The sequence below is a fragment of the Opisthocomus hoazin genome, chromosome 1, assembly GCF_030867145.1.
Source record: "Opisthocomus hoazin isolate bOpiHoa1 chromosome 1, bOpiHoa1.hap1, whole genome shotgun sequence".
Taxonomy (NCBI): Eukaryota; Metazoa; Chordata; class Aves; order Opisthocomiformes; family Opisthocomidae; genus Opisthocomus; species Opisthocomus hoazin.
Window position 1 is genome coordinate 83213608 of NC_134414.1, and position 72089 is coordinate 83285696.

Consider the following 72089-nt stretch of genomic DNA (forward strand, 5'->3'; position numbering starts at 1 on the left):
AATAATAAATCCTATTAAATAAAATACAAAATGGTAACATTTTAAATATATCATTGTCTTGGGTTCAGCTAAGATAGAGTTAATTTTCACAAGAAGTTGATTGAGCTGACCCAAACAGCCAATCAATGAGGTATTCTATACCATGTGATGTCATGCTCAGTACTTACCTGAGGAACTGGCTGAAGGAGGGGCTTTTGCTACTCAGAAGCAAGCTGAGCATCGGGTGGTGAGAACATTGCATGTTGTATATGCTTTTTATGAGTATTACTGATTGTTGTTTTCTTCTCTCTTTGCCATTCTGTGAAACTATTCTCATCCCAGCCCACGAGTTTCTGCCTTTTTCCTTCTGATGCTCCTCCCCATCCCACAGGGGAGGGGGAAGGAGTGCGAGAGTAACCGCATGGTTCCTTTTGTTGCAAATTGAGGCAAAACCACAACATTCATATATAAATTAGGTTGGAATTCCTACTTGAAAGATACATTTTTGTTCGATCCATGTACTCATTATTATTGGAAAAATTGTAAAAACAATATTTATAATGCATATTCGACTATTGCTTAAAAGTCTTCTGATGTTAATTGCAAATTACAATAAAGTTGTTTGCTTAGAGTGTTTTTTCCAAACTCTCTTTCTAGGGTAAGCTTCTTTTGAGCTGATATCTAAAGAACACAGAAATCATGAAAGGTAATGAAATAAAGTCCATGACCAGATCCTTATATGGCAACATAGAAAACATCAGTTTTCTGATTACAAACCATAACAACAGCAACAACAAAACCGAAGACCATCAGTGATTGCCTTATATAGAGATGCCTATCTCATTTGACATCTCACTGTTTCACATGAACATTTTCTGACCATCAGCAATTACTGATTATACCTGTCAACAGTTGTATTAAACCAAATTTAAAATAGCCCATTTTGGATATGTAGTAAGTAGCAACAATTAGTCAGGGCAGGGATTTAGAAGCTAACAGACAATGGTAGATAATTTCTGCTTTAACATCTGGAGAGACAATAGAGATTGAAAGAGAGGAATAATACAGAATTAAGATAGAGAAGTCTGGAGAGGGAAGATAAAATAAATAATTGGCTACAGAATTTTTCTAGCAAAGCTTTTGTAACTGAGATGAGTTTCAAAGCTAGTGTACTCAAATCAGACCTTGCTGCTTCCAGCACAGCTTTCACGCAAGCTGAATAAGGATCGAAAAAATCAAAAGATATATTGTATATGTAAAATCTTTTTAAAGTTCCAGCAAAAAGCATAGAATCTTAAAATTGTGGAATGGTTTGGGTTGGAACGGACCTTAAAGATCATCTAGTTCCAACTCCTCTGCCAGGGGAAGGGACACCTTCCACTAGATCAGGTTGCTCAAAGCATCATCCAGCCTGGCCTTGAAAAATTCCAGGGATGGAGCATCCACAACTTCTCTGGTAAACTGTTTCCTGTGCCTTACCACCCTCATAGTAAAGAACTTCTTTCTTATGTCTAATCCAAATTTACTCTCTTTTAGTTTAAAGCCATTACCCCTTGTCCTGTCGCTACATGCACTTGTAAAAAGTCCCTCGCCAGCTTTCTTGTAGGCACGCTTCAGGTACTGGAAGGCTGCTATAAGCCTTCTCTTCTGCAGGCTGAACAACCCCAGCTCAGTCTCTCTTTCCTCATAGGAGAGGTGTTCCAGCCCTCTGACTATTTTTGTGGACCTCCTCTGGACCCACTCCAACACATCCATGTCTTTCCTGTGTTGAGGGCTCCAGAGTGGGTTGCAGGACTCCAGGTGGGGTCTCAACAGAAAATAGTACAGGAGCTGAATCCCCTCCCTCAGTGTGCTGGCCACAGTTTTCTTGATGCAGCCCAGGATACAGCTGGTCTTCCGGGCCGCAAGTGCATATTGCCAGCTCATGTTGAGCTTCTTGGCAGCTAGCACTCCCAAGTCCTTCTCCTCTAGGCTACTCTCAATCCATTCTCTGCCTAGCCTGTATTTGTGCTTGGGATTGTCCTGACCTATGTGCACAACCCTGCACTTGGCCTTGTTGAACTTCTTGAGGTTCACACAGGCCCATATCTCCAGCCTGTCAAGGTCCCTCTGGATGGCATCCCTTCCCTTCAGTGTATTGACTGCACCACACAGCTTGGTGTTGTCAGCAAACTTTCTGAGGGTGCACTCAATCCCACTGTCCTTGTTGAAAACAAAGATGTTAAACAGTGCCAGTCCCAGTACTGACCCCTGAGGAATGCCACCAGTCTCCAGTTGGACATCCAGCTGTTGACTGCAACCATCCAGCCAGTTCCTTATCAACCGAGTTGTCCATCTGTCAAATCCATCTCTCGCAAATCTAGAGACAAGGCTGTCATGTGGGACAGTGTCAAATGCTTTGCACAAGTGCAGGTAGATGATGTCAGTTGCTCTTCCCTTGTGCTCTAACACAGTAAACCCATCACAGAAGGCTACCAAGCTGGTCAACACAATTTGCCCTTAGTGAAGCCATGTTAGCTGTCACCAATCACCTCTTTTTTTCCAAGTGCCTTAACATAGTTGCCAGGAGGATCTGCTCAAGGATCTTGCCAGGCACAGAGGTGAGACTAACTGGCCTGTAGTTCCCTGGCTCTTCCTTTTTACTTCTTTTAAAAATGGGGTTACGTTTCCGCTTTTCTAATCAGTGAGAAGTTCACTGGACTGTCACGACTTCTGAAATATGATGGATAGTGGCCTAGCAACTTCCTCTGCCAGCTACCTCAGGACCCATGGATGTACCTCATCAGGTCCCATGAACTTGTGCACCTTTAGGTTCCTTACATGGTCTCAAACCTGATCTCCTTGTACAGTGGGCATTTCTTCATTCTCCCAGTCCCTACTTGGGTACCTCAGCCTTCTGCACATCCTGAGTAACCCGGTCTCTTGTTTCCTTCCAGAGGCGGCCCACCTTTTCCCCAGCCTTTCTTTTATCCCTTACGTACCTGTAGAATCTTGTGCCCAGCAAGAAAGAAATATTCCCAGTGACTGAGCATCAATAGTAGTTTCGGATTCTTTTGCTTTGCTTTTTTTTAATTTTTAATTTTTAATTTTTAATTTTTAGTTTTATATTTTTTATTTTTTATTTTTTATTCTTTTTTTTTTTTTATTTTTTATTTTTTGTTTTATTTCTGGAGGAGATAGTAACCGTCCTTCATGGAAATACACAGTGGTGAAAAAACAGCTAGGGGTTTTGTGACCAGGGTGCTCTCAGCCTGAAGGCACTTAAAACAATAGTTAACACTTTCCAAGAGAGGTTTTTATCCCAAACCTCTGGGCTATTTATGGAGGAAGATAGAAGACGTAGAAGATACATTTCTGTGGAAAGAACTACTAGTAGGTAAAAGGTATGATTACTTCGCTAAAGGAACAGAACACAGTAAAGATTTTAAGACCTGATGGGTTAGATGAGAAATGGACAACCTAATCTTCTGATGTATATCTCGTTTTCACATTAAAAAAACAATTAGAACTAATCATGACCTTCAGTTTCGAAAACCAAAAAGTTGTGCTGTATAGTGAAATTCAAACAATAAAGCATTAAAATAATTTACACAATGTAGAACCAACAAGTTGTAGTTTATGAGCTGAAAGGTAAAGAGAGAAGAACAAAACTCTAGGAGAACTGGGACTTCAAAATTTTCAAAATTAGTCGAATATAAAATATTTAGTCTGAACTTTTTAGATAAATAAATAATGTTTACATGTACTTTTTTCTTTTTTTTTTTTCTCTGAATAATGGGAATTGAGTCAAGATGATGATATCATCAGCTTAGCATTATGTTTAAGGCATGCCCAAACATGATGAGTATATAATACTCTGAACACGAAAAAACCCACAACTTTGTATCTCTAGCAGAAAAAGTGAGTTTAAGGGGGACAGCAGGCTTCATAGCTCTAAGTATATGAAGTGATTAATATTTTCAAAGTCAGCAAGGTAAATAAGAGGTAAATTCTGATAATACAGAAGGCCTGGCTTAGAGGTTAAGTACTCCAGAAATCTTCAAGATTAACAACACTCAGTGGTGCAAAAGCCTATTCTATTTGAAGCCCTTACTAAAATGACTTCCTATTACACCTGCTTCCACTTCATCATTGCATTTAGTCAATGCAGCCTCTACAGTTCCTCTCAAGTGTTCATCCTATTTCTGAGAATATCTTTCACTGCACTAGAGAATCTGTTGAGAAATATTTGATTGCAGGGAATCATTACAGTAGGCGGAGTCGCCAAAATACAGGAATGTCAAGGAGAGCCCTGAGGTTTCCTGAGGATTTCTTTATAAATTAGACTTGTCTCTTTAAAATACGGCTTCTGACAATCCTTTGAAAAGCTGCTGGCCAGTTCACAGTTTCCTATCTATATTGATAAAGAAATCTGGAAAAGATATTACTCAACTCAATCCTTTTCCAACATATCCCTGAGGTTTAAAAAAACCTGGCAATAGCCTTTTTGCCCTGTAATCACTCATTTGTCAGACTACATTCTAGACAGAGAACACAATGCCAGCTTAATTTTGTGGGCAAAAGAGGTTCTGATCATTAAAATATTGTCACTAATATAAAAAGTAGACACTGTACTGGGAAATTACAAAGGAGCAGTGGAATTATGAAATTCAGAATGTAAGTAAAGCTAGATGAATTTAATATTGTTATTTTGGAAAATACCATGTTCCCATAAATTAGATCAGAGGTCAAGCATTTTTTTGTGTGTGATATTTTTAAAATTAAATATGGAACAAAGTGAAACCAAAAAGAAAATCAAAAGATTTATTCATATATCTGAAGAATAAAATAATTTGCTCTCTCTATTTAAAATACTTTTTGGAAAATAAATTCAGTTACCTAATTTTGTTTATCTCCAATAAAAGAATGTAACCACAAATTGTTTCAGTTCAGTTTGAATGAAAATTTCCACAACCTGAAATTAAATTTTGGTACTCATTTACATATATAAAAATATATTAAGTTCTTTATGTAATTTTGGATATACCTTTACAAAATTTGCTGGAACTATTTGAAAAAATATATAAACAATGTGTGTAAGTATTTTGAATATAGTTGGATTCATCTAGTAAAATTTAAAATATATGTATTTGCAATGTTATAATATTAGAAACAGAGGACAAACTATCACACATACAGGACATGGTATTAATGGTGGAAGAGGTTGCAACCATGACATATCCTCAGCCAAAGTTCTGGAGACTTTTTGTAACTGATGCTTCTACATTCAAAGAATGTGTACATACAAGCTGAAATATTCTCATCATAGCATTCTCGTTGATTCAGGAATTTATTTGGCAATCAAGGAAAATTTTCAATGACTACCATAAACACTAGGCTGAACCGATTGAAAAAGAAAAAAAGGAACACAAAAATAAAAAGTTGGAAATACAATGTATAGGAGAAAAAATATTGGATCCATTGGTGAGTTTGGATGTATTGACACAGATCTTCCTTAATGTTTCTTTTGATAAGTTTACTTTATAATTGCATACATAACCACAGAACAGGATAGGACTGAAGAAATATATTTGTTGTGAATTTTTTTTTAGCAAAAGCTCAGTGAAATAAAATTGTAAAGGACTTTGTGAAAGATACTTGTTCCTTCCTTTCTGCATGTCATACTGGTAAAATGCAGACTATAAGTATGTATAGAATACATATATGAGAGTATAAATCAACATATACACATGTATCTACATATTTATAAAATTCTGTCAGATATTAAAAAAATGAACTGCATTAAGGACTGTGGTTAGTTGCAATATGTTGTTATTAAAGGGTAATTTTACTGTGCACTTTATAAGCCAGATCTCATTTTCACCTGACACCTTTGGATAAAGACATTATCAGAAACGACTGCAATATCCAATAAGTGCACTCTAGACATTTCATCCAACAGTCTCTAAGGTCTCTACAGAACAAGGTAGATAGTAATATGCTGTTTTATGGATATAGAATCATCAGTTTAATATAGACAGAAATAATTTGCTCAGTCAGTCTTTTGTTGACTGTAGCAACATACTTTTCCCGCTAGATCTCAGCCTAACATATTGATGTGAATGCTAGAATTTCAGGTGATGACTTAAAATAAATTGCTGAATAATTTTCAATAATAATTTAAAATTAGTATTGAAAAAATAAATTGAAATATCTTTGAATATTTGAGTCATATATTATTAAACCCCTCTGATATTTCTAACATATCATGGTGTAATATTCCATTTTTCATGAGTTTCAACCATATATTTTAAATACATGAATTTCTATAACAACTTAAACTTCATAATTTATTTTCCTGAAGCTGAGCTAATCAGTGGCATTTGTCTTAATCACCCTTCCCAAATAAAATAGTTTGTCTTCTCAGCAATTTAAAGACAAACAGTTGTTCACTTTGATGATTAATTATAGAAAGTTGCAATTTATCACTGAAGTATTTTTAAAATATTTTCCAAGAACTCATATTTATCCTACAGCTCTTGCTTTGAAGAACTCTTTTTAAATTGCATGTGATTCATGCCTGAATCATGCCTGACTAATTTGATAGCTTTCTATGTTGACATGACACACGGGTGCACAGATGGCCCCCAAATGCACATACCAAGATGCCCACTCCAAAGGCGTGTCACACTGCTGAGTCCCGCTTCTGACGTCACGACATTCCATGCCAAGAGCCAATCGATACACAATAATTGACTTAGTCCCACCTCGCAAAAAGATTTCCAAACATATAAAAATTGGCACTTGAAAACTCTCTTTGGGAGGAGGAGCCAAGCGAGAACTTCACCTGATGGACCGGTCAATGGGCCTGAACCTCTCTTCCCCCCCCAAGAAGGGACGCCTTTTTGGTAAGAGTTGCGCCTCTGACTTTGTCAGAAATATTCCCGGGAACACATTGTTAACTAAAGTGCTAAACTATTACTTTGACCTCAACTTTTGTAGACAGTGAATTTATCAACGGCAATTCCGAATCTGTGATAACTGTTGCTTGAATAAATTACCTATTGTTTCAACTTTGCGAAACTGTTTCAGTGAAAGTCCTTGGAAGGGCTCTGGAAGGCAAGTTGAATATCAGACTCCGCTTACCCCTCCCCTTTAACGTGACACCTGGACAGGCTGGAAAGTTGGGCAGAGAGGAATCTGATGAGGTTCAACAAAGGCAAGTGCAAGGTCCTGCACCTGGGGAGGAACAACCCCATGCACCAGTACAGGTTTGGGGCGGACCTGCTGGAGAGCAGCTCTGCGGAGAGGGGCCTGGGTGTCCTGGTGGACGACAGGTTGACCATGAGACAGCAGTGTGCCCTTGTTGCCAAGAAGGCCAATGGCATTCTGGGGTGCATTAAGAGGAGTGTGGCCAATATGTCAAGGGAGGTTCTCCTTCCCCTCTACACTGCCCTGGTGAGGCCTCGTCTGGAGTACTCTGTCCAGTTCTGGGCTCCCCACTACAAGAAAGATGAGGAGATACTGGAGAGAGTCCAGCGGAGGGCTACAAGGATGGTGAGGGGACTGCAACATCTCTCCTACGAGGAGAGGCTGAGGGAGCTGGGCTTGTTCAGCCTGAAGAAGAGAAGGCTGAGAGGGGACCTAATATATGCTTACAAATATCTGAAGGGTGGGTGTCAGGAGGATGGGGCCAAGCTCTTTTCAGTGGTGTCCAGGGACAAGACAAGGGGCAATGGGCACAAAGTGGAGCACAGGAAGTTCCGTCTGAACATGAAGAAGAACTTCTTCCCTCTGAGGGTGACGGAGCACTGGAACAGACTGCCCAGGGAGGTTGTGGAGTCTCCTTCTCTGGAGATATTCAAGACCCGCCTGGACAAGGTCCTCTATAGCCTGCTGTAGGTGACCCTGCTTCGGCAGAAGGGTTGGACTAGATGACCCACAGAGGTCCCAACCCCTACTATTCTGTGATTCTGTGATTCTGATTCTGTGATTAACAGAGATTCTAATTGTTACATGTCCTACATCATAGAATAATAATTGGCATAGATTTTGTTTTTGCTTTAACATATAATGGCAGTCTTTCACCATGCCCTTCTTTCCCATGATGGAATATGACCAGAGAGACTTACATGTTGTAGTATTGTATCATAACACCTGGGACCAAAGCTGCTTAGATATGACCCCAAAAGCAACAACCCACCTGTGATTTTATATAACAATCACTTGCATACAGGAAAGAAAAATGCACAGAAACAAGCATAATTCAGAACTTAATTTATCCATATAATCTTATTTTTAATTTCTTTGCATATGCAATGATTTATACTCAATAAGGCTAGGTTCTTTTGGGAAAGGAATATGGCACCTTGTGTTTGAGAGACTGTCCAAGGTTATCATAGAATGATCTTTCCTCCTTTACTCTGAATTTTCAACCTAAAAGGGTTTAAATAATAAATTTTATTATATATTTTTTTAAAATAAATTTTACCAGTTTTTCTTGTGCCTGAAGTTTGCTAGCCTTTTTTTTCCCCTAAGGTGAAGAGTCATTGAAGATTGCCTTCCACCACATAGTCAAAATTTGAACTCTCAGCCTCCAATGGAAAATATTTCTTGAGCTGTACCTCAAGTACACAGAAGAAAATATTAACAAGACAGCACTGCCATACTTTTGTACTACTAGATACTGTTGTCCCTCTTCGGAGATGATCTCTCACTAGCCTGCAGAAGAAAATCATGCACTTGCTCCTCCATGTTATATACCACATGGGTTTCTGATAAGAGATCTGTAGCTGGAGAGCAAGTTCAGTTCTTTCATCATTCCTTAGAACTGCCAGGTATTTCAAAATGGTGTGTGTGGGGGAGCTGTGTTCATGCTTTGGCAGTAGTGTAAGACTTTTTTTAGATGTTTTCATTGTCAACCTGCCAAAATTTCCCCAAAGAACAAAAGTCAAATTTGTAAAATGGTGACAGGTTGTATCTTAGAGGAAACGGGAATGGAATTTTGCAGACCAAATAAAATAGTTGTTTTGCAATACCATTTCCTCAAATGAACCTACAAGATTGATACAAAAAATACTACTATGCTGTTTCTTGTACAAAATACACAGAAGAGCATTTCAACTGTAAACAGTCAGGAAAATAAAATATGGGGATTTCAACATACTCTTATGAACACATTAAAAAAAACTTCTCTAAACATTAGCGATAAAAATGTGAAGTAGCTGCATATGTATCATTTGAGTTAACAGGATATCGAATTATGTCTATTATCTCATAGTGTATTGGTTTGGCTACGGCTGGCAACAAAAGTGCCACACAGCTACTCCTCCCCCCGCCGGGGTGCAGAGGAGAATGGAAAGAAACAGGCAGAAACTGGTGTGTCTGGATAAAGGCAGTTTAACAGAACAGCAAACAAAGGGAACAGGAACAACAATGATACAGGTAAGGAGAAAACACAACACAGAAGAGTAGAACCCAGAGAGCCGCTCTCACCAACCGCCATCGTGCGCTCCCAAGCTGCGAGAGGGTTCCCGTCACCCCGCTCCCCCCCAACCGGAACCCAGCATGACTGCACGTGGTATGGAATACTCTGCTCTGTTTGGCCAGGTGGGGTCAGCCCGCCCGACTGTGTCCCTTCCTGGAGTCCGGTGAAAATTAACCCTGTCCTGACCTAACCCAGGACATTATCCACCCCTTATTCCATACCATCTACGTCATGATCAGCTCCCCTGTTGTCCAGTTGATCACCACCACTTCTCCTTTCTCCAGACAGCATTCCCTTAGTCTATGGATCATCACTCTAAAGTGTCCATTGAGTTCATTTAATCCATGACTTCGGGCTCCATCTGTCGTAATGGTCTTCAGTGGCAGGAGAGGTGATGTGTGGTGATGGGCAGTCACTTGCTGCATCCGGAGCTCACAGCTGATGTATCTGGTGTGGCCCGTGTCCACAGTCTGCAGGAGATGATGACCTTCATGCAGTTGCTGGGTGCCAGTTGTTGAAAACCAGGTCCAATCCAATCATCGCTGTACTCCGCCAGGTTTTCATCAAAAAGTCCATCCTTCTTTAATCTGGACGATTCTTACTACGATACTACTGGTATAACATATAACAATTTTAACAGTGATAACAGAGAGTGACAGGGTTATTTAACAATTAACTTTATACAATTTATTTATGGACTATTCTCCCCCAAAATCAAATCCCCATGAGGTACACATCGGACTTCCCCATCCTTCCGCATTACCCACCAGGTACACCCAGGTCCTTGAGCAAAAGCAATCCTGCAAACGGACTTGCCTTTGCCCGAGGCAGGACTCACCCAAACCGTCTTCCCTAACATGCTCTCAAAGTGTTTTTTAGCAGCCCATTGTACCGTTCAATCTTTCCAGAGGCTGGTGCATGGTAGGGGATGTGACACACCCACTCGATACTGTGTTCTTTGGCCCAGGTGTCTATAAGGCTGTTACAAAAATGAGTCCTGTTGTCCGACACAATTCTTTTGGGAGAGCCATGTCGCCACAGGACTTGTTTTTCCAGGTCCAGGATGGTATTCCGGGTAGTGGCATGGGGCACAGGGTAGGTTTCCAGCCGTCCAGTGGTGGCCTCCACTATCGCAAACACCGTTGCATATGCCAAGGAAGCACGTAGCCTTGGGGCCAGTCACAATGGGGTGCTTCTGCCACTCCTGCCCAGTGAGGCTCACTACAGCCTCCAATACACTCAGCTCTTGGTACAACCCTGTCACTCACGAAATGCAAATGGACTCTGACCCTCTGAAATCTGATGGCATTCAAGTACACTGTGCACCAGTGTCCACTAGAGCTTTATACTCTTGTGGATCTGACGTGCCAGGCCACCGAATCCACAACGTCCAATAAAGGCACTTGTCCCTTTCCTCCACCTGGCTGGAGGCGGGCCCCTCTAATCCTGGTCAGAGAATTTGCTGCTCACCTGCTGTAAGAACGACTTGGAGGTCCCCTCCAGAGGATTGAAATCAAGATCAAACTGCCTGCCTGGTCTGGAGACCTGGCTGCTGGAAACTGGAGTGGCATTTTTCCTAACAGAATCCCCTTTGGTGATTGTTTTACCTAGCAGCTCACGCACTTGTGCCTCTAGACTTGAGGTGGGTTTTCCATCCCAGTTCCTCATGTCCTGTCCGTGGTCATGCAGGTAAAACCACAGGGTGCCCCATGGTGTGTAGCCTCTGTATTCTCTCTCCTGAGCAGAGGAACGCTTACCCCTAACAGCTGAGATGCTGGCCCGTACAGGTGGGGAGTAGGACATGCTCTCTTCGAGTCGCTGGACCTTCTGGGACATTTTCTCCATGGCTGAGACAACGGAGGAAGAGAGACTTTCCTCATATTGCTGGAGTCGGACAGCCACCTCATCAACTGTTGGGGCCTCCTTACCTTTCCAGTCTACTACTGCCTGTTAGTTGGCATATGAGGATGGTGCGGTCCACACAAACTTCCTCCACATACATGGTGTGCACTGGACTTCATGTGGGTCTGTGGGTAACTACTCATCATCTGGTTCATTATAAACCAGCTCCCACACAGCTAATTCCCTCAAGTACTGAATACCCCTTTCCATATTGGTCCACTTTCCAGGGCAGCATACAAAATCGTCACTGAAGGGGTATCTCTCCCTCACGCCTGACAGAAGTCTCCTCCAGAGGTTGAGGACTTGTTCCTTTTTCCCAATGGCCTTGTCAATGGCCCCATCCCTGGCCAGCGATCCCAGCTGCATGGCTTCCTTGCCCTCTAATTCCAAGCTGCTGGCCCCGTTATCCCAGCACCGCAGCTGCCAGGTGACAGTGTGTTCGCCTGGGTGGCGGCTGAAATCTTTCCGCAAGTCTCACAGCTCACTCAGGGACAGGGACCAGGTGATGATCTCTGTCTCTATTTCCCGCAAAGACCCTGGCTCATTGTCATCCCTCCCGGAGAGATCTGCTCTCTTTGCGTCTTTTTGTAATTTTACAGGGGTAACTGCTACCGGCACAGGTTGGTTATTGGGCTCAGCCGCAGCGCCTGCTGCTGGAGCTGGGGCTGCAGCAGCTGCCGTGCTCGCTGGGGAAACCAAGGCATACCCTGCAGCTGTGGCAGCGGCAGCGACGTTGCCAGTTGGGGGGGCTGTGACTGCCTGCTGTGCTGGAGTGGCTGCAGGGCCGGCTGGGGGGGCAGCACCAGTCGTAGTGCCTGCCTCTTCGTTTCCCCCCCTTTCCCCTTTAAGGAACGGAACAGTGTTGAACAGGGCTCGGTAGGCATGGGCCAGACCCCAGCACATTGCGGTGATTTGTGTCTCTCTGGAGTTCCCAGGGTGGCAGCACTCTTTTTGCAGATATTTTACTAGTTTGTCAGGATTCTGCACTTGCTCAGGGGTGAGTTTCAAAAACACCGGAGGTGCCCACTGCCCTAGGTACTTGCCCATGCTGTCCCATACACCCAGCCACTCAGAGCTATCCAGCCCCGGGGCAGGTCTCTGCATGGTGCTCTTAACTACTTCTTTAACCCTAAACAGAACCTGCAACCCATTCAGGAGGCAGAACAATAGGAGAGTGCTAGCCTGAGCATCCCACGGGTACTCGAAATTCTCAAAAGCCAGTAGGAAGAGCCTGAAGGAGAGAGGAGGGGTGAAAGAGTAGGGGAAGGTATCCCCTCCGTTTTTCCCCACAGATTGTGTTTGATTATTAACAAATTCTAAGACATAGGATCCAAGGTATGGAAATGACTGCAGTGTCGCAAGAAAATACAAGCCTAATTTCATGCAGTGATGTTATCATGTCATAAGTCGATATCGTACAGTACAGCAAAATTATCATCCTGATCTTTTTCCCAGTGATGATGAACAGCACGGCAGTGAATACATACTGCAAATAAGGATTCAAAAACCACGGCCATCTGATCAAAGTCAGAAACATATTTTACCAGTGACTATTTAACTAACACAATAAATGCGTATAACAAAATTTAACAAAATCCAAGAAAGCCATTTTAACACCCACTGCTCGGCCCTGCTGTTATCCCCACCCCACGCTTGGGCGCCAAATTTAATGTTATGGTTTGGCTGCGGCCGGCAACAAAAGCGCCACGCGGCCGCCCCTCCCCTCGCCGGGGTGCGGATGAGAATGGAAAGAAACAGGCAGAAACTGGTGGGTCAGGATAAGGGCAGTTTAACAGAACAGCAAGAACAGGAGCAACAATGATATAAATAAGGAGAAAACACAACACAAACCGCACAACCCACAGAGCAGCTCTCCTGAACAGCCACTGCTGCACCCTCCTGAGCTGCGAGTGAGTTCCCGCCACCCCGCTCCCCCCCACCGGAACCCAGCATGACGGCACATGGTATGGAATACTCTGTTCTGTTTGGCCAGGTGGGGTGAGCCTGCCCAGTTTTGTCCCTTCCTGGATCAGGTGAAAATTAACCCTTTCCTGGCCAAAACCAGGACATGTGTCAATGGCCTAAATGCTGACGACCCACCCATCCAAGGTTCATAATGAAAACCGAGTTATTGCTATAGGTAATGTAAGAATTAACTGAAGTGGCATATGTAGCCATTGACTGAATGATGTTACTTCCACATGTATTTCAAAGCAGAAAGTGCTCGTTTGCAACTTCGGGTTAGCTCACTTCTCAGCATCACCCTTTCTTTTTGAACTTCATTTTAAAGTTTTAGGTCTATTTTTGGTCTTAATTTTATGCTCTTCCCCTCTTCAGCTTGTACCTTAGTAATGGTCATGCAGTACACGTACTGTCAAAGGAGGTTCTTCCAATGTACAAAGGACAGAAAAACAGAACTGGCAGATCAGCAGACAACAAAAAACTGTTTTCCTTAGAAAACTAAACTAGTATTTTTGATAATATAGCTGATAATTATAACACAGATTCTGAATAAAACGTGTTCCCCAAAATTAAAGATTGAAAATGAAAGAAAGAGTCAAATCTCTTTAGGACTTTAATACAAATAATATTTCATTCCTGTATTCAGCAAAAATAATCCCACTGAAATTGACTGAGTGGGTTTATATAGAGTAATGCATAGCTATTTGAAATATGTAGAGGACATCCTAGTAAATATAGGGTTACACAGAGGACACAGAGCATCTGGATGGCTTCGACACTCAAATTGCAGCTGAGATGAGATTTGGGCAGACTGTTTTGGGATTTTTTTAAACTTTGTTAAAGGTGAGAAAAATTTGTGGGTTGTTTTTTTTTTTTCTTTCCCTAAGGACATTTGTGAGGTTAAGGCAAAAACAGTTGTTTTTTTTTTTTTAATTTTACCTCAGATTTTGAAAATATTTTTGTGATTTATTCTTAAGAAAGCAAAATAAATGTAATTACATCTGGTTCAGTTTCATATTTAAGTGATTAAGCTATTATTGTTTCAAAAGGTCTCTATAATTTTAAAGCCCATTTTTATAAATGGAATTTACAGAATCACAGAATCACAGAATCACAGAATAGTAGGGGTTGGAAGGGACCTCTGTGGGTCATCTAGTCCAACCCCCCTGCCAAAGCAGGGTCACCTACAGCAGGCTGCACAGGACCTTGTCCAGGCGGGTCTTGAATATCTCCAGAGAAGGAGACTCCACAACCTCCCTGGGCAGCCTGTTCCAGTGCTCCGTCACCCTCAGAGAGAAGAAGTTCCTCCTCATGTTCAGACGGAACTTCCTGTGCCTCAGTTTGTGCCCATTGCCCCTTGTCCTGTCGCTGGGCACTATTGAAAAGAGCTTGGCCCCATCCTCCTGACACTCACCCTTCAGATATTTGTAGGCATTTATAAGGTCCCCTCGCAGCCTTCTCTTCTTCAGGCTGAACAAGCCCAGTTCCCTCAACCTCTCCTCGTAGTGGAGATGCTCCAGTCCCCTCACCATCCTTGTAGCCCTCCGCTGGACTCTCTCCAGTAGCGCTTCATCCTTCTTGAACTGGGGAGCCCAGAACTGGACACAGTACTCCAGGTGAGGCCTCACCAGGGCAGTGTAGAGGGGAAGGAGAACCTCCCTTGTCCTGCTGGCCACACTCTTCTTGATGCACCCCAGGATCCCATTGGCTTTCTTGGCAGCCAGGGCACACTGCTGGCTCATAGTTAACCTGTCATCCACCAGGACACCCAGGTCCCTCTCCGCAGAGCTGCTCTCCAGCAGGTCCACCCCAAGCCTGTACTGGTGCATGAGGTTGTTCCTCCCCAGGTGCAGGACCCTGCACTTTGCTTTGTTGAACCTCATCAGGTTCCTCTCTGCCCAGGTCTCCAGCCTATCCAGGTCACGCTGAATGGCAGCACAGCCTTCTGGTGTATCTACCACACCTCCCAGTTTGGTGTCGTCAGCAAACTTGCTGAGGGTACATTCTAACTCTTCATCCAGGTCGTTGATGAAGAAGTTAAACAAGACTGGGCCCAGTACTGACCCCTGAGGGACACCACTTGTCACCAGCCTCCAACTAGACTCAGCGCCGCTGATGACAACCCTCTGAGTTCTGCCATTCAGCCAGTTCTCTATCCACTTCACCGACCACTCATCCAGCCCACGCTTCCTCAGCTTCCCCAGGAGGATATCATGGGAGACTGTGTCGAAAGCCTTGCTGAAGTCAAGGTAGACAACATCCACAGCTCTCCCTTCGTCTACCCAGCCAGTCATGTCATCATAGAAAGCTATCAGATTGGCAGGCATGATTTCCCCTTGGTGAATCCATGCTGACTACTCCTGATAACCTTCTTTTCTTCCACTTGCTTCATGATGACCTCCAGGATAAGCTGCTCCATCACCTTTCCCGGGATGGAGGTGAGGCTGACCGGCCTGTAGTTCCCTGGGTCCTCCTTCTTGCCCTTTTTGAAGATTGGAGTGACATTGGCCTTTCTCCAGTCCTCGGGCACCTCTCCTGTCCTCCAGGACCTCTCAAAGATGATGGAGAGTGGCTCGGCAATGACATCCGCCAGCTCCGTCAGCACTCGTGGGTGCATTCCATCAGGGCCCATGGATTTGTGGACATCCAGATCACTTAAGCGATCCCTCACACAGTCCTCCTCGACCAAGGGAAAGTCGTTCTCTTTTTTTAGAGAATGACTTTTTTTTTATTTAGTGTTCTTTTTCTGAGAGACATTAAAAAAAAAGGGTAATTTCTACAGTTGTTCAATGGATTTGTTTTAGGTTTTCATTTTGGACTGATATATATTTGTCAAGTATCATCTAAAAACATCTTCCTAGAAGATCAGATTAAGTCTAAATAGGAAATCAGTAAAATGTATTAAGCCTGTATACGAAATCTCTAAAATATTTTATTTGCTTATCTTACAAATAATTTCAAAATTAAATTTAGAAACATTTAAGATACTCCTTAGATAAGCATGGGATAAAAATTTTATGTATCTATACATATATATGTATCTAGATATATATATCTATTTGAAAGAAATACATCTTCTTCTACATAGACTAGATTCAAAATCTACCTAAATTTCAAGAAAAGAAATGTGGGATTAGAACCAGAATTATATATTTGACTTGAAGTCTGTATTTATCTATTGTTCCTAAGTAAAGTTAAATACCAATCTTCTGTGGTTTTTTAGTACAATGATTGACACAAACAGAGATAGCTTGTTTTACATTATTTCCAGAATTGAATAGTTTCATAGCTTTTAACTTTATAGAATAGACTGAAACAGTACATCAGACTAGATCAGTGCCTGCTCTGTTTCAGGGAAATAATACAAACTTTAATGATAAACAGTGAGAAAACTAGTGTGGCATTCTGTGACTTACTAAACACCTTCAAGCAGACAGCATTTCCCTTAAGACTGCCATCATGTTGCAGGATTAAGGACTAAATCCTGGTATTTGCATAATTATTTGTATAGAAGACACTCTGGTGAACTTTACTCTGTGAGTTAAGTACCTGGCATGAATTTAGAAAGTTATTGATAGGATTCAAAAAGAAAACTGGATGCTCAAGCTATGCTTTTGAAATAGTTTACATGGAATAATCATTGATTTTGATTTACACTCAATGGTTAGACTACTCTGTAGGGAGAAAGAGATTTCAACATTTTGTCCAATACATAATTTTTTTTTCCCGTTTCAGATACACAACTTTTCATTAAGCTAAAGCTTGAAAACATCTCTTATATCCCATATAAACACCTTTTCCACTGGGCTTTCAAGGTCTTAATCTCACCACTCTTCTGCAGGTTCATATATACGCTGAGGTAAGTAGCTCCAGTGCCAGCACGATCTGACAATGGAGCGTCCTAGCACAGTGCACAGGGGAGTTTCCCAAACCAAGGGAGCTTCAGGGGGAGCCAAGAGAGCTGCTAGGACTTGGCAGCTTATGCAACAGTGGCTGACAAGACCTGGGCAGCAGCAGGAATAATGGCGGTCGAGACTCTCGCCCTCACTTATGGAAGAAGTCCTTAGGGAGCGTGAGCTACCAGAAGTGCCATGAAAAGGGCGGGCAAACAGGTCATGTCATGGTGTGTCAGAAAAGGTGTGGCATGGCAATTTTCGTGGCATTTCACGAGGAAGGGCGCAGAAGCTCTGCCAGCTTGACCAGGGCATAATGGTGTCCATCCAGCTAAAAGCCGTGACCGCTCCAAGCTCAGCACCCACCTTGACTGAAGTAGCTTCCCAGACAAATCTGTGGTGGGAACACACAGCCACCCAGGTGTCAGGCTGAAGGGTGTGCCCTACACTTACACCAGTGTGAGACATCAGCAGCAAGCGCAGCTGTGGGAGGTGCACCCGGGTAGAGAAACTCCTTCTCTTAGACAGAGCTCCGGGAGGAGGTGAGCCAGTTGAGGAGTATCAGGGAGTGCAACAGAGATTGACTACTGAAACTGCACCCTACCTTCCCCAAGACACACCCAACATACAGCCAGGACACACGACACAGAGGATTCCCTATCCTTATACTCTCTCAATCTCACCTATCACAGTGACTGTGGATGTTGTCTACTTGGATTTTAGCAAAGCTTTTGACACTGTTTCCCACAGCATCCTCCTGGAGAAACTAGCTGCCCATGGTTTGGATGGGTGTACGCTTCACGGAGTAAAAAACTGGCTGTGTGGCTGGGCCCAAAGAGTGGTGGTGAATGGAGTTAAATCAAGCTTGCAGAAGGTCAAATGTGGTGTTCCCCAGGGCTCAGTATTGGGGACAGTTCTGTTTAACAACTTTATCAACAATCACGATGAAGGAATCAAGTGCACCCTGAGTAAGCTTGCAGATGACACCAAGCTGGGCGGGAGTGCCAGTCTCCTTAAGTGTAGGAAGGCTTTACAGAGGGATCTGGACAGACTGGATAGATGGGCTGAGGCCAATTGTATGAGCTTCAACAAAAGCCTAGCACTGGGTATTGCATATGGGTCACAAAAACCTTGTGCAACTCTACAGGCTTGTGGAAGAGTGGCTGGAAAGCTGCCAGGCAGAAAAGCACCTGGGGGTGCTGATCGACAGCCGTCTGAACATGAGCCAGCAGTGTGCTCAGGTGGCCAAGAAAGTCAATGACATCCTGGCTTGTATCAGGAATAGTGTGGCCAGTAGGAGCAGGGAGGTGATTGTGCCCGTGTACTCAGCACTGGTGAGGCCGCACCTGGAGTACTGTGTTCAGTTTTGGGCCCCTCATTAGAAGAAGAACATTCAGGTGCTGGAGGGTACCCAAAGAAGGGCAATGAGGCTGGTGAAGGTTCTAGAGCACAAGTCTTGTGAGGAGCAGCTGAAGGAATTGGGGTTGTTTAGTCTGTAGAAAAGGAGCCTCAGGGGAGACCTTACTGCTCTCTACAATTACCTGAAAGGAGACTGTAGAGAGGTGAGTGTCGGTCTCTTCTCCCAAGTAACAGGCAACAGGACAAGGGGAAATGGCCTCATCTTGTTCCAGGGGAGGTTTAGACTGGATATTGGGAAATATTTCTTCACTAAAAGAGTGGTCAGGCATTGGAACAGGCTGCCCAGGGAAGTGATCGAGGCACCATTGAAGGAAGGGGTTAATAGGAATCTTGGTGCACCATTGAGCGCTATCAGTTCAGCTCTTTGACATGCACAGCGGGGGGGCTGGGCTGATGGTTCTTAATGTTTTGCTGACTATTGTGTATTCTGATGAGGGCTAGGAGATGCCTTAAAGAACTGGTTAAGACCAACCCCACAGTTTGGATGAAAGCCAGGAAACAACTAAGTCTGCGCAAGAACAAAAGGTCAACTAGAGGTGACAAAGAGGAGTCACCTATCTTCATCCCCACGGCCCCTGACGACCACCACAAGGAGGCACTGCGCAAGTGCAGTTGAGAGGAGTCTATGGAAATGACCCCTTTGGACTAATTTTAATACGAAGCAGGGATAGGTTATGCATATATATAGGCGTATTGAGAAATCTAATGTATATGTAATACTTGATTGTATAAGTTGAAGAGACAAGTTGCTGCTTGGAGTGCATGACTTTGGTGGGGCTACCCCCTGTGCCACCCGGCACCAAATAAACTTGCCTACTTTACAATCTTACAGATTGTGGAGTCTGCTTTCCGCACGTCACCATCCTTGGAGGTATTTAGAAGACATATATATATGCATAGCTTAGGGACATGGGACAGTGGTGCACTTGGCAGTGTTAAGTTAATGGTTGGACGTCATGATCTTGAAGGTCTCCTCCAACCTAAACTATTCTGATTCTATACAAATAACATATGAATTATTGCATCACTTAATAAGACAGTGCTGGATTGGGTAACCACTAACAACCACTCAAATTTCAAAATAGCCATTTTTTGGTGATATCATTGGAGTTTCTAGGAAGAGTCCATGCCCATGTCTATCACATGCTGAGTAACTAGATAAGCACCTCCACTTAGAATTGCATCCAGAGAAAGAACCCTAAATCTTGGTTGCTTGGTCCCACCAACTAATAGACAAAAAAAGTAAAAGCATCACCATGCCCAATTTCACACATGGGTTTGTGTGCAGATGCATACAACTATATAGTTGTTCTCCTTGCAATTATTTCAAGAATTTATCCCGCAGGCAAGAAATATGTCGGAATCACTTGAGAGTTATGGCGGAGCTTCAGCAAGATGTGATACAGGACAACTTTGAAGTCTGAGTCATGTGAAGAAACAGATCTTTAATCCCATAAGAAATAACACTTGAAAAACCTAGTGTATTTGGATGTTATTTAGAAATTGAGAAGAAGCTCTGATAGCTACAATTTTCTTGTTTTGTGGAGAAAGCAATAGCTACTATGAAGTGAAAATATGTTACATGTTCCTTCTCAAATAATCACAGAACTTGTGGCCCATGAAGTAATGCAAAGAATAAACATGATAATAAAGAATGCTTGCTTTCTCTATGTCTTCTTGTAACATAAATTTAAGGCGTTCACCGAACCAAGATTTTTGGTTCTTCTACCCATCAGAAGAGCTACCCTTATTGTTAGTCCTAAGCCTGTCTTGAAAATGTGTCTTAGAATATTATACACAAAAAAATGAACTCCATATGCATCAACTTTTTTCTGAAAATCAGTAAACACACATGACATTGTTAGATGTGAGCATGAAAATGTTTATATAACATCTGTATTGTATGTTAATGCATGCGGAAACATGTCTGAGCTCTGTGTGAATGTTTTTGCTCATAAATGAGGTAGGACCAAGCATACATAGAATTCTTGTGAACATAAATATTTTAGGAATGGTGAAAATAGATTTCTAACATGCTTCTGAACATTTTTTATTAGCTTATTTTTGCTGGAATTAAAAATTATTTTATAACATAGTTGTTTAAAGATTTTTGTTTTATGTTTAAAAATTTCTGACTAAGCCAAAGGGTTGAAAGTAATATTTACTTCAGTTTCATAATTCTGTTTTTTCTTCATTCCTTATTTCTTTCTTGCGGAGTAACTCTTTAATGTGATTTCCTTATGAAGAGGAGAAGTAGTTATATTTTGCAAACTGTAAGATATCAGATCAGATTTATGTAAGACACACAGCTCCAAAGAGATAATCAAAAGCAAAAATAACCATAATGTGTTCATAATTCAGCTGCGGAATGAGAATATTTTCATTCACTCTGTAATTCAGTCGGTCAGTTGAAATGTTGCTTATGTGTATCAGTGGTCATAAGATTGCTATGCAATGACATAAGTAATTGATAAAGTCACTATGGTGCTGTGCATGAGTAATGGTTGCTGTATTTCCTATTTAGAGGCCTTGACAGTACGTTGTTGGAAACTGACATCTAAACTGAAATTATATTATCGAATGTAACAGGTCTAAAAAGTTGACAGAAATTTCTTTATTAGTATAGAAAAACATTTCAATTTGAGTTGCATTAACTCATTAGTATGCTCGTTAAATAACTCCATCATTAATACGCAGAAAAGAGTTGCTGATTTACCTCATATGCAAAAGTGAGTTCTGTAAAGTTCCTGAACTCATTCTTCAGAATTAAGTACTAAATCTGTAAATTTTAATTAATTATTTCATACACAGAATTTCTTTTGCTCTTTAGTTTCCCTATGTCATATCCCTAGGACAGAGACACATACCTTGCATGCCTTAGCTGATTTCCAGAGAATTTTATTATTTTTCTCCACAACTGCTTAACTTCAGCAATCCTAACAGTGATTGAAGCATTCCTAAGAAAGGAAGGAAGCATCTTTGAATTTTCTCAAGCTAAGGAAAAAAAAACAAACAACAACTGAATTCAGGTTTTTTGCTTTTCCTAGTAGTTGTGCGGCTGCTTCAGCTCTGTGTCCCTAGGTCCAACTAGCAGTGAGACTGATGATGAGTTCCCAGTAAATAATGGGTACCTTGGGAATAGTGTTTCCAGTACATGTGTACGCACACACGCATGCACACATATGTGCAAACCTACACATGCACACACAGCCACATGGATCAGCACAGGTGGAGGGTACAGCCTGCACATAAACATGAACAGCACAGACAGCCTTTCCTGACTCTTTCCAGCTGATCAGGATTGAGGTCCTGTAGTAGAACATGCTCGTATTTATACATGATGCTGATTCTCCAGCTTTGGACACCTGGTCTCCCCAGAAGTTACTGTTGGATCCCAGTCTGCCCAGCTGCTGGCACCAGGGACATGTGAGCACCTGAGGCTGCAGCTCCAATTCAGCTGCTGTAAGGAATCATTCCTGTCACAGATATACAAACACAAAAAACTCTCTCCAGGAGCTGCTCCAGACCTACAGTTTCCCCAGCAGCTGACGCTGGCTCACAGTTTCTCAAGTAGTGGCTCCATCCTATGGTCTCTGCAGCATCTGACCTGCAGATCCTTAGCCTACATCACTTTGACCATCACCCATGGTCTCCCCTGTTGCTGGATCTCAGACCTCTCATGCTACCTGCTGGCTACTCGTGCTGGAAGTTTGTTTATGAATGGCATGTACATACACACACACACACAGAGGACCGAGGTAAGGAAAAATACACACATACCAGTTTCTCCAGGTGCCATGACCCAGACCCTGGCTTGTGGCCCCAGCCCTGTGGCAGAGCAGGTGCTCAGGGGGATGGGGAGCCCTTGCCCAGGAAAACCATCAGAAAAGGAACTTAATTAGAAGAGGCAGGAAAGGCTGCACTGTCTAAAGTAGACACAGCCAGGCACAAGGACTGATTCGACCCTGCTCATACCCCATCAGCACCTTTTGTCCTCTTCCCTCTTTGTTTCCCACTCTTATCACTCCTTTTACCACCTTTAGTCCCTCACCTAAATACCCCGTGATGAACCTTGAACATTCCCATAATCATCCCAGAAACGTCCCATTATGAGCTTTGCACAGTCCCAAAACACTTTTTCCCAGCCTCCTTAACATGCCCTGTACTCTGTTACACAATAATCTGAAGTCTGCAAGACATTTTGGGGAGAATTTATTTGGCTCACTCCTCCGGGATGGTTGCACAGGTGGGCACAGGGCTGGTCATTCCCCTTTCACAACCACAGAAACATCTAAGTCAGGGTGCTCTGTTTGTACATCTTGGGTTACTGGGGTTTCTTTTCCTGCCTTGGCTTCTCCAGACCTTTGTATTTATGATGAATAGCCTTTAAACAGCCTGAGAGTAGCCATTGAATGTAGTTTTTGAATCACTGTTCTAGACTTAAGCACCTTACAATTACTTGACTCTATTTTCTTGTCACCTGTCTGCAGTCACCATGGAGGACCCTGCCTGGCTCCCCATGGCTAGGGCTGGGCAATAAACCAAACCTGATGTTGTCAGTGGCCAGCAGGAACACCACCAGCACCAGAGGTGCAGAGGAAATGGGATGCTTTCCTGGGCCAACAGGGAAGCACACAGATGGACAGATCTTGGTGTTGCTGTGTAGATGCCTGTTTCAGCCCTGACAGTGTCAGGACTGCCTACCACTTCCTAGCAAAGACCACAGGCTGCTTGACAATGTACCAGAACACGGTCTTATCTGCCTAATCTAAACACTGCATATCAGCCAAGTTGTCGGTGTGTCGCAAATGGGTGGTTAGGTCACTTAAACGATCAATCAAAGGTCTTGCAAGAAAAGATTTTACTGAAAATTTAGAAAATGTGCCCATACAAAATTCTTTGGCAAGGTTCACTCTATTACTTATTAAATAAATGGAATACAAAATTGAAGAAGGTTTTGAGTGGGAAATGATTTACACAGAGCAAATGAAAGTGCAAGGGGGTAGGGAGACCCTCCTGTTGAGTCACCACGTTCAGGCCAGACCCCATTGCTTTCTAAACTCCTTCTCAGAGAGGAGTCTAGGGGTAGCTGGATCCAGAACTGGCCTTAGACCATAATGGTTTATGAGCAAGTAACATGTTTAGCAGCAATTCAGGATGTATTCACAGTTTAAAGAAAGAAAGAAAATCACAGGAATTTAGCAGCTATCAATCACTGCTTAACATTTACAGAGTGATTAGAAAAAACTTACTATTACAATCACAGTAATAGAATATTATGCTTTGAATCGATTCACACACACACGTATACACACACACACTCATAAAAATTCCCCTTGAGTTCCATGAAATACTCACTTCAAATTGAATTATTTTTCAATGGGCAAAGGATGAATCTCAAGCAGATCAGCCCAGGTAGATCAGAATCACAGAATCACAGAATGGTAGGGGTTGGAAGGGACCTCTGTGGGTCATCTAGTCCAACCCCCCTGCCAAAGCAGGGTCACCTACAGCAGGCTGCACAGGATCTTGTCCAGGCGGGTCTTGAATATCTCCAGAGAACGAGACTCCACTACCTCCCTGGGCAGCCTGTTCCAGTGCTCCATCACCCTCAGAGGGAAGAAGTTCTTCCTCATGTTCAGATGGAACTTCCTATGCTTCATTTTGTGCCTGTTGACCCTTGTCCTGTTGCTGGGCACTACTGAAAAGAGTTTGGTCCCATCCTCCTGACACTCACCCTGAAGACAATTGTAAGATTTTATAAGGTCCCCTCGCAGCCTTCTCTTCTTCAGGCTGAACAAGCCCAACTCCCTCAGCCTCTCCTCATAGGAGAGATGCTCCAGTCCCCTCATCATCCTCGTAGCCTTCCGCTGGACTCTCTCCAGTATGTCCTCATCTTTCTTGAAGTGGAGAGCCCAGAACTGGACACAGTACTCCAGATGGGGTCTCACTAGGGCATAGTAGAGAGGGAGGAGAACCTCCCTTGACCTGCTGGCCACACTCCTCCTAATGCACCCCAGGATCCCATTGGACTTCTTGGCAACAAGGGCACACTGCTGGCTCATGGTCAACTTGTCATCCACCAGGACACCCAGGTGCCTCTCCACAGAGCTGCTCTCCAGCAGGTCTGCCCTAAGCCTGTACTGATGCATAGGGTTATTCCTCCGCAGGTGCAGGACCCTGCACTTGCCCTTGTTGAACTTCATCAGATACCTCTCTGCCAAGCTCTCCAGCCTGCCCAGGTCTCACTGAAAGGCAGCACAGCCTTCTGGTGTATCTACCACTCCTCCCAGTTTGGTGTCATCAGCAAAGTTCATGAGTTACGCTGAGAGGCATCCCACTCAGAGGGAATTAATGTGCGCAGACCACTGTGGACCACAAGAGCTCAAAGGGCCTTCCTTGGTACCACCGTTTATAGGGTCTCAAGATGACTGACTTCAGGCATCAGTAATTTTCCATCCTGCTCACAATCCACATGATGCCAACAGCAACTATACAATTCCAGTACTACCCAGAATGTGCAATTCTGATATTCACCAGGCAGATGTGACTCCAGGCATCAGGAGATTCAGGTATGGTCAAGGAGTGCCTGATCGGCGCAACTCACTGCTCTTCTACAAAGAGAAGGAAAGTGCCATGTTGTCCCAGTTCAATGCATACCAGTTACCTATTCCTGCAGTACAAGTGAGATTACAATGTTGGCTGATTTTGTGTAGGTGTGGGTTACAGATCCGTTGTAACGATGTCACCCCAATATGAGTATGATCGTACACATTTATTAGTCAGCAAAACAAGGTTTATATAGCAAAACTATTACAGCATCTGAATGGTTAAGCCCCCAATCCATATATAGGCAAAACTACTGCAACTCGTTGTGATTGGTGCAGAGCTGCATCTCGAAGTGAAAACAGTACTGTGGCAGGAAACAACAACGTGGCAGGAAGGAAGTGGCAGTGTGGCAGGAAACGGTGATGTTCCCCCTGCTCCAGTGTCCCGAGCTCGTCACTCTGCCTTCCCAGCAGGGTTCTGTGTCAGCCGCTCCCAAGGCTTACTTCCAGATCGGAACCTGGGTTGCTCAACGCACCAAACTATGTCCCCTCTCGTCCAGCCAGGACTCCACAATTCCCCTTCTTGTTTTTGAGCAAGCCAGGTTTGCTTCGTCCTCTTGGAGAGAGCCTTTTTAAGACAGCTAAAGCAAATACATATTATAATTCCAACAGCAAGTAACACGATACATATACGCAAAATTCTATAATTAAACCGTTAAGCCAAGAGGGCAGATTACCAAAGAGCGAGGTGAGCAATCCATCAAAAAATCCCTGGTTTTGTTGTATTTGATTGGCGTGCTGTTCAAGCCATTGTAATTGCTTGTGGATGGACTTACTATGATCGGACAAGTTCATACAGCACATGCCTTCGAAATCTTCACAACCATGTCCCTGGGCCAGCAGTAAAAAATCAATTGTGGCTCTATTTTGCAATACTGCATGTCGTAGACTACTCTGATCTTCTAGCAGGGATTGCAAGACTTTTGTGGTAACACTGGCTTGCTTCTCTGCCCAGCGTTCCGTGTTCACCAATCTACTTCTGTAGCAGTGTTCCGTGTTCGCTACTTTCAAGGTCTATCTCCATTACCAAGCCTGGGTTGCTCAACAGCACCAAACTATGTCCCCTCTCATCCAGCCAGGACTCCACAATTCCCCCTTTTTGTTTTTTGAGCAAGCCAGGTATAGTTGATGAGGTTGTTGATGATGATGAGAGCTGACATAGTTTTGGTCTTCAGCTTGCTACCACTCTTTAGAGGCCCACACAAACTACAATACTAACAGTATAAGAACACAAATGCTAATTGAAGACATAGAGATGTGAAGTGCATACCACAACCTGCTGGATATAAAGAAAGATTAAATTAACTTGAGAATGATACATACTGATGGTAAATCTGTTACCTAGCATATGGGTGCAGATTGGTTTATTTGCATTCAATTTTCTTGCTGGATTTACTTGTATCCAATTTTCTTCCTGTATGGATGGTGGGACTAAAGTACCGCTTGACCACAACGTATTATTTTTGTCAGTGGGAGGGGATGTATCTCACCACGTTAGGCGTCGGAATAGCAGTGTATCAATAATATGAGCTCAGTAAATTTGCACTTGAGTTATAGGTATACTTATCACATATACAAACATCCATAACATTTACTATTGGCTATCCATATTAATCACCTAGGTTAAAATCAATGTACCTAGAACTATAACTCATTAACTATATAGGCTAAAATTAATGTACATAAAAGCATAAAGCTGCAAACATCACCACATCTATTCCCTGCTGCATCAAATGCTTCCGAAGTTTTGATAAATCAGAGTCCAAATACAACAGTGTAAAGTCAAAAACCAGAAATAGTCAATACCTGCAGAACTTACCAAACCAGAGACACAAAACAGTTACATAGTCCAGACAAATCCGTTAGATCACAGAAACCAAATAAATCCATCAGATCACAGAAATACAAGCACTGTAACATAAAACCACACGTTCATGGTCGCGACCACACACACACACAGAGGCACACCAAGTTTTCAGCATAAATCCAAATATTGCAAAGACAGGACTTACGATAATATTTAACATTTACCAGACAAATTCCCAAGCTTCAGTTTCAGGAAGATTACTCTTTTTCAATTCAGGATTAGAAAGGATGCTTTCCCTTCTCGTCAGGGATATAGCTCAATGCTGTGAAGCTTTTACTATGACTAACAAATAGGCAACAGAAACAACACTGGAAGAATGCCTTTGCCTTATTAATGGTTCACGCTCAGAACTTTTTGGTCCAGTGATCAGAGGTTCTCCCCGAGAATCCCTCGTTGCCGGCTGGAGGTCCTGCAATCCCTTGGACCATTGAAGTTCAAGAGCAGCGTCCTACCTGGGTACCCAAAATCTATTACCAGAAAGCAGCAAAATAATTAACTTCCTAAAACTTAATGTTGGAGTTCCAGAAGGCAGGCATTCTTTACTGAAGTACTGAACGCACAGGGAATAGTTCTACTCAAATGTGTGTACCGAAAAGACACTCTTACTAGATATTTATGCCATGTTAACATACATAATCATTACATTTCTGCAAAGTACTTATTATTCTCCGTTTCTCCCCCCCTTTTCTTTCTTTTTTTTTTTTTTTTTTTTTTACATATATATTAATGTTTTTTGTACATGCATATTGGCACCTCTAGGCAGTTGTCAGGAGCCCTCAGGTGAAGGTTTATACTTTTTGCTCACGGTGTCTGCTAGTTGACCTTTGCTCTTGTGCAGACGCAGTTCTAAAATCACATATACCGTGTCCTCCAAAATTGCTTCGTTATACAAAAGCTGTTGTGGGAGATAATTGCCAAATATGCAAAGAATGTATTAATTGGTGTGGGTGGTGCACCCACTGCAGTCATCAGAGTACTTGTGTTTGCTGCAGTTTTTTCAGTGTTCCCTGTGTAATAGGATCATCCAAAGTGGATCTCTTCTGCTTCCACGTCAGAGGTTGCTCCCTGAGAGTGAGCGTGGTCACCTCTGGCATCGGATTCTGCGTTACGTTCTTTCAGCTCATGATATAGCTTCACATATTTTGCCGGTAACCATCGAGGGCCTGTTGAAAGAAGAACACACGCATACCCTCTTCCAAACAGTATTAGTTCTACAGGACTTGTCCATTGTGATTCCCCAAATTCTTTATACCATACCTTTGATCGAACCACAAATGGAGGGACCATCCCGAATTGACGGTCAGCTGCTGTTGTAAATAATTGATCATCAGAATGATTTTAAAAATTAAGTACATTAACTGTTTCTGTGGGGTAACACTGCCCATAGGATTCCCCCTTTTTTGTTTATTTAGCATAGCTTTGAGGGTCCCGTGGACACTTTCGACAATGGCTTGTGCAGTAGAAGAATGTCGTATACCTGTAACATGTTGTATACTCCAGTCCTGTAGGAAAACAGAAATTGTCCGTGAAACATTCCTTTTCTCCCGTATGTGCCGTGGCTACCAGAAATCCTGAGAAAGTATCCACATTAACATGTACACAATGCAGTTGACCAAATGTTGATATATGTGTAACATCACTTTGCCACAACTCATCAGCTAGTAAACCACGAGGGTTCCCTCCTGCACACGATGGTATGGGTGTAACACATTGACAGTCAGGGCATGCATGAACATTTTTTGTGGCTTGCCCCTGGGGCAAAGCAAATTGTTTATGCAAGGAAGAGGCATTTTGATGAAAGAAGTCACGAGATAATCGGGCTTGCTTGAAACTGTGTGGCAGTACTGCTGCCATTGTCAATTTATGTGCTACAAATTTTTCTTCAGTTATTTTTTTTAGTAGAGTAGTATGTAACTATATATACATTATAAAATATACACATACACGATTTTCTAATTTCAATAGCAAGGAAAAAAAAAATTGTTTGTTATTGACTTCTCTTATCATTGCATCTGCAATGCGTTGAACAATATTCACAACATATGCAGAATCTCTGACAACATTGAGTGGTTCAGTTGAAAACAATCCAAAGACGTGCAAGGCTGCTGATAGCTTAAAAATATGTGTGGATCCTTCAACGACTAAAGTAGATGATTGCTAATCTGATGAATTTGTTTTTTTCCGAAACACTGTTCGTGCTTCTTTAATAGGAACAGAAACACATCGGTGTTTTGGCTGCAATGAAAATTTGAGAGAGGGAATGTAACAGCTTATGTTGTGGAAGGGTATAACGTATGTTATTTAAATAATCATCTAGAGCGTCTTGCAGTGATAAGGATTCACTCTTTAAAGCCACAAAGTCATCTTTAGCCAGCAGCAGGCAAATAGTATCAACTTGCTGACAGTGATTCCAACCTTGTGCTATTAAGGACACTATGATGTGTACCTTTGAAGTCAATGTTTTCATGGGCATATGAGACAAAAAGATTCATTCCAGAGTCTTCAACTCCTGCGTGTTAACACACCACTGATCGAAAAGAGGGTAAGGCTGTAAAACAAAACCTTCATAAATGATATACAAATTTGTTGGCAATTCGACATCAATTCTGAAGGTAAAGGCAATTGCAATTCTATCTGAAATCTTTTGTAAAACAGTTTTTGCTTTTGGCATTGATCTTCGGGAAAATAATAAATCTGAGTCCTTTCTGACAAAGTAAATAGAGGGGACAAATCTTCAGCTGTAAAGTCAATATTTTCACCTTTCAGCAGAGTGAATAACATCATCTAGATAGATCATCTGAACCTTGGAAAGGTAATAAAGTCCAGCTGTTTGTTCACAAGGAATTCTACTGCAGTAATTGAATTGTATACATTTTTTTTAACCAAGTCCTTGATTGTCAGAAAGATGGTTGTCACCGCGCCGCTTCTGGGCTGGCCGGGACGGGCCGGCGTGCTGGGATCGAGGGAAGGGGGGGGGGGGAAAAGGGGGGGGGGGGGGGGGAACCAGGCCTCCGGTTACCCAGGGGGAGCCATGTGCCCCACCAAGTGTAATGTTTGCTGACCCGTTCAATGTGGTGACTGCTGGCACGGCGGCTGTACAGCATCTGAGGGACTGTGCAGTTTTATGTTGGAATTCACCTCGTTTTGATCTCAGGTCGGGTACGCCAGTTGCTGTTGAGAGACCGTGTCGTGCACTTTCGGGATGCCTGATTTTTACACCCCACTTCCCATATCTCAGGATTCAAAGGATCGTCAGGTTTTGGCAGATTTACTTCCCGCATTTCTCATGTTCGGTAGGAATTTCGTCGTATGTAGGGTTAAATTTCAACAGACTGCTGCTCTGTCCTTGCTTTTGAGATAAGGACAGAGGTATAGCAGCTGCTTCTAAGATAGTCTCTGTAAGTTTTAGAGCATTTAAAGCTGTATGCACTGATTTCCAAGTAATGATTTCCTCAGGTATTTTAAACTGCAAGACTTTGTTCTTTCAAACTTCACTGTAAAAAATTCTTTAATGGAGCCTTCGCTCCTTTTCTCAGTGACTGTCCCATTCTCCAGCGAGCCGGGGTTGGGGGGTGGAAAACAGACCTGATTCCTGCTCAGGGTCTGTTAGACCCAGCCCCTACTCACGGCTTTCTTCAGGTGGTAACTTAGTGGCCACTCCTTCGGACAAACACCTGTACTTACGATTGTCATCCATTAACCTGTTCCACAGGACAGGCTGAGGCTTGTGTACCTCAGATAATGGTGGCAACGTTCCACTGTCCATCTAGGATGGCATCTCTTGTAACACCGCTCCAGCGGGTAGGTGTGATCCGTGCCAGAGGCCCAGCTAAACATCTCGGAGAGGAAGCCTCATTTTCCCGGTGCGGGGGGCTGGTAACGATTGACATATGCTGGAACTGTGAGCTCTTGTCTTGAAGATGCTGCAAAATTGACTGCAACAGATCGCATGGTTTTTGGTTTATGTTTTTTTTGTTGTTTTTTTTTATTTCAATTCGTTCTGGCCAGCATCAGAGGGCATCGGGAGTGGAGATGCCTCGCTGGAATGTGGAAGGGGTGGATAGAGAGGAGGGGCCGATGTTGCAGGCCGCGCCCCAGGAGGGGCCGATGTTGTAAGCCACACCCCTTCTCCCTCCCCCTCTGGGGGTGGTACTAGCCGCTCCTCTCTTCTTCCGGAAGACAGTCGCAGTTCCGCGCCCCACTCCTCCCCGTTCCCCGGGGGCGGTCATACTACTGCGTCCGGCTCGCATTTCGAGTTGATGTCTCTGGCAGCAACTTCCGGTGGGCCAGCCCCCTCTGTGCCGAGACCGGAACCGCACTCTGCACTCGCTCGAATCTCGGCAATTGTGTTACAAGTGATCCCAGTCATCCCTCTAACGGCAGGTAGCCTGAAAACCTGTGATAATGTCCCAAGCTTAGGCGCGTGATCTTTCCTGGGCTCCAGAGCTAGCATCTGAGCTGCAGCACACGCCACCTCTCGTTCAGCTTTCATGGCTTTTAAGGTGTGTAATACTGTTCGCCAGAGCTCGCGGACGGCTTTTATCTCCTTTTCCTCCTTGTCCTCCCCCGTTATTGTCCTTTCCCACATCGTCTCTCCTAACTCTTGCCATTCCGAGACGGAAAACAGTACCAGAGTATCCGCAAAGTGACCCCATCGTTGCCCCAGTTTAATCAACTTCATGAGCTGGTTTGCTGTTTCGTCTATTCCTCTCTTAGAGAGAATACTGACTAGCAACGTTGCCGCAGCATCCACCTCCATGTCTGCGACCACGGCCTCCACGTTAAAATTTAGCTGCGCCAGGCAGCCCCAGTGTGGCTCGAAAATTCCTGGGAGCCAGCCGTCCGTACCTGCCCTGCGCGTTTGCACCCAGGCAGGACCCTCCCAGCCATTACTCCCACGCCCCCCTCTCTAGCTGCTCACCGCAGACCGAGGGACTCCTGCAGGGAAACCGTCCATCCTCTGCTACCAAATGTAGGCGTGGGTTACGGATCCGTTGTAACGATGTGACCCCAATATGAGTACGATCGTACACCTTTATTAGTCAGCAAAACAAAGTTTATATAGCAAAACTCTTACAGCATCTGAATGGTTAAGCCCCCAATCCATATATAGGCAAAACTACTGCAACTCGTTGTGATTGGTGCAGAGCTGCATCTCGAAGTGAAAACAGTACTGTGGCAGGAAACAACAACGTGGCAGGAAGGAAGTGGCAGTGTGGCAGGAAACGGTGATGTTCCCCCTGCTCCAGTGTCCCGAGCTCGTCGCTCTGCCTTCCCAGCAGGGTTCTGTGTCAGCCGCTCCCAAGGCTTACTTCCAGATCGGAACCTGGGTTGCTCAACATACCAAACTATGTCCCCTCTCATCCAGCCAGGACTCCACAGATTCTGGGGTTGCCAGGTGTGAGGGGGGGCTGCACCACCACACGGTGCCAAGGAAAGTTGTCCTTCTACAGCAAGTGTCCAGGTTCCTTGCTGGTAAGAATGAGACAAGGACACACCTTTGGTGGCATCAAGGGAAGACTCTTCTGGCTAAGCGAGATCTCAGTCACTGAAAACAGTTTAGTACTCTAACGCACAGCAGGAAAGTAATGAAATGCTGTAGACTGCTCATTCATTTAAATGATTTTTATGAATGAATATTTGTCTATCAGTAGATGAAAAACTAGATTTTCCCTACATTTACTAAACCTTGATCTTATGTCTTTCCTTTGTGTATGTTTTTTTTTTTTCTTAAATATCTCTCTTACTTTGTATAAAATACCTTTCTGCTGTACATAAATTACTACACTCTTAAAGCTTGGGAGAATACGCATACTCTGAATAAATGCATTTGCTAAAGTACCATAACCATTCCAAGCACAGTAGTGGGCTTAGTAATCAGTAAATCAGGATAAAAGAAATTGAAAAATAAATGGATTCCAGAGTGTTTTTTTTCAAAATTTTTACAGGAAACTTATAGAACCTGTAATGAATATTTGCAGAATGCCATGGAAAGAACGTTAGACTGTAGTTGCGGGTCTTAAAATGTACAGTATAGGTCATGATGAAAAAGAGTTTTAACCTGTAGGGACACATCTGCCACACACTGAAAAAAAATATTTTTGGTATTTACACTGTGCCACTTCTTTACACAGTAAATTCCATGCAATAACATTTTAAAATATCTGGTGGGTTTTTGATCGATCATGGAATTTGACATGACATTGTGTAGTTGGAGTGAGAACATGAGTCTTGATCCACAAGGGGATATCACTGTCTTGTTGTGTGATTGCACGGAGGAAAGTCAACTTACTACAGATAAAGTCAACAAGCAGAACACAAGCAATAAGCTGGTTTGTCTTCTAGGAAACATAAAAAAAATACAACACATGATCTTTTCTGTAGTATCATAAGAAAGTATTCCAAGTATAACATACAGCTAATAAAATAATTGAAAGGAATTAGAGAGAAGCATCCAGTTCCATTTTCCATATTCAAGTGTGTGAATTACCTCTATGAGATGAAGAACATGCTAGTTCCTTGAAAGAGCTGGAAACAGAGAAAACAAATGCAACGGAAATAAGAAAATACAGATTCTGTTGTCGGTAACAGAAGTGTAAATGTGTAAATCTTCACTGAAATCAAATGTGCTACAGAGGTTTTACGTAATCAGGTGCTACAGTTTTGCCCGTGGCCAGCAGCAAAGGGCCCTGTGGTCACTCTATTAACTCTCTCCCCACTGGGGTGTGGAGGAGAATGGAAAGAAAAAGGGAAAAACTCACGGGTCAGGATAAGGGCAGTTTAACAGAACAGCGAACAAAGAGAACAGTAAAAACAACAATACTGATAAGGAGAATATACAAAGCAAACAGCGAAATGCACGTAGTAACTGTCACCACCTGGTCCCCTGCACGCTCCTGAGCCACGACTGTCTTCCTCCTGCCCAACTCGCCCCACCAAACCCAGCATGACGCACAAGGTATCGAATACCCTGATACCCTGTTCTGTTTGGCCAAGTTGGGTCAGCCCACCTGGCTGTTTCCCTTCCTGGATTCTGGTGAAAATTAACCCTGTCCTGCCCAAACCCAGGACATTATCCAACCTTTCTTCTATATCATCTACATCATGCCCAGATCCCCCAATTTCAAGTTAATTATCACTTTTCCTGCCTTTAATACATACAAACAGATATCATTCCCTTAGTCTGTGAATCATCCCTCTAAAATGTCCATTGAGTTCATTTAATCCATGACTTTGGGCTCCATCTGTCATAACAGTCTTTCAAGGCAGGAGAGATGACTTGTGCTGTTGGATAGTTGTCAACATTTAAAGCAGGGTGGCAACAAACTGCATGGCAGATGCTCTTTATCAACCTCCACCCTCCCACCAGAGGAAGGGAAAATGAGGAAAAGGGAGAGAAACTTGCAAACTGAATATTAAAATTGTTCTACTAATAACACTAATAATACTAATAATACAGATAATAAAAGAAATAATGCAAAATATACAAAACTGATAATGAGTTTCCCGAAGTTGTGTGCCAGGGCGCTGGTGTCCCACCAGCAGCTGCCAGGCAGCACCAGGAAGTCCCGGACTGGCCTCAGCAGTAAACAGGAACTGGACTTAGAAACACATGGATCAGAATCTGGATTAGGACCACAGGCAGGGCAAGGAGCTGTGGCCTTTTCAGAACCCAGCCACAGACAAAGAGAGCGAGACCCTCATAATCCCCCAGCTTTAATCTGAGTATGACATGCATGGCACGGAATGGAATACCTCATTGTTCAGTATTGGGCCTTCTGTCCTGTACAACCCTCCCTGTAAGTGTGATCCTTTCCGACTCCTCACTTGTGGGACTTAAGAGGTCTATCCTTGGCTTCTAAGGTAATAAATATAAATAGGGGCCTTTTTCTGCATTCCTTTCTTACCGTTAGCTCAGTGTAACTATAAACATTAGGTGTTATCAGCTTTGGAGCAGACAGTGCCTGTAAAATATGCAGCCAGCTTCAGAAAAATGTAGTTAGAAGAACGTAGCCATAAGGAAGATTCAGTAAAAGAAAATCGATTCTGTTTTAGCCACAACCAAGACAATGTCACATGCTGTATCCCGAGCTCACAGCTGGTGTATCTGGTGCTGCCTGTGCTCACTGTCTGCGGGCTGAAGATGTTGATCTTTGTGAATTTGCTGGGTGCCAGTTTTTCAGGCCAGGTCCAGTCCTATCACCGCTGTGCTTTGCAGAGTTTCATCAAAGTCTGTCCTTCATTAGTCTGGGTGATTCTTACTGTAATACTATTGATATAATATATAACAACTATGGTAGTGATGACAAACAGTGACAGGGTTATTGAACAATTAACTCTATACGGTTTCTTTATTGACTATTCTCACCCAAAATCAAATCCCCATGAGGTACACATCAGACTTGTGGTGGCCCTGGTTCATTGTCATCCCTTACAAGGAAAAATGATTTCTTTGCATGTTTCTTTTTCTGCAGAGGGGCAACTGATACTGATACCCATAAACGGCATCAGTACTGACACAGGTTGGTTTTCTGGCTCAGCTATGGTGCCTGCCATTGGGGTTGGAGCAAGGACCGTGCCCACCGGGGGGGCTGGGGCAGCGGCAGCGTCTGTTGCTTTGTTTCCCCCCCCTTCACCTTCAGAGCACTGAATAGTGTTGAATAGGGCTCAGCAGGTGTGGACCAGACCCCAGCACATTGAAATTATCTGTGTTTCCCTGGAATTTCCAAGGTGGCAGCACACTTCTTCCAAATATTCTACTATTTTGTCAGGATTCTGCACTTGTTCAGGGGTGAAGTTCCAAAACACCAGGGGTGCGCAATGCCCCATGTGCTCCTAAGTGGTGATTAACCTCCCCCTGTCCAGCTCCCCCACTCAGAAACAAGCATGATGGCACATGGTATCAAAGACCCTCTTTTTTTTGGCCAGTTTGAGTCAGCCCGCCCAGTTGTGTCCCCTCCTGGCATCTTGTGAAAATTAACCTTGTCCTGGCTGAACTCAGGACAGCAGGCTAAAGACAGAATGCCCATGAAAACTCTGCAAAAACAAGCTTTACTTTCAGACATACAGGGGTTTAAACCTCCTGGGAAATGGAACAATTGAAGCATTAAGATCGAACTGAAAGTTGGAAAATAGTGATTTTCATTTTCAAAATACTAAAAAAACCCACCCTAAAGCACTAAAAGAGTATTTTTCTCTCTTTCTCTTTTCCCTCAATTCCCTTCTTTTTTTATATTCTATATGTAATAAAGACCTATTTTAATGGAATGCCTATGCTTCCTGGTTTGATGTGCCAGTTAGCTCACAGGCAGCTTGGTCAAGCTGCGTTAAAGAACACATGCAAGAGAGTCACATTGGATTTCAGCCACACAATGAAGATAAATGGCTTGGTGGATTTGAGATGGAAGTTCCTGTGGGATGTGAATGTGAGAAGCACTGATTATAAGCATGGCTATGGCATGTGGTCAATATAAAAAAATGATGGAAAATAAATCTTCATGCTAGCTTTCTTAAGGACTCATAAAATGGGCTGTGTGATATCAGATCAGCTGGAAATAAATAATACTAAGGAAAGTGAGTTGTCTAAAGCTGTCCTTTTCAGACAATATTAAAAATCATAGTGCTACAGCTGCTTATAAGTGTATACTAAATCAAGCACAATTATACAGTGGATATAAATGGGAAAAAAATCCACTGTTGTTTCTGGTTTTATCCGTGGGCTTGCATGAAACACTGTTAATAAAACAGATTCTGCAACAGTTGCAATGTACAGAAACACAGGTCCTTTGTAACAATCAGAAAATATGCCTATTCAATACTGTCTTTATATCTGTGTCTGTTGCAAATTGTAGGGTGAGAATTGGAAAATGAAGAGTGAATTTGCATTTCTGTTAGAATCTTCACTCAGTTTTGGATTTGTTGTTTTGGTTTGTTGTGGGGTTTTTTTTGAGAATATGTCTTGGAATTGAAGATCCTGTAAGGAAATTCTATGCAACATGAATTACAGTTATCTGTATAAAGCTACACTATGCAGCTCAACTTGCAGGATGTCAAAGTTGTTGGAAATATTTTTTATAAGTTAATGGTTCTAATCTCTACCCGGGAATCATGGACAGCCTCCTCTAAATTATCCCTCCTTTACTAATAAAAGTGCTCTTCTTTTACATTAGTTTAACTCATGACAGAGTACATGCAGCACTGCTCAGCAAGTTCTTGTGCTTGTATTAAAATGAATTTATAATTACATAGATAATTTAATTACTTGCTTTAAAAAAGGGCTGTATAAATAGGAGAATAACACTTTTTTCCTCTGTAGGAGCAAATATCTTGAGTCAGCTTTGTGAAAATAACGTAATGAATTTCAGAATGATTTTCCTTGCAGAGGGATCTGGACAGGCTGGATCAATGGGCTGAAGCCAATTGTCTGAGGTTTAACAAGCCCAAATGATGAGTCCTGCACCTGGGTCAAAATAACCCCATGCAATGCCACAGGCTTGGGGAGGGGTGTCTGGAAAGCCGCTCGGCGGAAAAGGACCTGGGGGTGATGGCTGACAGCTGGCTGAAGATGAGCCAGCAGTGTGCCCAGGTGGCCAAGAAGGCCAAGGACATCCTGGCTTGTATCAGGAATAGTGTGGCCTGTAGGAGTAGGGAGGTGATTGTGCCCCTGTACTCGGCACTGGTGAGGCCGCACCTGGAGTACTGTGTTCAGTTTTGGGCCCGTCATTACAAGAAAGACATTGAGTTGCTGGAGCATGTCCAGAGAGGAGCAATGAGGCTGGTGAAGGGTCTAGAGCACAAGTCTTAGAAGGAGCGGCTGAGGGAACTGGGGCTTTTTGGTCTGCAGAAGTGGAGGCTGAGGGGAGACCTTGTCACTCTCTACAACTACCTGAAAGGAGGTTGTAATGAGGCTGGTGTTGGTCTCTTCTCCCAACTAACAATAAGCAATAGGACAAGAGGCAACGGCCTCAACCTGCTTCAGAGAAGATTTAGATTGAATATTAGGAAATATTTCTTTCCTGAAAGAGTGGTCAGGCATTGGAACAGGCTCCCCAGGGAGGTGGCTGAGTCCCTATCCCTGGAGGTGTTTAAAAAATGTGTAGATGTGGCACTTCGGAGTATGGTTTAGTAGGCATGGTGGTAGTGGGTGGATGGTTGGACTTGGTGTTCTTACAGGTCTTTTCCAACCTATGATTTTACGATTCTATGAAGTACAACTTTAATTAAGTACATACAAAAATATATCTACAGTATGTCTTGCATAGTATCACAGACAATATCTTTTCATAGGATGTGGAAAATCATGTATGTTGTGAGGTTCTTTCCCCCATTCAGTCCACAATTTCTTTTTTTTAAATTACTTGTTTTTAAAATTTCCTTCTTTTTTTTTTTCAGATTGAACTGTGTTATCTTGAAAGATCTGTTAGACAGTGCTACAGTTATTTATTTTTCTCATATAACCAAGGTTCTGCAAATGGAAAGAGTTGGCACAGCTTCCAGAATAGTTATTGTAGGTTATGGTTCACAAACTATGTCATTGCTCAAAAAAGGTCTGGACGGGATTTGAATTCTAAAAGAAATATTTTATAAGCTGTTTAGAAGAGATGAACCTCGCAGAGATCAACAGTATGTGAGTGACCAGTTTTATTATAGATACTTGCAATATCTTTTTCTATCTATGAAACTGCTCCCACTTTTATCTTGCTCCTAACTTAAATATTATTTGATCTTGATTCTGATCCTCTGGAAGGGACCTCCAAGTCATTGTTACAGCAGGTGAGCAGCAAATTGTCTGACCAGGATTAGAGGGGCCCTGCCTCCAGCCAGGGAGGGGGAAGGGGATATTGCCCAGCTCACTAGGGATGAGCCTAGGCTTGGAGTGCCAAGGCCAGGGGTGAGATTGACAGCCCAGCTCAAGTGTGTTTACACCAATGCACGTAGCATGGGCAATAAACAGGAGGAGCTGGAAGCCATTATGCAGCAGGACGGCTACGACTTGGTCGCCATCACAGAAACGTGGTGGGACAACTCGCATGACTGGCATGCTGTCATAGATGGCTACAGACTCTTTAGGAAAGACAGACCAACAAGGAGAGGTGGGGGAGTTGCTCTATATGTGAGGGAGCAACTGGAATGCATTGAGCTTGGCCCGGGGGCAAATGAGGAACAAGTTGAAAGCTTGTGGGTTAGAATTAAGGGACAGGCTCACACGGGTGACATTACGGTGGGTGTATACTACAGGCCACCTGACCAGGAGGAGGAGGTTGATGAGGCCTTCTACAGGCAGCTGCAAGCAGCCTCACAGTCACAGGCCCTGGTTCTCATGGGGGACTTCAACCACCCTGACATCAGCTGGGAAGACCATACAGCTAGGCAGGCGCAATCCAGGAGGTTCCTACAGAGCATCGATGATAACTTTCTGATGCAAGTGGTAAAGGAACCAACAAGGAAAGGCGTGCTGCTGGACCTCGTGTTAACAAACAAGGAGGGACTGGTGGAGGATGTGAAGGTCGGAGGTAGACTCGGCTGCAGTGACCATGAAATGGTCGAGTTCAGGATCCTGCGTGGAGGAAGCAGGGCGATAAGCAGGATCAAAACCCTGGACCTCAGGAGGGCTGACTTTGCCCTCTTCAAGGAGCTACTGGGAGGAATCCCGTGGGCCAGGGCTCTTGAAGGCAGGGGGGTCCATGAATGCTGGTCGCTCTTTAAACAACACTTCTTCCATGCACAGGAGCAATGCATCCCATTGAGAAAGAAATTTAGCAAAGGAGGCAGGAGACCTGCATGGTTAAACAAGGAGCTTCTAGCGGAGATCAGGCAGAAGAGAAAGGTCCATGGAATGTGGAAAGAGGGGCAGGCCACTTGGGAAGAGTACAGGAACGTGGTGAGAGCATGCAGAGATGCGACGAGGAAGGCCAAGGCTCACCTGGAATTGAAGCTGGCAAGGGATGTCAAAAACAACGAGAAGGGCTTCTTCAACTACATCAGCAGCAAAAGGAAGGCTAGGGACAACGTGGGGCCGCTGCTGAACGAGGCGGGTGTCCTGGTGACGGAGGATGCGGAGAAGGCAGAGCTAATGAATGCCTTCTTTGCTTCAGTCTTCAGTGCTAAGACTGGCCCTCAGGAATCCCAGGCCCCGGAGGTAAGAGAAGAAGCCTACAAAGAGGACGATTTTCCCTTGGTCGAGGAGGACTGTGTGAGGGATCGCTTAAGTGATCTGGATGTCCACAAATCCATGGGCCCCGATGGAATGCACCCACGAGTGCTGACGGAGCTGGCGGATGTCATTGCTGAGCCATTCTCCATCATCTTTGAGAGGTCCTGGAGGACAGGAGAGGTGCCTGAGTACTGGAGAAAGGCCAATGTCACTCCAACCTTCAAAAAGGGCAAGAAGGAGTACCCAGGGAACTACAGGCCGGTCAGCCTCACCTCCATCCCGGGAAAGGTGATGGAGCAGCTTATCCTGGAGGCCATCATGAAGCAAGTGGAAGAAAAGAAGGTTATCAGGAGTAGTCAGCATGGATTCACCAAGGGGAAATCATGCCTGACCAATCTAATAGCTTTCTACGATGACATGACTGGCTGGGTAGACGAAGGCAGAGCCCTGGATGTTGTCTACCTTGACTTCAACAAGGCTTTTGACACAGTCTCCCATGATGTCCTCCTAGGGAAGCTGAGGAAGTGTGGGCTGGATGAGTGGTCGGTGAAGTGGATAGAGAACTGGCTGAATGGCAGAACTCAGAGGGTTGTCATCAGCTGTGCTGAGTCTAGTTGGAGGCTGGTGACAAGTGGTGTCCCTCAGGGGTCAGTACTGGGCCCAGTCTTGTTTAACTTCTTCATCAACGACCTGGATGAAGAGTTAGAATGTACCCTCAGCAAGTTTGCTGACGACACCAAACTGGGAGGTGTGGTAGATACACCAGCAGGCTGTGCTGCCATTCAGCGTGACCTGGATAGGCTGGAAAGCTGGGCAGAGATGAACCTGATGAGGTTCAACAAAGCAAAGTGCAGGGTCCTGCACCTGGGGAGGAACAACCTCATGCACCAGTACAGGCTTGGGGTGGACCTGCTGGAGAGCAGCTCTGCGGAGAGGGACCTGGGTGTCCTGGTGGACGACAGGTTAACCATGAGCCAGCAGTGTGCCCTGGCTGCCAAGAAGGCCAATGGCATCCTGGGATGCATTAGGAGGAGTGTGGCCAGCAGGTCGAAGGAAGTTCTCCTTCCCCTTTACACTGCCCTGGTGAGGCCTCACCTGGAGTACTGTGTCCAGTTCTGGGCTCCCCAGTTCAAGAAAGATGAAGAGCTACTGGAGAGAGTCCAGCGGAGGGCTACAAGGATGGTGAGGGGACTGGAACATCTCCACTATGAGGAGAGGTTGAGGGAACTGGGCTTGTTCAGCCTGAAGAAGAGAAGGCTGCGAGGGGACCTAATAAATGCCTACAAATATCTGAAGGGTGGGTGTCAGGAGGATGGGGCCAAGCTCTTTTCAGTGGTGCCCAGTGACAGGACAAGGGGCATTGGGCACAAACTGAGGCACAGGAAGTTCCGTCTGAACATGAGGAAGAACTTCTTCCCTCTGAGGGTGATGGAGCACTGGAACAGGCTGCCCAGGGAGGTTGTGGAGTCTCCTTCTCTGGAGATATTCAAGACCCGCCTGGACAAGATCGAGCCTACTGTAGGTGACCCTGCTTCAGCAGGGGGTTTGGACTAGATGACCCATAGAGGTCCCTTCAACCCCTATTATTCTGTGATTCTGTGATCACCTTTGTGGCTCTCCTCTGGACCCATATCCAACAGGTCCACGTCCTTCTTGTTCTGAGGGCTCCAGAGCTGGATGCAGGGCTCCAGAGCTGGATGCAGGACTCCAGGTGAGGTCTCACCAGAGCAGAGTAGAGTAGCAGAATCACATCCCTCGACCTTCTGGCCATGCTTCTCTTGATACAGCCCAGGATATGGTTGGCCTTCTGGGTTGCGAGCACACTTTGGTGGCTCATGTCCAGCTTTTCATCCACCAGTACCCCAAAGTCCTTCTCCTCAGGGCTGCTCTCAATCCCTTCATCCTCCAGCCTGTAACGATAGTGGGAGTTGCCCCAACCCAGCTGGAGGACCTTGCACTTGGCCTTGTTGAACCTCATCAGTTTCACACGGGCCCTCTTCTCGACCTTGTCCAGATCCCTCTGAATGACCCCCTGTCCTTCTGGTGTGTCAATTGCACCACTCAGCTTGGTATCATCTGCAAACTTGCTGAGGGTGCACTTGAACTCGCTGTCTAAGTCATTCATGAAAATATTAATCAACACTGGTCCTAGTACAGACCCCTGAGGGACACCACTTCTCACCGGCATCCATTTGGACATCGAGCCATTGACCACTACCTTCTGGATGCGACCTTCCAAACACTTCCTTATCCACCAAACAGTCCACCCATCAAATACATATCTCTCCAATTTAGAGAGAAGGATTTTGTGGGGCACTGTGACAAAGGCTTTACAGAAGTCCAGATAGGTGACATCTTTTGCTTTTCCTTTGTCCACTGATACAGTCACTCCTTCATAGAAAGCCACTAGGTTGGTGAGGCAGGACTTGCCCGTGGTGAAGCCATGCTGGCTGTCTTGAATCACCTCTTTGTCCTCCACGTGCCTTAGCATAGTTTCTAGGAGGATTTGCTCCATGATCTTCCCAGGCACAGAGTGAAGGCTGACAGGTCAGTATTCCCAGGGTCCTCCTTTCTACCCTTTTTAAAAAAGGTCCAATTTTTCCCTTCTTCCAGTCACCAGGGACTTCTCCTGACTGCCACGACCTTTCAAATATCATGGACAGTGGTTTGGCAATGACATCAGCAATTTCCCTCAGGACTCTGGGATGCATCTCGTCAGTTCCCGTAGACTTCTGAATGTTCAGGTTCCTCAGGTGCTCCCGAACCTGGTCTTCCATTACAGTGGGAAGGTGTTTGTCCCTCTGAACCCCATCTTGCAGTGCATCAGCTCTGGAGGGGCAAGGAGAGAAGTTGCCAGTGAAGGCTGAGGCAAAAAAATTGCTGAATACCTCAGCCTTCTCCTCTTCCGTTGATACAAGGTTGACATTCTTGCTCATCATGGTGGGTACTTCTATCTCCCTGCCATCTCAGATTCTGATAGCAAAGGTTTCCTGACCTTAGATCTGAAGAACTGTTTTATAATGTTTTCCTTAGTTCCATGATTGTGTAGTATTTCAGCTCAGTTTGAGTTCTACATACCTACAGTACTTTCTTGAAATTTTCCCCATAAACCCATAATCCTAGCATACATTTGGTACACATTTTCAAAGTTGACATTCACATACAAGATTTAGCATTTACAGATGTTTTAAAAAATCTGGAGGCTTTTGCCCTAATTTTAGTGTTTTTAACCTCTTGTCATAAGTTCCTTTTTTATACCCTCTTTGTTTTTTTCCTCCTTTGTCGGAAGTTGTCTGAACTTCTGGGGTGGTTGTTCCTGATCTTTTTTCTCTTTTACAGTAAGAACAGGCAGCACAGAGTCCAGTACCAAAGCAGAACAGAACTGGAAGTGGACATGATGACAGAAAATTTACTCATCTCCTGCTTGAGATCTCAACTCTAATGAAACCAAAATCCACTGCTTTTCATTAGTGTATAATCAAGTCACTTTCTTAAATATTATTACCATCTAAAACATAATTATAAATTCTTGTGTCTGACAATGACAGAGGAAGTTAAGTAGATTGCAGAAAATAGAGTTTACATTCTTGCTCTCCACGTTCGTATGAAATATATAAGTAGTTTGGTGTTAACCCTTGGTGACTCCGTTGTGGCTTCCTGTCATAGGGGTGCTGATAATAAATTTGTGCAGGAACAATATAAAGAATAAATTGTGACAAACCCTTAAAAAACCTCAGTCGTCTGTTCCTAGGCATAGTAATAGTGAAAAATCTAATACTAAGAATTATTAGAAAAGAAAAAAAAAAGAAACAGAGTATCATATCATTATGTAAATTCATTATGTGCTTACATGTTGAAAATTTGTTCAGTTTTAGTTATCCTGTCTCAGAAGGGATCCAACAGAATTACAGCAATCAAAAATAAAAAAACAAAAAGATGAGCAATCTAGAATGACCTCTGTATGTAGAAAGACTAAAATTCTTCAATAGGGGCAAAGACAGCTGACAGAGAGGAATAAATATGAGAAGGTGAAGAGAAAATGAAATTCACTATTGCTCAGGAGAGAGGATAAGGAAGCTATACACCATGGGGCACCCTGTGGTTTTACCTGCATGACCACGGAGAGGACATGAGGAAGTGGGATGGAAAACCCACCTCAAGTCTAGAGGCACGCATGCGCGAGTTGCGAGGTAAAACAATCACCAAGGGGGATTCTCTTAGGAAAAATGCCGCTCCAGTTTCCAGCAGCCGGGTCTCCAGACCAGGCAGGCAGTTTGATCTTGATTCTGATCCTCTGGAAGGGACCTCCAAGTCGTTCTTACAGCAGGTGAGCTGCAAATTGTCTGACCAGGATTAGAGGGGCCCTGCCTCCAGCCAGATGGAGGAAAGGGACAACTGCGTTTATTGGTCGGTGTGGATTTGGTGGCCTGGCACGTCAGATCCACAAGAGTATAAAGCTCTAGTGGAGTTTGATCTTGATTCTGATCCTCTGGAAGGGACCTCCAAGTTGTTCTTACAGCAGGTGAGCAGCAAATTCTCTGACCGGGATTAGAGGGGACATGTCTCCAGCCAGGTGGAGGAAAGAGACAACCACGTTTATTGGTCAGTGTGGATTTGGTGGCCTGGCACGTCAGATCCACAAGAGTATAAAGCTCTAGTGGACACTGGTGCACAGTGTACTTTAATGCCGTCAGATTTCAAAGGGTCAGAGTCCATTTGCAATTCCGGAGTGAACAGGGGGGGTCCCAAGAGCTAAGTGTATTGGAGGCTGTAGTGAACCTCACTGGGAAAGAGTGGCAGAAGCACCCCATTGTAACTGGCCCCGAGGCTCCGTGCATCCTTGTTATAGACTAACTTAGGAGAGGGTATTTGAAGGACCCAAAGGGGTATAAGTGGGCTTTTAACATAGCTGCTTTGGAGACGGAAGAAATTAAAGAGCTGTTCATTTTGCCTGGTCTCTTGGAGGATTCTTCCGTTGTGGGGTTGCTGAGGGTTGAAGAACAGCAGGTGGCCATCGCAACAACAACGGTGTATCGGCGAAAATATCATACCAACCGAGACTCCCTTCTCCCCATTCATCAGCTGATCCGCCAGCTGGAGAGTCAAGGAGTGATCAGCAAAACTCGCTCACCCTTTAATAGTCCCATATGGCCAGTGAGAAAATCTATTGGAGAGTGGAGACTGACAATAGACTATCGTGGCCAGAATGAAGTCACACCACCGCTGAGTGCTGCCGTGACAGACACGTTAGCACTTCAATATCAGCTGGAGTGAAAGGCAGCTAAGTGGTACGCTACAATTGACATCGCTAATGCTTTCTTCTCCATCCCTTTGGTAGCAGAGTGCAGCCACATGTTTGCTTTCACCTGGAGGGGCATCCAGTACACCTGGAATCGAAAGCTCCGGGGGTGGAAACACAGATCCACCATTTGTCATGGGGTGATCCAGACGGCACTGGAAAAGAGTGAAGCTCCAGAACATCTGCAGTACATCGATGACATCATTGTATGGAGTGACACAGTGGAGGAAGTTTTTGAGAAAGGGGAGAAAATAGTTCAGATCCTTCTGAAAGCCGGTTTCGCCATTAAGCGAAGTAAAGTCAAGGGACCTGCGCAAGAGATCCAGTTTTTGGGGATAAAATGGCAGGATGAGCGTCGTCAAATCCCAATACATGTCATCAACAAAATAGCAGCTATGTCTCCACCAACCAGCAAAAAGGAAGCACAGGCCTTCCTGGGTGTTGTGGGTTTTTGGAGGATGCACATCCCAAATTACAGCCAGATTGTAAGTCCTCTGTACCACATGACCCGGAAGAAGAATGATTTTGAATGGGGCCTTGAGTAACGACAAGCATTTAAACAAATTAAATGGGAGATAGTTCATGCTGTACCCCTTGGTCTAGTCCGGTCAGGGCAAGATGTTAAAAATGTGCTGTACACCGCAGCCAGGGAGAATAACCCAACCTGGAGTCTCTGGCAGAAAGCACCAGGGGAGACTCGAAGTCGACCCCTGGGGTTTTGGAGCCGGGGATACAAAGGATCCAAGGCCTACTATACTCCCACTGAAAAAGAGATTTTGGCAGCATATGAAGGAGTTCGAGCTGCTTCAGAAGTGGTCGGCACTGAAGCACAGCTCCTCCTAGCACCACGATTGCCGGTCCTGGGCTGGATGTTCAAAGAGAGGGTCCCCTCTACGCATCATGCCACTGATGCAACGTGGAGTAAGTGGATCGCGCTGATCACCCAGTGGGTCCGAATGGGAAACCCCAGTCACCCAGGAATTCTGGAGGTAATCATGGACTGGCCAGAAGGCAAAGATTTTGGAGCATTGCCAGAGGAGGAGGTGACATGTGCTGAAGAGGCCCCACTGTATAACCAGCTGCCAGAAGGTGAGAAACAGTATGCCCTGTTCACGGATGGGTCCTGTCATATTGTGGGGAAGAAGTGGAGGTGGAAGGCTGCTGTATGGAGCCCTACACAAGTCACGGAAACTGCCGAGGGAGAAGGTGAGTCACGCCAGTTTGCAGAGGTGAAAGCCATCCAGCTGGCTTTAGACATTGCCAGTCGAGAGAAGTGGCAAGTGGTCTATCTTTACACTGAATCTTGGATGGTGGCCAATGCCTTGTGGGGGTGGCTGCAGCAAAGGAAGAAGAACAACTGGCAGCGCAGAGGCAAACCTATCTGGGGTTCCCCACTGTGGCAATATATTGCTGCCCGTCTGGAGCAGTTGGTTGTAATACTGTGTCACGTGGACGCCCACATCTCTAAGAGTCGGGCCACTGAAGAACACCATAATAACCACCAGGTGGATGAGGCTGCCAAGATTGAAGTGGCTCAGGTGCATCTGGACTGACAACATAAGGGTGAACTCTTTATAGCTTGGTGGGCCCATGACACCTCGGGCCACCAAGGAAGAGACGCGACATACAGATCTACTCGTGACCGAGGGGTGAACTTGACCAGGGACTCCATCGCACAGGTTATCCATGAATGTGAAACATGCGCTGCAATCAAGCAAGCCAAGCGGGTAAAGCCTCAGTGGTCTGGAGGACGATGGCTAAAATGTAAATATGGGGAGGCTTGGCAGATTGACTACATCACACTGCCACAAACCCGCCAAGGCAAGCGCTATGTGCTCACAATGGTGGAGACCACCACCGGATGGCTGGAAACCTACCCTGTGCCCCATGCCACTGCCCGGAATAACATCCTGAGCCTTGAAAAACAGGTCCTGTGGTGACACGGCACTCCTGAAAGTATTGAGTTGGACAACAGGACTCACTTTCGTAACAGCCTCATAGACACTTGGGCCAAAGAACACAGTATTGAGTGGGTGTGTCACATCCCCTACCATGCACCAGCCTCTGGAAAGATTGAACGGTACAATGGGCTGCTAAAAAAAACTTTGAGAGCAATGGGGGGTGGGACTTTCAAAAACTGGGATACTCATTTAGCAAAGGCCACCTGGTTGGTTAACACCAGAGGATCCACCAACCAGGCTGGTCCTGTCCAGTCAAAACCTCAGCACCCCATAGAAGGGGATAAAGTCCCCGTAGTGCACATGTGGAACATGTTAGGGAAGACGGTTTGGGTTAGTCCTGCCTCGGGCAAAGGCAAGTCCGTTTGCAGGATTGCTTTTGCTCAAGGACCTGGGTGTACCTGGTGGGTAATGAGGAAGGATGGGGAAGTCTGATGTGTACCTCATGGGGATTTGATTTTGGGTGAGAATAGCCCATAAAGAAATTGTATAAAGTTAATTGTTAAATAACCCTGTCACTCTCTGTTATCACTGTTAAAATTGTTATATGTTATACCAGTAGTATCATAGTAAGAATCGTCCAGATTAAAGAAGGATGGACTTTTTGATGAAAACCTGGCGGAGTACAGCGATGATTGGATTGGACCTGGTTTTCAACAACTGGCACCCAGCAACTGCATGAAGGTCATCATCTCCTGCAGACTGTGGACGTGGGCCACACCAGATACATCAGCCGTGAGCTCCAGATGCAGCAAGTGACTGCCCATCACCACACATCACCTCTCCTGCCACAGAAGACCATTACGACAGATGGAGCCTGAAGTCATGTATTAAATGAACACGACAGACACTTTAGAGTGATGATCCGTAGACTAAGGGAATGCTGTCTGGAGAAAGGAGAAGTGGTAGTGATCAACTGGACAACAGGGGAGCTGATCATGACGTAGATGGTATGGAATAAGGGGTGGATAATGTCCTTGGTTAGGTCAGGACAGGGTTAATTTTCACCGGACTCCAGGAAGGGACACAGTCGGGCGGGCTGACCCCACCTGGCCAAACAGAGCAGAGTATTCCATACCATGTGCAGTCATGCTGGATTCCGGTTGGGGGGGAGCAGGGTGACAGAAACTCTCTCGCGGCTTGGGAGCGCACGATGGCGGTTGGTGAGAGCAGCTCTCTGGGTTCTACTCTTCTGTGTTGTGTTTTCTCCTTACCTGTATCATTGTTGTTCCTGTTCCCTTTGTTTGCTGTTCTGTTAAACTGCCTTTATCCAGACACCCCAGTTTCTGCCTGTTTCTTTCCATTCTCCTCCGCACACTAGCGGAGGGAGGAGCGGCTGCATGGTGCTTTTGTTGCCAGCCGCAGCCAAACTATAACACCACAAAAATTCACAGTCTTTATAAAGCTAGTGTTTAGATATGTTCTGTGTTATAACCTCTAACGTTTAAATTGAAGAATTAATTTTACCACAATAAGTATGAGTAATATAGTCATAATAAATCCGATAATATGGTAGCATTATTCTTGTTATTGTTGTCATTATTAATTAATCTATATCAAAAATATCAGTAATAATTCTTTTGACAACTGTTCTGACAAACATCTGAATAATGAGAAATTTTCTGAAGTTGAAAAATCACCCATGATTTAGACTTATATAGGATATTGTCCTTAACCCAGTATCTGAAATGATGGCATAATAATTCTAGGTAAGCATGTGAGAGAAGCCTTATCATTAAAGAAACTTTATTGAATTAAATATTACAAAGACAAGGATTGCTAAGTACCAACACAGCATAAAAATTTCCCACACATACATAGCAGTACACCACAGCAAAGCACAAAATCTTTCATTTTTGGGTTTTTTGATAATAATTTCATACCATACTACCATTGAATTCAGATTATTTGGACGAGTTATAAGGACATGGTACATACAGATGAAAATTTAACTGAAAACAGAATCTACTATATATGATATATAGGAACTATATGTAGGTTAATACTTTGCAAATAATATTGTCATAAATTCTTATCTATACTCTTCCTAAGTACTTTACTGAAAAATGCAGCTCTCCACTTTCATATATTATCGCAATTTAATGGAATGAATACTGCAAGTAATCCCGTTGGAAAATGTAAGTATATTTCACTATTGTAAAGTTTATGTGTAGATAAATCATCCGGCATTAAATGAGTTGACAGATGTTGTGCATAATGTTGTTGTTTTTCTATGCACTAATTAGGAAGAAGAAATCCTCCTCTAAAATATGGTTTCAAAAGACTTGAAAGTATTCACTTCTGGAACTCAGGTACAATCTATTCACCTGACAGAGCTCAACAGCTGTTTTTACAAGTGCTTTTTCATGATTAAGCAGTGATATCTGCAATATGTTTCAGCATTAAGATTTTAATCAATCTTCATAAATATTAAAGTCCTATAGTAATCTGTTATTTCAACTAGAATTTTCCATTAAGTCTATTGTCCTCTGACAGTAGCAATCAGTAATGCTCAGCATTATCTCTCAATCTAATAAGTGCTTGTGTTTCTCTTGGTATTACAAAGGGCCATATAAGTCCTACTTTTATGTCTTTCTAAATAAATTTTGGCTGAATCACTTTCATTTCTATCAGCGATGCCTCAAGCTAATAATAAAAAATATTAAGAAAATCTGTCATTATGCCTGTGTAGTTACAACGATATTGTATATTAGCAGGATTTTTGTTAGCTTAAAAAAAATCTGTTAAAAAAAGTATGTTGGTCAGCTATTACAGTTCGCTATTTTATTGCTAGTAGAGACAAAATTTCTGAAATGTATCTGTAAACTTTACACCACCTGAATTTTTCAAAACCATTTGAGTTTGCTTGAGAAAATCTTTTGTAGAATGAGAAACCGTTTTGCGCACGTGCTTTCTGCTTTTGGTATAAATTAGTTTTGAAAGGGCTGGCAGTCCTTGATGGAACAATTTTGATGAGCTTTGGATTAGATCCTCTACTTTACGTACACAGATATTAATTCAGATACATTAGAAACAAATTCTGCATATATGTCAAGCTATGTATGTGACAATGTTGAAGAAGACTTTCTCTTTTTTTCTTAAATAGGAGTGTGTAAGTACATGATGATACAATGTAGGTGCTAGTATTATGTCTCTGAGACTTTCATAGTCCAGAAAGCATGCTCACAAAATCCAACATGGGTGATATTTAAGTAATTCAACTATACATTCAGATAATTAGCCAAAATTCTGAAAGGGAACCTATCCTTTTATGAAACTCTACTAAAAAATTTTACTGTAAAAGACAGATTTTCTCTTTCTATTGTGTATGACCTCATGACGGGTATCAAAAAACCATAGGAAAACACTTGCTTCATATTAGTCTTTTATAATACCACATTGCTTAGTTATATACAAAACAAAATGCAGACCAAAGAAAAACAGTACTAAAACCACCAACAACTAAGCTTCCTGAAACATAAAACTGCTGTCTGAAAATGAACATTACATGTCTCTCAGCAGATACATGGCAATGACTGCCAGTTACTGAATTAGATGGAAAGCTTTTTTCTTGTGATCCTGTAGCCTGGAGGACTGCACTGGACGCAGCTGTGTTTGGGCATTAAATATTAAAGGATTCACTTTTCACTGTTCCTAGATGTAATGAAGACTTTAGTAATAATCAGAGGACAAATAAAGAACAGACAAATTACAGTTATACATTGTGTGTGGACTACCTGTCATGAATTAGGTTAGGTTGCTTAAATGATCACTCAAAGGTCTTGCAAGAAAAGAATTTACTGAAAACTTAGAAATTGTGACCTTACAAAATTCTTTGCGAGGGTTCACTCTATTACTTATTAAATAAATTGAATACAAAATCGCAGAGGGTTTTGAGTCGAAAATGATTTACACAGAGTAAAAGAAAAGTGTAAGGGTTAAGGGTGACCCTCCCGTTGAGTCACCAGGTTCGGACTGGACCTCCTTGCTCTCTAAACTCTTTCTCAGAGAGGAGCCTAGGTGTGGCTGGATCCAAAGCTGGCCTTAGACCACAACTGTTTATGTCTAAGGAATATGTTTAGCACCAATTCAGGGTGTGTTCGCAGTATAAAGAGAGCGAGAGATAGTCACAGGAATTTAGCAGCTATGAATCACTGGTTAGCTGTACATCTACGGAGTGATTAAAAAGAATTTGCTATTACAAACACAGCAATAGGATATCATGTCTTGAATCGATTCATACACATACACATACTCATAAAAATTCCCCTTGAGTTCCGTGAAATACTCACTTCAAATTGAATGACTTCTCGACGGGCAAAGAATGAGTCTCAAGAAGATCAGCCCAGGTAGGTGGCGAGTTACGCTGAGAGGCATCCCACTCAGAGGCACTTACTGGGCACAGACCGCTGTGAACCACAAGAGCTCAAAGTACCTTCCTTGGTACCACCGTTTATAGGGTCTCAAGATGACTGACTTCAGGCATCAGCAATTTTCCATCCTGCTCACAATCCACATGATGCAATCCTGATATTTTGACAGCAACTATACAATTCCAGTACTACCCAGAATGTGCAGGTCTGACATTCACCAGGCAGATGCGACTCCAGGCATCAGAAGATTCAGGTATGGTCAAGTAGTACCTGATCGGCCCAACTCGCTGCTCTTCTACAAAGAGAAGGAAAGTGCCAGGTTGTCCCGATTCAATGCATACCAGTTACCTATTCCTGCAGTACAAGTGAGATTACAATGTTGGCTGATTCTGGGATTGCCAGGTGTGAGGGGGGGCTGTACCACCACACTGCTGTGTCCAGTTCCAGGTTCCTCAGTACAAGAAGGACATAAACATACAAGAGAGTGTCCGGCAAAGGACCACAAAAGGTGCTGAAGGGACTGGAGCATTTCTCCTATGAGGAAAGGCTGAAAAAGTTGGGCCTGTCAGTCTGGAAAAGCTAGGTAGGATGTAAAGAAGGTAGAATCTGAAGGTAGAATGTAAGAAGATGGAGCCAGATTCTTTTCAGCGATGCCCAGTGACGGAGTAAGAGACAGTGAGCACAACCTTAAACACAGGAGGTTCCCTCTGAACATCAGGAAACACTTATTTACTGTAACACAGGCTGCCCAGAGAGGCTGTGGAGTCTCTCTCCGCAGAGATATTAAAAAGCCATCTCTCCATGGTCCTGTGCAACCAGCTCTAGGTGGCCCTGCTTGAGCAGGGGGCTTGGATTAGTTAATCTCCAGAGGTCCCTTCCAACCTCAGTCACCTGGTGATTCTGTGATTCATGTGTAATTTCTATCTTTGGAGCTCTTTTCTCAGCTTTGACCCTGTACTTACAAGAGAGTAAATAACTTCATATTTGCTTCCACTCTCCCTCTGAAATCTAACATTCTCAGTGGAATGGAAAAAACCTGACTTTTTTTTAATCTATATGTTTCCTAGCTGAAAATACAATCCTGTGTGTTATTGGATAGTTCTTCACTCAATAAAACCAAAACTTGCTTGGTTTCAAATATGTAGTCTCATAGACAACTTAGCTGACACCTCATAATAAAATTTTTTAAAACTCTCAAAAGGCTAATAAAACTTTGAGAATGTTATTTCCTGAACAGCTTGTCCACAGACAGTAAAACCCCTAGTGAGTATACAGGTCTTAGTTTCCACAACTTTGCCCATTTGTGCATTCTTTTAGCTTTTTGAGACCTAAACAGATGAATTCAAGAAAACTTCAGGTGTTAAAAGTAAAAAAAAAAAAAAAAAATGTTGCCTGAGAAACTTATATTTCCTTCTGTTTCAGGATTCAGGGCTTACTTTAGGAAAAAGTGTGTATATATAAGAAGATTAGAATCATAGAATCATAGAATCATAGAATCATAGAATCATAGAATCATAGAATCATAGAATCATAGAATGGTTTGGGTTGGAAGGGACCTTATAGATCATCTGCTTCCAACCCCCCAGCCATAAGCAGGCACATCTTCCACTAGACCAGGTTGCTCAGAGCTCCATCCAACCTGACCTTGAACACTGCCAGGGAGCCAGCATCCACAGCTTCTCTGGGCAACCTGTTCCAGTGCCTCACCACGCTCATGGTGAAGAATTTCTTCCTAATATCTCATCTAAATCTGCCCTCTTTTAGTTTAGAGCCGTTCCCCCTTGTCCTATCACTACACACCCTTGTGAAAAGTCCCTCTCCATCCTTCCTGTAGGCCCCCTTCAAGTATTGGAAGGCTGCTATAAGGTCACCCCGGAGCCTTCTCTTCTCCAGGATGAACAGCCCCAACTCCCTCAGCCTGTCCTGATCTAGAAGATATGGAAGATCTAGAATATATATGGACTTCTAGCATAGCTACTTGAACCTGTATGTTCACTATCCTAACATCTAGATCCTTAAAATGCAATTTTAGCTGCATACTAATATTTAGAGTATTTGAAGTGCCTAGTATCTGGATGCAGGTACTGGTGAGGTTGCACATTGCCTGAGTCATGGCCATACCAAGTGCTGAACATCTTGGCTCTTTCCCGTGTACAAAAGGCTTGTGTCTAACTGTCAGCTAGACATATTCCCTCTCCCATCAGGAGATATGGGAGCTGAAGAGCATTCCCAAAGTGTGTCTAATTGTAAGGCACAGTTCATCTGATATTCTTGGTATGGGTTTCCTCTCAGCACAGCTCCATGTAGCTAGAGCATTAACTCAAGTTACAGAAGATTAGTATTCAAATCCCTTCTGACAGTCAACATACATTTAAAGGAAATAGTAGACATCATTTCTGAGGAATTGTGCACCTCCTAGTATCTCTGTTTAAAATTCTTTCCTCTTTGCACAGCATAATTAAATATTCATTGGTCCAGAAAGAAAGAGTGACTCCCTCATCTGGTTTAATACACTATGTAATATTAAGTAATCATTGTAACATGATTGTGAAGTTATGACACCCCTCAGTGAATACTTTAATGCTTAAATTGCAGAATTGTTCTTAGACTCATTCTGAAACAATGTCTTTCTACTTTAATAGCAACATTAAACAGATTTTGCTGTACTACTTGGGAATAACCCTTCTCTAAACATACCATGGCACATTTATTACAGTATTCACCTGAAAGGTGCCTGATTTAGACTGCAATATAGTGACACATAAGGAAGAAATTAATCTGAAATTTCCATATAATGGATGACATTCTCACTATTAAATTGTTTTGTGGAAAACTTCTAAATTAAACCCACATTTATCAGAAATTTTTAAATAAGCCTTTTGATTACATTTTGAACATGGTCCTCTTTGTAGCTGGATACTATGTGTCTCAGGACAGCCTTCTATTTTCCAAAGCAAAAACCCAAAACAACAAAGGCCACCCCTCTCAATGACGTAATTCAGCCTTTCTTCATAAGTCATGTCTTCTGTTTTATCTCGCTTGGCAGACCAGGTTTTACTGAATATATATTAATGACTTCAGTATTTCTAATATGTTTAACAAGAGTTTCAGTCTGAACAAAATATTATATCACTTATGTAGAGGGAAATATGAGGTCTACTCTGAAGTTGCTGAGGTTTTTTCATCAGCTATTTTTGAAAGAAGACTTCTAAATACAGATGTCAAAACAAGTAGAAAAATTTGCCTTTCTGGGGCATCCATTCTAACTGAACTGAACAGGTTTACCCTGTACTCTAATCATAGTAGAGCTTTATACATTTTTGTGCCACTGTATAGTTTATTTCTTAATATACTGTACTATTTTGCCTTGCACTAAATGGAGACAGAGCAATTGGTTCTGACACATTTTTCTAAATTTTTTTTTTGAAGTTTCCTATTTAATCATCAGGAACCATGTGGTATATCCTGTCTAGGTTTGCAGTTACGTATTTTATCAGCTATTTAATTATATTATGAAATGTTATCATATATTACACAGGGAATAGAAGGGACACCTCAAACTTAAGTGAATATCAATGCCCTTAAATAATAATATATATAAAGTTGTATTTATAGAAGCAATTATATATCTTTTCTGAATTAAGCTGTTCTCATACATCAACAAGTTTTTTTTCTCTTAACTTACATTCTCAACAAAAGTAAACTTTGGTTTTCTAAATTGCTCCTAATGTCAGCCACAGAGGGTTTATAGACTCTTGGCCTTCCTAGTATGAAAGCAACTGCTGTTTTCAGCTCCCTGACCTCCATCTCTGTAACTGTTCAACAGAATCTTAGCTTGTAACTTCTGCAACAAGCTACCTAAAGTAAGAAGAGGGATATCTGCTCTTGACTTGAATCCCACCACATCTTTAGATAAGTTCTATAGTGCTGTCACTGTCAAAAGAAAATGAAGGTGTGCAGAATTAGTGGTCAGGTTGTTTTTGTTTGGTTTGGCTTTTCACCACTGGTACACATTGAGATTAGAGCTCTGTGATGTCTTTTTTTCCTCCTCTAGTTACTTCCAACATATGACATAGGTACCTTATAGTTTTTTCTTGCATACACTTTGCACACTGAGCTTCCAAATACTGAGTTTTCTAAAGGTGAAAGCCATTCTGTAGTTCTTTTCAGAGCCCTTTTCAGGTTTCAGCGTGCTTTATGAGTTTTTTCCCTAGACTTAGACACAGGTTTACAATTGAAGTTTCATTGTATCTTTTCCTCACATCATATTAATCTTCTGCTTATTTCACATTCTAACGCTTCTGTATTTTTGGATAATATTTATGCCTTAGCTACAACTCTAAGTTATGAGGTTGGCAACATCTACTTACAACACTATAGATTAAGAGCTATATCTGATGCTTTTTACAGTCTGTTGATAGATACAGCTTGTCAGTCCTCACTTTCATTTTTTGTTTAACATGTTCACCCTGGAACAAAGATACCCTTCTAAGTTTGTGAAACTCTAAGATTGTGATTTCAATTATTCAGGCTTGCTCATGTAACATTTTTTCCTTCCATTTTCCCTTCTTGAACTAAAGTCCCATTTTCTGAAACAAATGCTGCAATTTGTACCTTTTTTTCATTTCTTCCATGGAGCATATCTCAAGCATTTCAGTCTGAAAAAAGAGTGAGTTGTGTGTGCTCCTCACAGATGGTAAACTGATAAGATCTTTGGATAACATGCCTTAAAAAAATAAAAACTGCACCAGGCAGAGCTGGGTGCTGGTGGCAAGATTGTTGATGGCTTCAGGCATGGCAAGTGATGGACAGGGCTAAAGACCAACACTCCTGCAACATTCCTGGGGCAGGGATTGGCAGTACCAGGTTGGGCTAAAATGGGGTCCTGGGCCATGAGCAGGGGTGGGGAAAAGCCACAAAGGAGCAGGACAGAGACACGAAAGCCTAGTGATGCCCTCAGAGACCTGTTGTTATTTGGGCCATTTTGAACCTACAAGAACATCAACTGTTTAGCAACACTAAATTAAACACATCATTCATGACCTTGTCTGTATTGTCAAGTGCATTATGTTATTGATGGATATATTTGAGAAGAGCCTTGAAAAAAGGAATTTTTTTTCTATCCATTACTTGCATTATATATGTGAAAATAAACGAAATTACTTCTAGACTTATATCCAAATTGCATCCTCCAGAAAATATACTACTCATCTCAGGACACACATTACTGTTCAGCAGTAAGAAAGAAAAATACTAGAATTCAGTATTTAAAGATGTGCATAAATTAGAATTGCATAGAAATACCACTTAAGCTGCTGTTTATGCTACCATATATTTAAAATGCTAAATTTCTTAATTACAAGTATAACTAAAATATTTTTAAATTATAAGTAAAATAATTACAAATTGATTAATTGAGAACAATAGAAAAAAGGGAAAAATTGAGAAAGTTCTAGGTCTGCTAATGTCAGGAAGTCTCTACAGACAGATGGATTACAGTGTATACATGCACTTTCATTTTTCATCTTTTTGTGTGGAAAATAAGCTATTTTTAAAAGCTTAGGCAAATACCTTGGTTTTCCAACAGAACAGAGAGGATATTTGCAGACCAGAACAACCAACCTGTGAAGTTCTTTTGTTGTACTAGAGCTCAATACATTTGTGATTGACAAACCTCCCAAAATTTGAGGATCAACTTACCATTTTCATTTCTGTACTTGTCCAGGTGCTCTATGAAGACAGTCAAGAACAAATCTTAACATATAAATCTAGCATGTTTCACAAAATGTTTTCTACAGTTTATAGCAGAAAATATGAATGGAAGGCCTAAAATTACAGTATTTATCTGTTCTTCACATTTTTCTCTTAAGCTACCTCTGAAGAAAACCCACTTATAAAATTAGGCAGAATGCAGAAATACAGCTCATTCTTTTTTATGTCAAATACAAAAGAAAAATTTTGAGTAAGCTTGATTTTATTTTCTGCAAGATCTAAGAATAGATGTACTGGAAGAGATAGAGATTAATCTAGCCAAACAACATCATTCCAACAACACTGTCCAATAGTTATGGCCTAAGAAAGAATATGAGGGGGGAAAATGCAAAACCAATTTTATTTTTTCCAGGATATTACCAAGCCCACAGCAAGGTCCTACTCTGTGACCTTTTGAGCCAACAATATTAGTGTTTGTATTGATATTTCCATTCAGTATCCCTGGGTGGACTGATATTCTATTTTGTGCAGTTAACAGCTTTTTGAAGACCAAAAATATGGATTCCAGAAGTCTGTAACAACTTTGGTATGCAATTCACAGTTTAACTGTCTGTTACAAGGAGTTCCTCTTTCGAATCTGTAGCCTGCCAATGTCTTTGAAGAATCTGTTGTTCCTGTATTTGAGGAGAAAGCGAAAAATTGTGAATGCTCAATTTCTTCATGACACACATGATCTTATTTTTATCTTATTTTCTGTCTCTCTGAAAGCTGAAGAATGCTTTTCAATTTAGTTATTCCCTTACAGTGGCTTTACATTTAATTGTTCTACGTCTTCCTCTCTATACCTCACTGAGTTGTGTTACATACATTGTGACACAGAGTATGAAAGTATTCAAATTGAGACCAAACCATACAGTTTCTCAGTGTCATGTCAATATTTCTGCTAGTTTCTTAACAGTTTTTGTCATTCATTTCTTCCGTCTACCTCTTTGTTTGAACATTTAAATGACAAGCTGAAGTTTTTTCACGGAATTTTCTCTAATTACTTTAGGATATTATTTATGAACAGTAATTTTCTGATTAGAAATTATTATCATATGTATAAAATGAAGAATGTTATATCTTATGTGCATTACTTTTACATTTTCTGTGTTGAATTTCATCTGCATTTTATTGCCCAGCTCTTCAGCATTGCTAGGACTATTTTACTTTCATCATAGTCGGCTTGGATCTACACTTACATTCATAATACTTTCATCAAACAGTCTTGTCCTGGGTTCGGCCAGGACAGGGTTAATTTTCACCAGAAGGGGCACAGCCAGGCCAGCTGTCTCAAACTGACCAAACAGAACAGGGTATTCGATATTGCGTGCCATCATGCTGGGTTCCAAGAGAGCAAGCTGGCTGGTGGGGGAGGTTAAGCACGGCTCGGGAGCGCGCAGGGGCAGCAGGCAGTGAGAACTGCTCTGTACATTTCGCTGTTTGTTTTGTATGTTCTCCTTATCTGTATTGTTGTTTTTATTGTTCGCTTAGTTTGCTGTTCTGTTAAACTGCCCTTATCCTGACCCACGAGTTTTTGCCTTTTTCTTTCCATTCTCCTCCCCATCCCAGCAGGGAGAGCGGCGACAGAGCAACCGCGTGGCCCTTTGTTGCCGGCCAGGGCTAAACCACGACAAGTCTTCACAGATAAAATTAGGAATAGGTATTTAACAATACTTTCACAGATTAAAAAAAGCCCTATATATTTTCTGCATTAGATTCTTTGGCAGAGTTGCAAGTGAAAACTGAGAGAGAAGTGAGCGCAACCTTTCAGACTAATCGAGATATTCTTTAGCTGAACTTTGGTCTGTGAATCTAATCCAGGACATTGTATTTTTGAGTGTAAAATCAATTTTAAGCATGTTGGGGAATTTTGTTATCAATTTAATTTTCTTAATTTTTCTTGTTATTTTTTTACTTGAAACTTTTACATGAGTTGAATTTTTACTTTAATGCATTTTTCTTATATTACGCAAAAAAGTTTTCCGTAAGTGAGGGTGGAATTGGGAGTAAGAGAGACTAGGTTACTTAAGAATCTGACTGTTTTTAATTCTTCATAAGTGTTTCAAGCTCAGGATAGACTTTCGTCACTCATTTTTCATTCAAAGTAAAACATTCCAGCATGGATTTCTGCTCTAAGACATTAAAAATACAAGTGCCTGTGGTACCTTGCTTTGTGAGTTGCCTGCCTGTATGTGTTTGCAAGTGCAGGCACAGCCAGTTCTTACAGGAAAGACACCCCTCACTTACAGAGGCTAAACTAGATCTTACAAAGGAAAATTATGATAATGCTCATTGAACAACACTGAAGACAATTTCTACATAAAGCAAAACATAGGGAACACATCCCCCTTTCCTCTTTCTCCTCTCAGAAAATATACAACTAACTGAGGAAGTGCAGTTTCCAGAAAGGTAACCTGTGTCCCTGCGAAGCTGTACAAGCAGCTTATCTTTCTTTTCAGGGGCATCTCTGGTAAATGTATTCCAACATGGTTGATGAGTATAAACTGTATGAATTAATATTAAAATATGAGTTACTTCTTCACTGAGTATGAATCAGCATATTTATTGAACTTGCTAAAAGAAGATTTGCTTGGATGAAGGTATCTGATGAATTAAAAATGCAGTTTCTTCAATATAACCCAGTGCATTGCAACAGACTTATCCACCCCTGCAGAAAGCCACTTTATATTTTCCAATGCCAGTGTGGAATAAGAAAAATTTCTTTTCCAAACTGACATTTTAATAAAAGAATTATGCTTACAATTCTCCAGGAAAAAAATAAAACTAACCTGCACTTTCTGTTCTCTGAAGTATTTATGAGTCTTTGGCAAGGGATCTAGCTTTCTCATTCACATGCTGTTGCAGCATGTTTGCTGTTGATTTGAAATCTTGTAGTGTCTTGAGCATCACCTGGGAAATCAAGGTCCATGTCAGATGTGTTGAAGCTGGGATGTTTGATAAAAGCTGATGATTGGATGTGACTGAGTTTGAGCATAGTCAAAGGCTGTTTCAAGTTAAACATCTGATGCTAAAGAACTTGGAAGATTAAATTGGGGCTGTCCTTACTCTAATTTCAGAAAAGATAAAACAGGGAAGATATCAGAAAGAAAAGTCACCTCTCAAACTCTGCATTACAGGAATGCAAGAAGAAATATGTGTTTCTCAGGATGATATGCATTGATTTTCATTGCAAAATCTTAAACATGTCAAAAGACTTCAGACTGGACAATACAGCAATCATTCTTTAGCACTTTTAGTAAAAGAAATACAGCTAACAAAAAAAAAAAGAAAAATAGAAAGAAAGAAAAAGAGATTCAAAGACAAAGGTATGTTGATGCAGTTTCTAAAACAAAAAAGAAAAATTATGTAGAATGTAGGGGTTTTTTTTAATAGCAGGATACACTCAGGTAAGGGTGACACCACTTTTCATTACAACCTTAATAGCTTCTTAAGTGAAATACAAATTTATTTGACACTGCCTTTAAGGAAAGACAGGCTTACAGGAATCATTATAATATATCCTTGTAGCTCTGCAGTACAATGCATACCATAAAGGAAAAAGAAGCTATTAACTGACCTTCTGAATTGTTTGGGAAATAATTCTGTTGATTGTTCATAAAACAAATGGGTAACTAAAAGGCATGTGGCTTTAATAACAAAGGAATACATTACTTTTCTTCAGGTACAGCCACATCTCTTCACCAGAGAAAAAGAGGGGGTATTCCAAAATATCTCTGTTTGAGAGTTGGGAAAGAAGAAGTGACGAGTGGTGCGCCTCAGGGGTCGATACTGGGGCCAGTGCTGTTTAATATCTTTGTCGGCAACGTGGACAGTGGCACTAAGTGCACCCTCAGCAAGTCTGCTGACAACACCAAGCCGTATGGTATGGTTAACACTCTGGAGGGAAGGGATGACATTCAGAGGGGACCTTGACTGACTGGAGAAATGGGCCTTTGTGAACCGCATGAAGATCAACAAGGCCAAGTGCAGGGTCCTGCACGTAGCTTGGGGCAATCTGAGAATGGCACGAGAGCAGCCCTGAGGAGAAGGACTTGGGGGTACTAGTGGATGAGAAGCTCAACATAAGCCAATGATGTGTGCTTACAGCCCAAAAACCAACTGTATCCTGGGCTGCACCAAGAGAAGCGTGGCCAGCAGGTCAAGGGAGGTGATTCTGCCCCTCTGCTCCACTCTTGTGAGACCCGACCTGGAGTCCCGCGTCCAGCTCCGGAGCCCCCAACATAAGAAAAGAAGGCTCCAGGGTGACCTTATAGCAGCCTTCCAGTACTTGAAGGGGGCCTACAGGAAGGATGGAGAGGGACTTTTCACAAGGGAGTGTAGTGATAGGACAAGGCGGAATGGCTCTAAACTAAAAGAGGGAAGATTTAGATGAGATACTAGGAAGAAATTCTTCACCATGAGCGTGGTGAGGCAGTGGAACAGGTTGCCCAGAGAAGCTGTGGATGCTGGCTCCCTGGCAGTGTTCAAGGTCAGGTTGGATGGAGCTCTGAGCAGCCTGGTCTAGTGGAAGATGTCCCTGCTCATGGTGGGGGGGTTGGAACCTGATGATCTTTAAGGTCCTTTCCAACCTAAATTATTCTATGATTCTATCTTTCTATTATTCTGTGATTCTGTTCTATTGTGTGGCTTTAACTTTCCTGCTAGGGTCTACAGTGGGAAACAGCCATCTCCCACGCTGCTGTTCCTTCAGTATCTTTAGGTCCCAGAAGGGAATTTCTTTCCAGAACAGAGAAAAGGAGCTCACTGGGTTTGCACTATCTACCCATCAATTTCCAGTGGCAACTTGGAAATTCCCAGGGAATGGCAAGGGAAGCATACCTTCCTTTTGCATGAGCAGCCTGAGGAAAAAAAATACATTTGAGGAGAGTTGAAACTGTGACCCTGTTCATTTCATTGCATTTGCAAACAGCCTTCCTAGTGTAATGAACTAGAATTTATTCCTTTTTAACAGGAATAAACATGTTCTTTCAGGATTAGACAGTAAGCATATTCAGGACATTAGATGGTCTGTAAGTTTATTTGACACCTTGTTTAGAAAATGCTTTGAGAAATTACTTTCTATAAGACGGCATTTTCAGCAGCTCAAAGCTTAATCTTTGAATCAAATATCTATTAATACTTCACATCTCAGCCAAGGTATCTAAAACTGAAATATCTATAAACATATGCAGATACAGGACCCAGTTATTTATTTATGTTTTTGTGACTGAGATAGAGGGAGACTGATTCTTTATCAGGCAAACTGAGAAGTACTTAACTGCACAGGAATTCTAATTGTGTCTTTCATCACAAAGACAACAGAACTGGATTTAGAAGTTGGAAATCTGAAGGCTACCCTGCAGAGAGTTATTTTTGGTTTACAGAAATTCATGGACCCAGTTAGCTTAAAAATAAACACCTGTAAGTACCTCATTGAATTTACTAGGAAAGTAGCTAAATAGAATCCTTTCATCCCAGCATAATGAGCTCCATATCAATTTAACCTAGTTTTGTATGACAGTGTAAAATATTAATTGTCCCAGTCTTTATTTATCCTTGCAGGGCACAGAGAAGAAAAAAATTACTTCCCTTACCTTGCAATCTTAGATATACCAGGAAAATACAATACTTTTTTACTGTACTATTATCCCTATCAACATTTCCTACACATTAAATGTCTAGGTATATAATTGTACAACTCCATTACAACACTATATAAAATAACTACTGCATGTTATAGGATACTGTAAATATTTTGTGTTTTATAAGCAGCTTTGTTTTTTATCTTTAAAAACAATTTAATTTCTTATACATTTACTATATCTGTTCCATTCGCAAGGAGCATTCAGAAGACATTGACATTGGATATGCATTCATGTAGAGAAGTAACTGAAATGCCAGAAACCAGTCAATGACAATTGATTTATAAACACAGCAAAATGAGCTGAAAAAGTTTGCTTTAAATGCAAGTGACCTTTATGTAAATTCAGAGTAGGAAAAGTGCTTTAAGAAACATACAGTCTCAGTAAAACGTGCTAAACTTAAAATAGGGTCTAGAAAAATTATGAATTGTACAGGAGGTATAAAACACTGTTTTAGTATCATTTCATCAATGAATGACTCAGATGGCCACTTTTAAAACTTTTTGTTGTGTGGCTTAATCCTTGATTATGAACTGTTGTAATCGCACAAATAGACACAAACACACATACATCCTATATTAAAAATATAATGAACACATAAATGTACTTATTTAAGGAAGGCTAAAGGGGTTTTTTAGGTGTCCTAACTTATACAGTGAAGAAATCTTACAAAGTCCAATAAATATATAGGCCATTAGTATTTTATTATTTTATTTTATTTTTCTGTTAACGATTTCTGAATGTCACTGAAAGTAGTATTTACCATTGTTTACTTAAATCTTGATTTAAATTAAAAATGCTAATTCCATCTAAGGCTTTTCTATCTTACAATGCTAGTATAGATAGTGAAATTTTTTGGTTTAATATTTCATTCAACCAAATTTTATTATAATATGCATTAAATTAATTGCACTCTTTTCCCTGAAAACTAAAGGGAAAAAGGTAAAATACACTAAAATTCTGTTTCAAATTTTTCTGAATATTGTAGTCCATATCTCAAAGGAACTACATTTCAGATCTTTCTAGTTTAACTTAAAATGAAATTTAAGGCTTTTTGGAGGTTTTATTGTTTGAAATGTAACAACAGTATCTTGTAAAGTCCCAGTGTATTCTTCAAGTGTTTCCTTAATCCCAGCTGTATTGAAATGAACATTTGAATCCTGTGAAATAAAGAGAAGTAATCATCCTCATTTTCTAAGTGGAAAACTGATGCATAGAGTGGTTGCAGCCAAATAATTCCATTAATTCTAGGTATTCAGAATGAGACAGCTAGTAGCTAATTTCCCATAGGATTTAAGACTGCATATTTGCTTATATATTCCAGCATAGATTTCCTTCTCTGGGCTGCAAATGTGAGCATTCAGCATGTCTAGAAATCAGGCTTTTGAGTCTGTTGTGGTTTAACCCCAGCCGGCAACAAAGAACCATGCGGTCACTCCCTCACTCCTCCCCCCCGTGGTGGGATGGGAAGGAGAGCTGGAAGAAAAAGGCAAAACTTGTGTGTTGAGATAAAGATGATTTAACAGAACAACAAAGAGAGAAGAAAATAACAACAGTAATACCGATACAGAAAATGTACAGGGTGCTATTTTCTCACTGTTTGATGCTCAACATGATCCTGAGTAGCAAATTAGCCTCCTTTGGCCAGCTCCCCCACTTAAATACCAAGCATAACATCACATGGTATTGAATATCTCATTTGATTGGTTAGTTTGGGTCAGCCCTCTGAGCCTCTTGTGAAAATTAACCTTAGCCCAGCCAAACCCCGCACAGAACCTCAACACAGACACCCAAAAAGTGAGGAAAATGTGATTAATGCCTATCTATAAAATGCCTGGTTTAAGTGAATTGCCTGTCATCTAATAGGATCTTCCTATTTGCATCTTCCTATCAGAAGCAAAGATATATCTCAGTATTCCAAGTCAGAATTAAACTGTCTTCATAAAGATATCCCACTTTTTTCTTCCTGATAATCCCACTCTTACAAATCTACAAATGGTCCAACTCTTTTGGTGGCTGCCAATCCACAGCTGAACACAGCACTGGAACATTTGATTATAACTTACACAAGTCTCCAGCTCTTCTGACCTTTCATTCAGCAATACTGTAGACCCTGACGTTTCTCTTTAATTCTTTTTTACAAACACCTGGGTTCCCTTTATTCCTATAGCTATATTAATCCCTTCTATAATTACAGAACTCGAAAAACATATAAAAATGAGTCAACTCAGTTCTCATCTATCTAAAAGCAAATTGAAAGAGTATGGCTTTTTTTAAATAAATTCACTGATAATCCTGATGATAAGTATAAGGAATGAAATTAAGAAAGGAGACAGGGGGTAGTCTTTTTCAGACTCCCAAATCCAAGCCTGGGCTATGAGTCTGTTAATAGATCTGGTGAAAGATGAGCTCGTTTGTGCTGTGCAGATGGGGACAGACATTGCTCCTACAGTGCAATGCTGCTTCTCAGACGGCTGTAAGTTACACCTCTAGCTGAAAAAGGATGTCAAGAACAGAGATGCATTGTCTTATCAGCAGAATCTAAATGTGTGGGACAAAAGTAACTGGGTGAATGTGATATAAAATCTTCAACTTTTGCTTAACATTTGTAAGAAAAAATTTACTCCTTGCTGTTGGATAATGTCTCTTAGCAGATGTCTTCAAAAGTTTTTTACTAAATGAAGGAAAATGATCTCCTGAATGAAGAAGTTTCCATATGCTGAAAGAGGAAATACAGACATCTATAAAATTGCAATTGCTAGGATTTAGCAGAGTTAGTAACAGAAGAGCTAAACCATATATGACGTGTCACCATGGCAGTTATCATATTCTCAAAAGCGGTTATAAAGTATGAAATCTGCTGTTAAATTGAATAAACTTGTCACACACAATCACTTTAAAACACAGTTTGCATCTGAATTCGACATTAGAATGACTTTGAAATTTATGGGCCTAAAAGGAACAGATGTATCCATTAAAAAAAACAGGTACAGCCAAACTCTTTATACTGCAACTACGTGGAAAACCATCCACCAGTGCTGTACACAGTCACTGTTTCTTTGAAGCTAATAAATTGCAAAACTTACCATGTTGCTCCATAAAGCCTCACTGAGGCGTTTGACAGTCATAAGAATTAGTTGCTGGATTTAGGGAACATGAAGCACTATTGAAAGAAAGATTCTGCCAAATACTAAAAGTGTTCGAAAATAGCTTGATGTGGCTGATTATGCATAACTGAGTTTTGCTATGATTGCTATCTACTAATTACTTATTACAATATGCATGGCTGAGGTATACTGGGATTTCTCACAAGGTCGCAGTATGTGTAGCCTAAAACAGATGAATTCCAGGAGAATGAACATAAACTCGAAGTTATTCAGGTCTTTGTTAATGTCTGAGATCTAGTCATATCAGCCATATGCAAGACCTAAGCTAAGCAACTTCCTTAAGTTAATGTCAGCTCTGATGGCATCGCTTAAAAATGTAAGGCCCAGTCTCAGGTTTTGGCAGATTGCTGAAGCTCTACACAATGCAGTGGAGGTCCTGAGGTCAGATTGCCTTATCTGAGCAAAGACCTTGACATGGACAGACTTTGCAAGACTTTGTCTTTTCCCTCATAAATTTGAAAGGTGTTGTCTCTAGATGGAGATTTAAAGTTGATCTGCTTTCTGATTCAGTAGTCTTCTACCGAGACCAGATGACCAATTCAGAAAGTGTGAAAATACAAGTACCTTTCTATAGAACCACAATTTTCTGTACAAATCACAGTCTAGGCAAGCTGTAATTCTTTCCCTTCTCTACTCTTTAGCTAAACAAACTTTTGTATTCTAAGAAGTTCAGATTCAAACTGTCTTAAAAGTTATACATACACTTACAGTTATTATCGTTATATATGCATATACTACTACATATATTTGTATATTTATATGTATATTATTTACATAAGTTACATTCAGTTTTGGTAATCAAAGCCCTCTGATACCAAAGGGGCCTTGAATGCTGGTGTTCTCCACAGTCAGTGGGTTTTCTCTATAGGGTTGTTTTTTCCACTTCCCATAGCAAAGAATTGAAACATATAGCTAGTATCCCTGTATAGACAGAGAAGCTGCAACCCTTGCTTGCACAATTACAATGAAGTCTGATGGTTTTAATTGGGCCTATCCATCTGCATGGAAATTTACTTAGCTTTCCTGTGACCTTTTTCCCAGTTTGATCTATTTTAATATCTTAATTTTGAAGAGCCTTCCTCCTTGCTTAAAATTCATGTTTGTCAACACCAGAAGGCACTTTGAGCCACTCTTTTAATTCCTTTCATTCATCTTCAGTAAACCCTGCAGGTAGACATAGGCACACATAATAGGTTGCTTCAAATACAGTCATCTCACCTCCACAAGTGAATACACTAAATAAAGCTTTCAGTCACCCAAATGGAATCTGAATAATTGAGGTCTTTATTCAGTCTCTTAGTAATAATCTTCTGCTTAGCTGAATCGTTTTTCCTGACTCCAGAAATACAGTAAGCCACAAAACCCACAATGACATATGCAGCCAACCCAGAGAGCCCCGGAGCTCATCCTGATGTACCCCATGACTCAGTAATTACAGTTCAGGGACCAGCCCCAAGAGACCAGAAGCTTCCTAAATCTTAAACTATCAGCTCACCAAAGCCCAGCTGTCCTTGAAGTATTGGAGTTTTAAAGGATACACAATTTTACAAACAATGGGAAAACATCCATTTTTTTTATTTAATGTTGCTGCTTCAAAAAAGATTAGTGAGATCAAAATGCTATATAACTCATAAGTAATCTGACCCTACAAAGCCTCCTGACTGTGCAGACTTCTTGTATGCATCAATTTTCTGACTACTCTACAGCTGCTTCTGTGTAGCATTCTTGGCGTTGACTGGAGCTCTACTAAAAGAGAAAGTACACGACTGAAGTCCTAATTAACATATCTTTAGGATGGATTAAGTACTCATCTTGGCTTTGATGCTTCTTAGATAGAGAATTAAAAAAAAAGCAAAAACTAAAAAATAAAAAAGAAAAAAACCCAGATGTTTTCATCCCCAATAGAGTACACTAGGAAATTTTATTCATATCCAGCTGTTGCTACCACTGCCTTGTACCTTGCTTCTGCAACATTTGGATTTCTCACCAGAAGCAGAGTGGAACACACCACACAGTTCACTGATTCTTCTACTGTTCTGATCTACTTTTCATGTTTGGATAAGTGTTTGCAGATTATCCTAAAAAAAACTTCTAAAATAAAAGTAAGTTTTCTTGAAATCCATTCCTATGTGGCTCTGAAACACAAAAAGTGTCTTCTTTCCTCCATGTGGGAAAATAAGCACACCTCTCCTCGTTTCTGATCAGAATTCTGTTTCAAAAACCTCTTCTACAACCTCTCCTAACCTCGCCCTTTTGCTGTGAGGCACCAACAGTGACGGGTTTGGTTTATTGCCTGGGCCTAGCCGTGGTGACCTGGCCAGGGCTATGATGGTGACCGAGCAGCCTGGAAACGCAAGCCACTAAACCTGCAGCATTTGTGCCTCTGGCAGCCCTCCTATCTGCTTACATCCTTTTCTCCATCCTACTGTACCAGATAAACAGTGAGCCTGTATTTATTTTCCGTTTGTCGTAGTTTTTGCAAATCTATATGCAAATTCGATATTTCATAAAGTCAAAGGACCATAGAATGGTTAAGTTTGGAAGGCCTCTCCAGAGCTTCTCTAGTCCAATCTAGTCAGCTAGAGCAGGCTTCTCGGGGCTGATCCAATCATGTTGTGAGTGTCTCCAAGGATGGAGACCCCACAGCCTCTCTGTGCAACGTATTCCAGTGTCTGACCACCTTCACATCAGAAGTGTTTTCTTACATTTGACTTGAATTTCATGCATTTCAGTATATGTCCACTGACTCTTGTCTTGTTACTGAGCACCACTGAGCAGAGTCTGGCTTCATCTTTAAATGCTCAAGTTAGCCATTTAAACACATTGGTTAGATCTCCTCTTAGCCTTCTCCTCTCCAAGCTGAACAATCATAGCTTTCTCAGCCTCTCCTCCTATGAGAGATGCTCCAGTCCCCTGATCATCTTTATGGCCTTTTGCTAGACTCTTTTCTGTGCATTCATGTCTGTCTTGTACTGGGGACCCCAATACTAGACCCAGCACTCTCTCAGCAGCATTGACTAGAGGGGAAGGATCAACTCCTTCAACCTGGTGGCAGCTATCTTCATTATGCCACCCAGGCTAGACAACCCCAGTTCCCTCAGCTGCTCCTCATAACACTTGCTCTCTAGACCCTTCACCAGCCTTGTTGCCCTTCTCTGGACATGCTCCAGCACTTCAATATCTTTCCTGTAGTGAGGGGCCCAAAACTGAACACAGTATTTGATGAGCAGCCTCACTGGTGCCAAGTACAGGGGAATGATCACTTTGCTGGTCCTGACCACACGGTTTCTGATAAAGATAAGATGTTGTTGGCCCTCTTGGACACTGGGCACACCACCAACTGATACTCAGCCAGCTGTTAACCAGCACCCTGTCCTGGTATCGGGTGAAAACAAATTTATTTTCTTCTCAGTACCTCCTGTGTTTTTGATTTAGTACCAGATGAATGTTGATAACACTGATGTTTTCAGCTGTTGCTATGAATTCAAGCACTTTTCCCAGTCTCCCATGTTCAACCAATGAGCAGGTGTGCAGGAGATGGGAGGGAGCATAGCCAGGCAGATAACCAAGCTGGCCAATGGAAATACTCCATACCATGAGCGTCACGCTCAGTTTATGAATGGGGGTTGGCTGAGGGCCAGGAATCTGGTATTCTCTGTTCCATGAGTGTGAATTTTCTCTTGTTCAGGAATATGAACTTTTCTGGGAATTCAGTCTTTTTCAGGAGTTATGCAAAATTTATGAGTTTGGTGAAATTTGAAAAAACATGAGCTCCGGGAAACCTATAGGTTCCACGATCGCTTCCTGGGTACTGGCTGCAAATCAGTGATAGGGCAGTGAGATAATTGCATTGTATATAGTTTGTTTTGTATATTCAATATTATTAGTATTATTGGTATCATTAGTAGTATTAGTATTTCCTTTGTTGTCTTATTAAATAGTCTTTGTCTCAGCCCATAAGTTTTACATTTTTTCCATTTCTTCTCCCCATCCCGCTGGAGGAGGAAAGGGAAAGGGTGAGTGAGCGGCTGTCTAGGCTCTCAGTTGCAAGCTGATGGATTAAACCACGACACGCTACCAGATCTTTTTCCGCTGGGCAACTTTCCAGACACTCTTCCACAGGCCTGTAGTGTTGCTTGGGGTTGTTGTGACCCAAGTGCAGAACCCAGCGCTTAGCCTTGATGAGCCTCAGCCCATTGATCCAGCCTGTCCAGATCCTTCTGTGGAGCCTTCTTACACTCAAGCAGATCAACATTGCTGCCCAACTTGGTGTCATCTGCAAACTCACTGAGGGTGCACTCAATCCCCTCATTCAGGTAATTGACAAAGATATTACACAGAACTGGCCCCAGTGCTAAGCCCTGGGGAACACCACATGTGACTGGCCACCTACTGGATTTAACTCCATTCAGCACCACTCTTTCGGCCTGGCCGTCCAGTCACTTTTTTACCCAGCAAATGCACACCCATTCAGGCCATGAGCAGCCAGTTTCTCTGGTAGAATGTTGTGGGAAACAGTGTCAAAGGCTTTACTAAAGTCCAGGTAAAAAACATCCACAGCCTTTCCTTCATCCACTAAGCAGGTCACTTTGTCATAGAAGGAGATCAGGTTAGTAAATAGTCTTTACGAATTTGACTTGATATATTTCAAAGGCTTTTTGTATTTAACACTTAAATTTTTCTCTCATTTTACTTCTCTGTTCATTTCTTATGCCTGAAATACGTGTCAGTTTCATATTTTTCTTCTCTTGCCAAATGCATCAGTTGGCTGAAAACTTGCTCAGAAGTTGCAATTTTCCATTATATTCACTGATGACCATTTTTTCTGTGCAATGTTGTAACATAATTTCACTGTCTGTGTGTTCACTTCTGTGACAACAGACCAAGCTGTTAGGAAGCAAAGGAAGATCAGGGAGTGAATTCCTGATGACAAGCAGCTGACAATTATTTCTCTTTGAGACTTCTTTTTTTTCCCCACTTGACCTCCAGCTGGGATCTTTACTCAAAGATTCAAGGTCTCAAAGACTGTGGCAACACCTTATAAAATTTTCTCCTGAACAGCTCAACGAAACACTCTGTCTCTTAGTTATTGACACCAGTCTGACAAGCCTTAAGGGAAAATTAGAGGGTGTCTATAAAATTGTGCATTTATCGCCAGGACTTCTTGTACTACTAACAAGCTGGTAACAAAATACTTGATTGACATCTGGGAATCTTCCATCTTTCTCATATACAATAAAATATTATATTAGATTTTTCCTGCACAGCTTCAGTGACAGGAAGGTATATACAAAATAAGATATCATTGTTTGATACATCATCAATCCAATCTTGTTTAATTCCTCCAAAGACAGGGCCAATGGTATTCACCTACTGATTGTACTAAATGTTGAGATTTTGGTCTTTCAACCTATTAAAAAAAGCAGCAATTTTGATAGCATGTTTTACTGTAATTCTTATTAGCGACTGGATTATTCTATTAATATGACCATCACCAAAAAAGAAGTTTTGGAAATGAGAAGATATCTTAACATCAGCGGCTGTGTTCTGGTTTGGCAGCGGCCGGCAACAAAAGCACCACATGGCCACCCCTCCCCCCGCCGGGGTGCGGATGAGAATGGAAAGAAACAGGCAGAAACTGGTGGGT